The sequence below is a fragment of the Ascaphus truei genome, chromosome 6 (assembly GCF_040206685.1).
Source record: "Ascaphus truei isolate aAscTru1 chromosome 6, aAscTru1.hap1, whole genome shotgun sequence".
Classification (NCBI taxonomy): domain Eukaryota; kingdom Metazoa; phylum Chordata; class Amphibia; order Anura; family Ascaphidae; genus Ascaphus; species Ascaphus truei.
Genome location: NC_134488.1, coordinates 26,651,210 through 26,712,157, shown reverse-complemented (window position 1 = coordinate 26,712,157; position 60,948 = coordinate 26,651,210). Strand labels below are relative to the sequence as shown.

General features: G+C 44.6%; 1 protein-coding gene across 1 annotated transcript; it reads left to right on the top strand.

Moving 5' to 3' along the window:
* Nucleotides 1–403: 403 nt before the first annotated feature.
* NCMAP (non-compact myelin associated protein) lies at nt 404–53,475 on the top strand. The gene is made up of 4 exons (XM_075603720.1): nt 404–730; nt 46,367–46,456; nt 48,964–49,048; nt 51,391–53,475. Exons 2-4 carry the CDS (start codon nt 46,372–46,374, stop codon nt 51,530–51,532), a joined length of 312 nt encoding a protein of 103 aa, XP_075459835.1. The 5' UTR covers nt 404–730; nt 46,367–46,371; the 3' UTR covers nt 51,533–53,475.
* The last annotated feature ends 7,473 nt before the right edge of the window (nt 53,476–60,948 follow it).

Genomic DNA, 60,948 nt, shown 5'->3' with positions numbered 1-60,948 from the left:
ATTAACAAACCTACAGTACAATTCCGCTTTCTTTTTAAAGAAAAAAGGGGATTTCTTTTATAAAGCCTCCCCCTTCTTATCTTCACGGCATGAATGAATCCTCAATGTTTAATAAATGTCGCCCTTTTCTTTTTCAAATCGAACGCCAAATTTTAGTAACAAGCAACGCCATGAATTATACTAGGAATCTAGCAACCTACATTATTACGGTGTAGCTGCTAAACCTGGAATAATCGGTGCGGTTTGTCTCTGACTAGGTTGCGGTCGCTTGTCCACAGTCTAGAAAATAAACTAAATTTAATCTCTGAGGCTCATAAGAGTTTTACAGCGACACTGAGACATGGGCTGGGCCTGTGGTTCATGGAAATTATCCAGGGGGAGGTGGGAGTAGAATCAGCGTACTGTCCAAATAGCTACTCATTTACAGAACATACAGTGCACAGGAGCAGGAGGCGGCGGAGAGAAACTGAATAATATTACAAGAAACACTCAGAGCACCTGAATGAGAAGTGGTTGAGCCTGAAAAACAGGATCACATTGGAGTTACAACATGGCTGTATGAGGAACTCTTGTGAAAAAAGGGACAGATCATTTTGTCTAGAGATCAAGCCAGTGGGACCAGCGTCTGCACACAGGGGAAGCTCATCATGTTAAAAGAGGAAGAGGTGGTGTTGACTGGAAGAGTGGAGGTCTCTCCCTAACTTGTGAGAGGTGTGCCGACTCAGAGCAGGTAAGAATCATCGTCTAACTGGCTGGTGATGAGCTGTGATGTTTATTATTGGGGTAAGGAGGCTTATGTACACGATGTGTCTGGAAATGCCTTACAAAACCATTAGCTTTATATGGGAATGTCCAAATTATTTGGGGTCAGTCCCAATTGATCTCACCTATATATCCCTGATGTTAAGTAATCCACAATTCCGGGTAGTTCAAATAGGGTTTTATTTAGGAAATCTTGTGCCTTCCAGGAAAGATCAACTTGGGTTTTTATATCTTCTATTGAGTGACTTGATTTCCTAGTGACAGTTTTTACCGGTGTTTGGTTTGGCTGGCTGGAGAGATGATGCTGTTGAGGAGGAAGATGTGGGGTTGAGTTGAAGGAAAGAGGTCTCTCCCTATCTTTGGAGAGGTGGGGTGATCAGTCAGGCTTACAACACGTACGAATGAACTAACTGCCTGGTGTTGTGTTGTAATGCTTATCATAGGCTTGGGAGATCCATGTGCACTGTTAGGTCTTATAATTACTTATGAACCCTCATATGTCAACCTCCTGATTTCTTTGGATCTGTTAGTCCCAGTCCTGGTCTTGTTTATCCCATCCCAATAGAATATACCAAGATATAGCCCTGATCCTGAGTAGCCCATACTCTAATGAAGAGCAAAAGAGATTTTACACAAGAAATCTCCCGACTTCCATGGGTAGAATGGATCTGGTTTTATATCCCCTATTGGATGACCTGATTTCTAGGTATAGGGTTAACCAGCCTTTGGTGTTATTAAATCTCTATCGTATCATTTCCACTTAAATTAATAACCTATATAATGCAAAAGGGGCTATATAGGATGACATGATTTCTAAGGGCTAGCATTTTTACGGAGTGGTTTTATCTTGCACACATTTCTAAGTTAGGGGGTAGTTCTGGCTTTACATTTCCTGTGAGAATGGATTTTACCTCTTGGATGTTCTATGATCCTTTTCAAAAAGAGTATTTTATTGGATAAATAGTTCTGTTTTTTCCCCCCCGCTTAAGGAATATCTTCTAATCCTCACCCACCCATAAAGTTCACCTCCTTTAGTTTTAGGGAAAGCTTTGTAGAGTGGCCTCCTGATTTTTAATATTAGGATTAACCAGTCCTGATTTTATATATCCTATAACAATGAATTGCTGCTAGGGGGGAAATTAGCTGTGTAGGGTTTAAGAACATGAAAATGAAAACAGGGCTGGCTGAGTCATCCTCCAGACCCAATAGGTTGAATGATATAATTAAAAAGTTTGTTGGTGTTCTATCTCAATTGATTTCCCCTACTCAATAACCCCTACCCACCCCCGCACCCATCCCCATATCAATGGTGATACAAATAAGCAAACAAAATCGAAAAGATACAACACAAAAATCTATAGGTACTAGTTTTTAAATAAAATAAATAGTTTTCGTCACTGTAACCACTCTGGCAATATGTAAAAAAATAGAAGGGAGAGAACAGCATTCATATATAGGCACTCAGTGGAGTGGCCAACTCCAGTCCTTATGGGCCACCAACAGGCCAGGCTTTCAGGCTATCCATGCTTCAGCGCAGTTAGCTCAGTCTTCGACGATAGTCTAGAGAAGACTATAGTCTTTGACTGAGCCACCGATTCAGTCACTGAAGCAGGCATATCCTGAAATACTGGCCTGTTGGTGGCCCTTGAGGACTGGAGTTGGCCCCCCCTGCTCTACAGCGTCCTTGCAAGGAATAGAGTATCATGGGACATTGGCGGCTGCGTGTATACATTAGACGGACTGGTAATACTAGTATTCAAACCACTTACCTGAAGAAAGGCCGTTTGTGACCAATATCGTCGTATTTTGTGTGTTTGCCTGAAATAAATGGCGTTATGAGACAGATGTTCTGACCGTGATTAACTGTCAGTGTATATATATATAGGCTGTGCTCAAAAGGTGTGCAATGCAGCACACATAAGCGTGTAGGGGACCATGTCATATGGTTTTGAAGCAGAAGGTGGCACTGTGTGCTCATTTGCATGTCATTTCCCAGAATCCCTTGCTGCAGTGGAAGCACTGTGTGCTGGGCGATAATGGTGAAAGGCAGGGTTGCAGACCTGTCTAAGACATGCAAATGAGCGCACAGTAATATTTCCATTTGCTATATGCTTTACTGTGGAGTGTTTTTGCCACTTTTTTTACCCACCATAACTTAACTAAGTGTAATATATATACATATACACTTACATATATATATACACATACACATACATATATATACACATACATATATATACACATACATATACATACACATACATATACATACACATACACATACACATACATATATATATATATATATATACACATACACATACACATACACATACACACACATATATATATATATATATATATATATATATATATATATATACACACACGATTGCTGTTGTCTCGCTGCTATTTGTTTTTTTTTATAAAGCCCTATCCTGTGGATTTCCCCTATGTGCTCTGAAAGGCATTGGGAAACCATGAGATGGTCCCAGTTAATGAGAAACAGGTTGTCATCTCCGTTCTTTCAATTCGTTGTGAGGCTCCTACGGTTAAGGAGAAATAATTTGGGGTATATTGCAAATCATTACCAGCTGATACTTTGCTGGGCTACGAAGGGCATGTGTAACAGTGATTGCAGCGGCTTAACTCCTTCGCTGGGTTAAAAAAAGTAGTGCAACTGTGCCCACTTCAATTTTTGCATAATGACTGAGCCACCTGTGCTGAAGCAGGGATATCCCTAATACCTGGCCTGCTGGTGGCCCTTGAGGACTGGAGTTGCCCACCCCTGCCTTACCCAAACCCGCAGATCCAGGAAAAAGATGAGACAGTACATCTCATATTGGTGTAGGAAATAGTGTACATAGTGCACATAATACAACCAACGTTTCGGTCTCCCAAACGGAAGCTTCATCGGGGCAGTGATAATGAAGGTCTATGTGAGATGTGCTGCCTCGTCTTTTACCCCAATCAGGGGGTTTGGGTAAGGTATTACTATATTTTATGACTATGATTCGTGCACTCACCAGATTATGCCACCCATGTATTGAGGTGTGTACCCAGTGCCCACTATCTTGCCATTTGTTGTATATACTGTACATATATATGTAGTGTTGTTTGTACACGACCCCCTTGTAGATTCACACTTTGACCTCTGTGTCTCCCTAGTGCTTAAGAGATAAGATATAATAAACTTGCTTCTAGTAGATATACGCTGAATTCCTGTCTCCTGAGAGGGAGAGCAAGGGAGGATAGAGAGAGGGAGAATGGTGGAGGAGAATGGGGGGGGGGGGGGGGAGGGAGAGAGAGAATGGGGGGGGGAGAGAAAATGGGGAGTTAGAGTGGAGCGAGAGAGAGAATGGGGAGAGATTGGGGGGGGGGAGAATTGGGAGAGAGAGAGAATGGGGGAGAGAGAGAGAATGGGGAGAAAGAGAGAGAAAATGTGGGTGAGGGATCGAGAGAGAGAGAGAGAGAGAGAGAGAGGGGGAGAGAGAGGGGGAGAGAGAGGGGGAGAGAGAGGGGGAGAGAGAGGGGGAGAGAGAGAATGAATGTGGGGGAGAGAGAGAATGAGAATGTGGGGGAGAGAGAAAATGAGAATGTGGGGGAGAGAGAATGTGCGAGAGAGAAAGAGAATGTGGAGGAGAGAGAGAGAATGTGGGGGGGGGGAGAGAATGGGGAGAAAGAGAGAGAAAAATGTGGAGGGGGGAGAGAAAATGGGGAGAAAGACAGAGAGAGAATGTGGAGGGGGGAGAGAGAATGGGGAGAAAGAGAGAGAGACAGAGAGAATGTGGGGGGAGAGAATAGGGGGGGAGAGACAGAGAATGGGGGGAAAGAGAGAATGGTGGGAGAGAGATAGTGAGTGAGTGTGAAAGTGTGTGAGAGAGTTCAGTAGTGTTTTTGTAGGGGAAAATGTGCTGTCACCCTGGCCTAAGGAAAGTAAAATGTATTTATTTCAATAAAGAACCGTGTGTGTGCCATCCCTTCTAAAAGCTGCGGATCTGCCTCTGCTATTATAATACACACTTGGATTTTTCACTTTGAACACTGTGGTAAGGATTTTGAATACCACAGGCTTGCTTTTATTTACAGCATCTTCTTTTATTGTCTTTATCAGTTGCACACCTTTCTGTATTAGTGTGTATCTCACACGCATTTATCAGTATTTATAATCACTATAGTCACCTTTTATCACTAATTATTTATTGGATATATTTAGTTAGCGCCATTGTGTGTGTGTGTATATATGTATACACAATGCTGAAAGGTGAGAGACACACACAGACCTCTCGCTGCTGTCCACTCCACGCTGTTTCCTCCTCTCCTTGGCCCCAGCCTCAGGCTCCTGCTACCTCCTCATGATTGGCTGCATTACCCGGCAGCAGCCAATCAGGATGGAGGAAGCTGCCCAGCCCCCTAGCAGCAGCCCTGCTCTCTTCCTGCTCGGGGAAATCCCGCGGCCCCCCAAGCCGGTCAGATCACTGTGTCCAGAGAGGTAACACATGTCCAGTATTACCTCTAATGCTTTACTCGACAAAGTGTCCAAATACAGGACAGTCCGGTTCAATACTGGACACCTGACAACCCTATTAAAACGTCACTGATTGAGCCCTTCCCTGTCCATCCAATATTAGTTGCCCAATTACATGCAAAGTTGAAATGAGATTTTTTTTTTGTGAGTCACGTTATTTCCATGTTAGCGAATTACTAATTACAACGTGAGATCCTTAAGGCAGGGATTTTCTGTGTCTGCATTTCAATTCCCTGCCTAATTTCATACGCTTACCAGTAACCCTTTCCCTACCAGAGGCTTTTCAAGGGGAACGATAGTGCCGCATTGGATATTGTGAGCAGCTGCGCCTGGCTCTTATTGAACGCAGCATAAATATTATTTAAATTGATTTTAAACGTATTCGGTTTCCTTTCAGGCATTAAAAAAAATAAAAAAAGAAACACGGTGCAAAAGGACAGTATTGATGTGTTATTAAAGTCTCCTGCCTGCAAATCTAGAACAGAAGAGACATTTATCGAAAGCAGGAGTCCCATTACAAGCCGTGAGACTTTTATCTTTACTAAATCTGGTGCCGTTCCCTATTTACGTCGTCGTTTCGTTAAGGGGTTGGATTAGCCATGCTGGCTGGTTCCCATCAAAGGGGTTTATATAAGTCTCCTGGCTGTCCCCGTAGTCTGATAAATAAATCCCCCCAGTCTGGCGGGAGACTTTTTTTCGCCTCTGTTTAATTTGCGGTAAAACCGGCTTCCCCTTGCTTGGGAAGATTCAGACGCCATTGAAATGAGTAGATCTTAATTCGCAGGCCTTTGACGAGAATGAATCCCAAATGAGTGCCATGGATTAAGCCTATTGTATTGATTTCTACGTATCCTTGTAGACTAGGGGTGACTCAGGGGTCACCAACAGGTCGGCTTTTCAGGCAATCACTGCTTCAGCACAGGTGGCTCAATCAAGGGTTTACTCTACCAATAGCCCACCTTGTCTCTGTTAGAACTAATACTAATGAGTGAAGAGAGAGGGGGGCTTTGCCTGTGAAAACTCCTCTCCAACACATAGTGATCTCACACACATCAGGTTATTAAGTACGCGTCCAAGGTCGAAATCCCCAATGGCTCCACAGCCCTGGTGGAGACCGCCGGCAAGTGTTCTGACTCCCTGCCCCCAAAACCACCCCTACCCCAAAGCCTTTTCTCTGCGTCCGCTTTAGCGACACAGCTCGTGTGTGAGATGCACAGTTGAGGAGGGCCCGGCACACTGCAAAAAAGGGGGCTAACAGGGAAGGGAATTAGTTGGATTTGGAGATAAGGGTCCACTGTGATGGGTAGGGTTGCCACCACTCCGGGTTTGACCGGAGACTACGGGTTTCGCTAACCGATCTCCAGGCTACAGGGTTACAAGGGGCGCAAACTGGGAGATGGCGTCTGCAAAAGAGGACGGAGAACAGCCAGAGCAGGGCAGCAGTCAGAGGAGTTGGACGGCGGGAGCAAAGGAGGACGGCTGTGCAGCAGCATGCCTCAGCTGTCCGACCCGGAAGTCTTCACTGACTTCTTGGGCGGCATCTCCCCCTGCATGGTCAAAATGGCTCCCGTGACGTGACATCACGGCGCCACGCAGGGTCATATTGCCATGACAACAGGACGCCCTGCGGCACCGGATCGACATGTCGTCACGTGACGTCCCGTTGTAATGGCGACACCATTTGACGTCGCAGAGCCATTTTGACAGGACCGTACAGGGGGGACATACCGCCGGAGAAGGGAAGACAGTTAAATCTATAAATAAAAAATACTTTAAAAAAAAAAAAAGGTCTCTTTAAAGCACCTTAATCCCCTCGGAATGACATCATTGCGGTGAGGAAGGACTGTCAGGTAATTACTGTGCATAGAAAACAGGTGTGTATAACATAAGCGCAGTGTTCAGCGTAGTATTGTGAGAAGCAGGATAATGAGCTGTTACACTCACTTGAATAGAAGTTTCTGCATCAGTGAGTGTGGATTACCACGCTTCTCACCGTACAGATAATCGCTGGCACAGCTGGTAACGCTAGTCGTGTAATGTGCTGATATTATTAGAGAGGGCTGATGGTATATTGGGGTTCTCATAATATATATATATATATATATTTTTTTTTATCAATATATACTGATTTGGTCTCTTCCTAATATATTGTATGTATGTGTCTACTTATCTCTCTCTCGTGTGATATACCCCATGATACACAGAGAGCAGACTGATTCTCCCTGCAGCCGCACCCATACAGTGCCATGGGTCTGGGGGTAGCCAACTCCAGTGCTCAAGGCCACCAATTGGCCAGATAGTGGGGCTATCCCTGCTTCAGCACAGGTAGAATTCTGACTGAGCCACTCATTGAGATACCTGTGCTGGAGTTATAGGGTGCGGATATAGGAGCAGTTAGGGGAGGAGTTATAGGGAGCAGTTAGGGGAGGAGATATAGGGAGCAGTTACAGGAGCAGTTAGGGAAGGAATTATAGGGAGTGATTATAGGAGCAGTTAGGGGAGGAGTTATAGGGAGTGATTATAGGAGCAGTTAGGGGAGGAGTTATAGGGAGTGGTTATAGGAGCAGTTAGGGGAGGAGTTATAGGGAGCGGTTATAGGAGCAGTTAGGGGAGGAGTTATAGGGAGTGGTTATAGGAGCAGTTAGGGGAGGAGTTATAGGGAGCGGTTATAGGAGCAGTTAGGGGAGGAGTTATAGGGAGTGGTTATAGGAGCAGTTAGGGGAGGAGTTAGAGGGAGCGGTTATAGGGGCAGTTAGGGGAGGAGATATAGGGAGCAGATATAGGAGCAGTTAGGGGAGGAGTTATAGGGAGCGGTTATAGGAGCAGTTATGGGAGGAGTTATAGGGAGCAGTTATGGGAGGAGTCATAGGGAGCAGTTAGGGGAGGAGTTATAGGGAGCAGATATAGGAGCAGTTCGGGGAGGAACTATAGGGAGCGGTTATATGGAAAGATGCCTGTGACTACACCTGACATACCTGGGAAATGTGCTAAGAGAAATCCTTTTATAACGTACTTTGCATATTTAAATTAGGTTATTTCTCAGGTGCGGTCCCAGGTACCTCTTCACGTAGGATATAGGTGACTCTATTTGGAGAAGAAAAAAAGTTATATCTACGGCGCTTGGCCCACAAATGAATATAATATATAAAGAAAAGTTATACAACCAGATGGAAGGTGGTGTCCACTTGGACTCTCCTCACGAAGACGATAAATAATGTAAAAGATATAAAAACAGACATAGTGTAATCCAGTAACTAACAAACATACAACACTACTCACAGATAACAGACATAGTGTAATACAGTAACTAACAAACATACAACACTACTCACAGATAACAGACATAGTGTAATCCAGTAACTAACAAACATACAACACTACTCACAGATAACAGACATGGTGTAATCCAGTAACTAACAAACATACAATACTACTCACAGATAACAGACATAGTGTAATCCAGTAACTAACAAACATACAACACTACTCACAGATAACAGACATAGTGTAATCCAGTAACTAACAAACATACAACACTACTCACAGATAACAGACATAGTGTAATCCAGTAACTAACAAACATACAACACTACTCACAGATAACAGACATAGTGTAATCCAGTAACTAACAAACATACAACACTACTCACAGATAACAGACATAGTGTAATCCAGTAACTAACAAACATACAACACTACTCACAGATAACAGACATAGTGTAATCCAGTAACTAACAAACATACAACACTACTCACAGATAACAGACATGGTGTAATCCAGTAACTAACAAACATACAACACTACTCACAGATAACAGACATAGTGTAATCCAGTAACTAACAAACATACAACGCTACTCACAGATAACAGACATAGTGTAATCCAGTAACTAACAAACATACAACACTACTCACAGATAACAGACATAGTGTAATCCAGTAACTAACAAACATACAACGCTACTCACAGATAACAGACATAGTGTAATCCAGTAACTAACAAACATACAACACTACTCACAAATAACAGACATAGTGTAATCCAGTAACTAACAAACATACAACACTACTCACAGATAACAGACATAGTGTAATCCAGTAACTAACAAACATACAACACTACTCACAGATAACAGACATAGTGTAATCCAGTAACTAACAAACATACAACACTACTCACAGATAACAGACATAGTGTGATCCAGTAACTAACAAACATACAACACTACTCACAGATAACAGACATAGTGTGATCCAGTAACTAACAAACATACAACACTACTCACAGATAACAGACATAGTGTAATCCAGTAACTAACAAACATACAACACTACTCACAGATAACAGACATAGTGTAATCCAGTAACTAACAAACATACAACACTACTCACAGATAACAGACATAGTGTAATCCAGTAACTAACAAACATACAACACTACTCACAGATAACAGACAAACGATTTTATTTTTTATTTACATCAGTCATTTGTTTTGTCTCAGCAATCGTTTGTCTATTATTTATCGTCTTCACGAGGAGAGCCCAAGTGGACACCACCTTCCATCTGGTTGTATAAAATTTCTTTATACATTTTATTAATTTGTGGGCCAAGCGCCATAGATATAACTTTTTTCTTCTCTCTGTATCTGACCTAGGGTGTCAGAGTTATATCCCAGGCTGCTGGCCATTTTCTAGTAGTTATTCATTAGCGCTGCCTTTTTTGTTGTTTAGTGACTCTATTTGGAGGTACAGTATATAAGTAACTGAATAATGTAGCGCAATATTATAACGAGACATACATTTGTGCCTGTAACTAGTAACCAACAAAAGACAGAAAAGCCCAAAGCTACATCCACTATGACAAAAACACACAGGGAAATAACTATATATTCTCTTGAAAAGGGGTCATTTATTTAAACCCTTTGGCCAAAGCGTTATAAGTCTGCAAGCCACATCAAGGCATGACCAAATTAGCAGGTCCTAACACTAAAAATTACATCATTTTAATCCCTGGTGCGCATTGTGTGCATTTTTCTTCCTAGCACTACCTGATTAAAATTCCCATTTACCTCTATATTAGGAAGGGAGAATGATCACAGTGGATCTGTCCAAATCCAGCAACATGAAAAAGACCTGCTAACTTGGAAAGTGGGGAGGGCGAGTTTAAACCCTGGGGGGGAGGGGAGGGGTCACTAACCTCCAAACAGCTGAGACCTGCTGGAAAAAGTGAATAAACACACAGAATCCCAGCAAGCTCAAAAAAAAAAAAAAAACATATGTGGTATGTTTTGGAGTTTCTTGAGCTTGCTGGGATTCTGTGTGTAACTAGTAACCGTTTGAATTTCTCCTATGTGAAATACAGGCATACCCCGCATTAACGTACGCAATGGGACCGGAGCATGTATGTACAGCGAAAATGTACTTAAAGTGAAGCACTACCTTTTCCCACTTATCGATGCATGTACTGTACTGCAATCGTCATACACGTGCATAACTGGTGTAAATAACGCATGTGTAACAGGCTCTATACTCTCCCCGCTTGCGCACAGCTTCGGTACAGGTAGGGAGCCGGTATTGCTGTTCAGGACGTGCTGACAGGCGCATGCGTGAGCTGCCGTTTGCCTATTGGGCGATATGTCCTTACTCGCGAGTGTACTTAAAGTGAGTGTCCTTAAACCGGGGTATGCCTGTAAATCAGCTGTCTATAGGTAACAGTAACTCCAGCGCTTAAGAGATCTGCGTCAAATGTAAGACACAAGATGAACAAGCGTCATACATCTTCCACCAGCAGAAAATGACTTCATGTAACATTTTTGCTTTGTAATATGGATCAAATAGTCCCATCTTGGTACTAATCGATCAGCAACTTCACGATAATCTCCAGGGCTGCCCTTGTGTGCTAGAAACTCTGTTGATGTATAAACCTGTGAAGTCAGGCCGGATATCAGTCTCTCTTGCAGGGGAGGGGACGTTATCTCAGTGCTCTGCCCGTAATAAAAGCTTATTACACCTCGATAACCCAATTGGATGTTATCCAGAGTCCAAACAGACAAAGGGGCAGGTCACATATGGGACTTTGTATGGTCTCAACCCAGTCACGTGGATTATTGATGTTTGCTGGTAAAATGTTTACTTTTGTAGTTTTCCCAGAATCCCTTGCTGCAGTGGAAGTATTTTTTATCTAAGAGATAATGGGAAAAGACAGGGTTGCAGACCTGTCTAAGACACCTGAATGTGCTCACAAGTGGTATTTATATTTACTGTATGGTAGAGGGTTTTTGTCACTTTTTTATCCACCTTAACTTATTTGATGTATAGTTTTGAAAGGAATTCCACTTGTCTTTTTCATACATCTGTTGTCCCTCTAAACTTCAGTGGGATTGGCATCAAGAAGAATAACATAGAAAGAATATGTCACTCACAGAGAGGGCAAATCAGTAGGTTAAAGCAACAATCCCCCCTTAAATTATGATTGTTTTTACCCTATATGAACCAGGATGTACCCCGAAGCTGAACCACAGAACTCAAAGGTCCGATGACCCCTCGATTGCCGAGATACATATGTGTTTTGTTTACTTTTGACACTAAAAAGATGGCTATGGGGTCACCCAATGCAATGTCATCTCACGATGATGTCACAGCTTTCTATTGGCTGCCAGAGTGCAGCTCACTCCAGTGGCCATATTGTTGCTCCCAGACCAAACTTCTGAGAAATGTAAATATCTCAGGAACTGGAGGAGCTTGAAGTGCTGCATTTTAGCTCCGGATAGGGTGACCACCGGATAGGGGGACCATATTTTCCCCAGGACACATTTAGCGAATGGCGAATGGCGAATGCCAACCGTGCATGCGCAAACAGCTAGTGCCCATCACTAGTTAACATGCGCGGCCGGCAAGTGTGAAAAAAAACGGGACTTTTTTCTTTAAGTCGGGACCTGGGACAAAGTCCAAAAAAACCGGATTAGTGCAGGTATAATACACCCCCGTGTCAGTCTGGACATCACCCTCCATTGAAGAGTAGTTGAATGTATAAGGCTGACAGTGAGAAATATGTGTAAGTTTTATTATATTCACAATGGAATTTGTGCACCCACAGTTTGCCTCTCAGTAAGGTACTGCACCGACACACTTTATTCGAGCAAATACCCGGTATGTACCTGGCAGATACCTGGAATGCGCCACTCCTCACCTCTGACAAGCCCCGTTGCATTTGCCTTCCCAGCCTGGGTTCATGCCTGGCTGATGGGCGGCTGATCTGTTAAATGATAATGATTAGGATTTAATAGGCTGCAATGCTTCGCGTGTCTACCAGATGGCATAAATTCATGAATTGTAATGCAGTATATATATATATATACTGTGCAGTATTGCAGCCAGCGGGAATAAAATGCTTCAATCCCTGCCTGGAAAATAACTCAATGCACTCGGGCAGAAAACAGTCACAAACCTCAATACACCCGGGTATACCCGAATTCGTGGGACTAGCCGAGCTCGAATAAAGTGTGTCGCCAGTGTAACTATGACACTGGGTTCAGCCAGATTTTAATTGCACCACTCACATAAGCTTATGTTTATTTAACCCCTTCAGGGCTTTCACACATTTTTTCACCAGTCCACGGGACAACTATTACATATATTTAGTGTAGGTACCTGCATACGGTTATGCCTTGACGTGGCATGCAGGCTTATAAATGCTTTGGCCAAAGGGTTTAACAAAATTACCCTTTTTCAAGAGATTATTATTTTATTTTAGCCTAATTGGTAGGAGCGCAGGAATCGTTTATTTATATATATATATATATATATATATATATATATATATATATATATCTCACAGATTGCTACTTTAAGGTACCAGCCAATTCCTATTAAGTACAACATGTACTAACGACAGTGGGATATTTTACTCAAACCTGACACCTATGAGTATTTGTGTATCTGTTATTTTAACGTTAACTTGTGAACACGGGGAGACTTGGCAGGGATTTGTCACTGTGTGTTTAAATGAAAGATTAACAATTTTCAAAATAATCTCAAAATCTACTGATTTAACAGTTTTAGTAGTATCAAGGTCTCCCTGAAATCCCTGCTGGTCTTATCCTTCTAGTTTATTGCCCTCACCTCCCTACCCAGCCCTCCCCCAAAATGATTATTAATTTCATGAGACTGGCATTAAAGCTCCATCTAAGGGCTGGGACCCGCTGCGCCCGGTGGCGCGGGCGGCCACACGCGAGTTCCCCACCAGCAGGGGAATCCTGCGGAGCCGGTCCCGGTCCCCCCTGGCTGTACAGCTCACTACACGCTGTGACGCGTCAGCCGCTAGCGGATACAAGAGAATTGTGATCCCTAGCGTCGACGCGTCACGTGGTGTGGCTGTGAGCCAATGAGGAGGGGAGGCTTCGGGATGAGAAGAGCCTTCGGGGAGCGGAGAGGAGTGTGGAGTGAAAGCAGCGTGAGTGCCTGTCTGTGTGTATGTGTGTGTGTGCCTTTCTGTGTTTGTGTATGTGTGTATGAGTGCCTGCGTGTGTGTGTGTGTGTGTGCCTGCGTGCGTGCGTGTGTATGAGTGCCTGTGTGTGTTGCTTTATTTACCTTCAATCAGCAGCTCCAGCCCGAGCCGTGGAGGGAGGGAGGGGGGGGGGAGAGTAGCGGGTCCCTCCGCTCAAGCCACGCCCCCCTCCCGCTCAAGCCTCCCACTCCCGCCCACCTCCGGCTCCCGCTCCCTACAGACCGCATATCGCGGTCTGTGTCTGTCAGCGCCCCGCCTGTCTGCAGTGCGGGAGCGCTGATGGAGGGAGCGGGGCCTTAGCCTAATTCTATCAGCCATGTTTTTCTATCGCACTATTTTCTGAACTGTATGCAGGTATACTTTTATTTATATAGCGCCATCTATGTAAATGGCGCTTCCCAGCAGTAATACACGTGACATAATAATATAACACATAATGGGAATAAGCGCTTCAGACATAAAAGTAACATTAGGAAAAGGACTCCCTGCTCCGACTAATCTAAGCGATAAGTAGAGAGAACGTACAGAGAAAGTAGGAGGGTGTTCTGGTAAGTGCGTCTGTAAGTGGTCAAAATCTGTGCATATTAAATGTATAGTATCCGCCAACAGAGCTACTCGTATGCTTCGTTAAGCAGTGTCTTAAAGTGTGTCTTAAGGTGTGTCTTAAAGGTGGATAGAGAGGGTGCTAGTCGGGCATTGAGGGGAAGGGCATTCCAGAGGTGTGCGGCAGTCAGTGAGAAAGGTTTAAGGCGGGAGAGGGCTTTAGATACAAAAGGGGTAGAGAGAAGACATCCTTGAGCAGAACGCAAGAGTCGGGATGGGGCATAGCGAGAAATTAGGGCTGAGATTTTAGGAGGGGCAGAAGAGTGTATAGCCTTAAAAGAGAGGAGAAATTTGTAAGTAATACAGGATTTAATAGGAAGCCAGGAGAGGGATTTCAGCAGGGTAGACAATGAGAAAGATTTAGGAGAGAGTAAAGTGATTCTAGCAGCAGCGTTTAGCATAGATTGTAGCGGAGACAGGTGAGAGGCAGGAAGGCCGGACAGTAGAAGGTTACAATAGTCGAGAAGGGAGAGAATGAGGGCCTGCGTTAGAGGTGCAGAAGAAAGGGCGAATCTTTGCAATGCTATGAGGGAAAAAACAGCAGGTTTTAGCTACATTCTGAATGTGAGAGGAGAATGTGAAGGAAGATCAAATGTGTGACACCTAGGCAGTGTGCTTGTGATACTGTGTGTGGGATGGTACTGCCAACAGTAATGTAGAAGTGAGAAGTAGAACAGTATGAGGAGCATAGTCTTTGATATGTTAAGTTTAAGTTGGCGGAGGGCCATTCACGGTGATATAGCAGAAAGACATTCAGAGACTTTGGTCTGTACAGCAGGTCAGGGGTTGAAAGGTAAATGTGTGTGTCATCAGCATTTGAACCCAAGAGATGTGATAAGGTCAGCTAGAGAGTGTGAAAAGAGAAGTGGTCCCAGGATAGACCCCTTCGGTACGCCCACAGAGAGATCGGCGTAGGTGGAGGAGGTGTTAGACACTGAAAGTATGATAGGAAATCCAGGATAGCGCTCTGCTGTGGATACCAAGAGTATGGGGAATCTGAAGGAGAAGACGTGGTCTACAGCAGGTCTACAGCAGGGTTACGCAAACATTTTGCCCTGCGCCCACTGCCTGCTCTCCACCAGTGCTCGAGATAAGTAATGCACAGCCAGTGCAAGTCCATCATTTTGTGGGGAACCCAGCGCAGCTCAAAGGTGCTTCCGGGCCGAAGGTTGATGAGGTCACAGATTCATGGACAGGTCCCTCATCCGTCTGCTCTGGGAAGAGCTCCGTTTTAACCTCCCGGACACTGAATATTTCAAACGCTCATATCTCCCGAACACAGCATCAGATATTAAACCCCGTCACAAAAATACACGCCGGAATAAAACACGCTACTGTCTATAGTTCACGTTTGTCCTTGGCAAGGACTGCCCCTCCAATGCAAACTCAGATAACTGAACATATGTCTGCCGGAGACACTGCGAAGCCTTTATGATTTCTGATAAGAGTCGGCAAGGAATAGAAAACGAAAACAGCCTGCAATGTATTGCTAAAGGTGCCCGTATTTGCTCTGAAAACATTGCTATTGGGAATGCTCGTCCGCTGGTCTCTTTTCAATCAGAGGAGTCTTTCATTTTTCAAACGCTGCCCCACAGCTGCATTCAATTTGCCGAGTGTATTTCGCTGCCCACTTGTTAAATAATCTCAGAAATTCGACACAAACATAATACAAAAAAAAAAAAAAAATGTTTTCCTGCCCGGCTCGCCGATTCGCCGGGCGCTTGTTTCAGTAGCAAAGCTTTGGCACCCGCCCTGCGGGTTATTGCCACTTCTGGTGAGAAAATAAACCAGTACGTCGTTAATAAAAAGGGAAGGAATTATAGAATTAAGTAGAAACATGAAAACTATGAATGGCTGGTTACACCCCAACTAAAGAAAACAGCTCCTCCTAAAGTGACAGGGAATAAAGAACAGGGGCGCGTTTTGTAGGTTAAATGGGGCTAATTGACACCTCTTAGAATAAAAAAAAAATGTAAACGAAAAGGGGCATATTAGTATTATTCAATCATTAATTAAATGTTTAATATTGCGTGGTAAACACATGCTATTTTACAATCTTCTCTCTACCCCCTTTGTATCTAAAGCCCTCTCCCGCCTTAAACCCTTCTCACTGGCTGCCCTGCACCTCTGGAATCCCCTCAATATCTGACTAGCACCCTCTCTATCCACCTTTAAGACACACTTGCTTAAGGAAGCATACAGTATGAGTAGCACCGTGGCTGATACTATACACCTGATACATAAAGCTTGGCCCCCTGCAGACACACTTACCAGAACGCCCTCCTACTGTCTCTGTACGTTCTTCCTACCAACCAATTAGATTGTAAGCTCTTCGGAGCAGGGACTCCATTTCCTAAATGTTACTTTAATGGCTGAAGCACTTCTTCCCTTTATGTGTTATTTGTATTATTTATATGATTGTCACGTGTATTACTGCTGTGAAGCGCTATGTACATTAATGGCGCTATATAAATAAAGACATACATACATACATTATATAATGTCTGTTTGTCAACCTTCAAAACCACAGCTGAATTCTTCTTTTTCTGCTCTCTGTTGGCAAAGTAATGGTGAAGTCATCGCTGGTCCAATGGTTAAAATAAGATACGCTCGAATTCTCTGTTCCCGTAGAAAAGCCAAATACATTATTATTATCATTTTTTTTTCACGAGATACAAATAAGTCAAAGTTACTTTAATAGTGATAAGTATTTATAAGGAAGCCGATTACACAGATTGTCTGGGCCTTTAAAAAAGAATCTGGATGTTTTCACGTAAGGTAAAAACTTTGTGTGTTTTAATATATCAAAAGGGACCTAAATATCAATTTACAAAAACCCAGCTACATCATCCCATGTAATGGACGTCACGGTTCCCCTCTGCGTGCCGCCATGTTCAGCGTTCTGCGTGTCTCTGCTGTCTGACTGTCACCACCTGTGATGACAGGTATGGCTCTGCCGGTGACAGGGACCGTTTGGTTAAAGGAAAGATTACGTTTAACCCTTTGGGTTCAACGCGATCTCCCCTAGAAGAATGAGCGGGTAGATTATGATGTAGCTTGTATTTCATGGGGCCTCTGGAGCACACTAGAACTTTCGTTCGTGGCCATTTTGCCGTGACCAAGTCGCCGTCGGCATTTAGCCGCCACTCCACTCGCCGCGGGGACATCTTGCCACGAAGGTAAACCCCTAATCTTTACCCTTACCCTAAAAGCTCCTAATCTTAACCCCTAATCTTAACGTTACACCCTACCCTAAAAATGTAACCCCTTCCTGTAAAAACCCTATCCTTAACCCCCTACGCTAACCACTAAAACCCCTTTAAATTAACGTGCCTTATTGGCTAAACGGTTGACGGCCGATTGTCCTGCGGCGGACCGGCCGCGGCGAAGGGTCCCTCGGCAGCCAACCACCGCTGTGGTGACACGGTCACGGCGAGATGTCCATGACCAACTGTCCGATCCCGCTCTGGAGTACCAGACCCCACGACGCAGTAGCTACGTCAAATGCACACAATGGGTAAAAGGCGGCTACAGCCCAATTAAGGGGGGAAAATGTATCCGACAGTGTGTGTTTAATATATCAAGAAAGTTCTAAATAATAATGCAATCATTCAGTGAAACCCTCCCAGGTGCTGGGCCTCACAGTTGCCCTCTGTGTGCCGCCATGTTCGGCGTCGCTCAGCTGTCCAGCTGTCCCGTAATATCATGTTGAATAGGACCCTCTATCTGCAGCAGAAATGCCTCCTTCTTTCACTCTCTCATGCCTCCGCAGATAAAATCTCCCAGCCCACAAGCTGGAGGGATTCGCAGCCTTTAAGAAAACATAATTAGGTCCGACAATTTACCTATTGATGGATTTTGGACAATGAAGTCACACAGCTGCTTTTCTCTTGCCCTGCCCCCATGGGCGTTCAAACACATCTCCTACCAAAGTAAACGAGGCCGAGGGGGTACGGTAACCATTAAAACCCGCAGGCCCGCTGAGCAGGGTAGATTGAATTTGCAAGGAGATGACAGCACTCTGACCCTCTTAATGGGGCAGTCCTTTCTGGGACCAAAGTGTCCGGATGTTAGCGCCATGTTTAAAGGGTCACTTCTTGGGGGGCTGATGTCATTTTCTTGATCCAAATTTAACACTCTTTTAAAATCACTTTGAAAGCTATATAAACACGCTGAGCGGAGACTTAGGGGGGGGGGGGGGGGTTTGGTGTTCTCTGGCTGTTCCATTTTGTCTGATGTCACTGTATGTTCTACAAGAGATTGCACAGGCAAAGCCCCCTTCACCTTACCTTTATTGGCTCTCTGGTAAGGACAGGGTTGGCTAAGAGTAAAAAAAACCTTGATTGACAAACACTTCTCTATTCAAAGCCCCCCAAGAAATACAATTTGAGATTCATTTCCAGAGTAACAAATATATATATATTTGCTTTTAGCATGGTTAGATTAGTTTAAGGAAGCCAATTTAGATGATTGTTTAAGAAAAACGTCTGGTTTTATGTGAGATTGCCCCTTTAAAGCATTCATTGTTGCATAAAATAATTGTTGATGGATATAGAGACAGGAACTTAAAGTAATAAAAAGGTCACATGAAAAAGTCCAGATTTACAGCGTCAGCAGTTTAACAGTACAGTATACAAATAGGCATGTGTAGGTGCGTGTGCACGTATATCACAGTGTGTGTGTTTTTATATATATATATATATATATATATATATAAAATCATTCAGCCCTTGTCAGTGCCTGGCTGGATGAATGCCTCCCCCAAAGATCTTCCAGGTACCGCGGTTACAAGCCTCTCCTCTCCATGTTGCTCCACCATTGTCTTGTCGAGTACCATCTTTGTCCAACGATGGTCATTCCTTCTTGCCACATGTCCGGCGCACCGCCATTTTAATCTTATCGACCCATGTGATGATGTCACAGACTTTTGTTTGGTTTCCAACCCCTTCATTCTTTTTCCGGTCTCTTCGGGTAATACCCCGCGTGGACAGACCACGGGCAGAATACAGTGGTCGACCACTTTCCTCTTGAGACACCGTGGAAGGTTCCCTTGTAAGATAGTCTTGTTTCTTCCCAATGTGCGTCCATCCCATCTTCATTCTCCTATTGATTTCATTCCAAAGGTTCCCACCCGTTGTTATTTTCCGGCCGACGTAGACAGAGTCGTTGACTATATGTATTTACAATATATATCAGCCTGTTTGTGGTTAGACTATGTATGTCAGGGCGTTGGTGTATGTTTCTGTGTGTATTAGTTTATTGACATGTTAATGTATGTTTGCGTGTATTTGTTTCTGTGTGTTAATGTCATGTACCCTTCAGCAATCCCTGTACTGTGTGCCCCTACTCTGTGTATCCAGGGCCGCCAACAGGGGGGGACAGCCGGTGTTGTTGTCCCGGGCCCGGTGACTCAGGGGACTGCCATTAACCTGTTCACTGCCATATTGCAACCCTGTATTATATCCATGAATTATTATAGTTATCATTCTTTAATTGTAGCCTCCCCCCTTTAGGGAAAATTTGGTTAGTATAAGGGGCATGTATTTTCTGTATATTGTTGGAATATATAGGAGGGGACCCGCCAATCTCCTTTATAGTATCACTTCCTCCCCAATAAAAGGTTGACCTGGAATGAAAGAGAGAGATGGATGTTGCACAGCAGATGTTCTATACAGTACCTGCATATCCCTATATAAGACGGCTGTTTCACATGATGATGTGTAGACAGGATCTTGTCGCAGGATCTGTCATTACTTATAGGATTTTAAAAAGCCTTTCAACGTCCCCAGTGTGGGCTACGGGTTTATCAGTGGATGAGACATTTCTAATAACTGCAGTGCCCACAGAAGCCATCATCCTTGCTTGCAACTTGCTGATTGAAGCCACAATCCCCCCATTCTATCCAGATTTTTGTTTTAGTTTCTTTAACCCTTTGGGTGCATCAGGACGTAGCTGCCACGGTATGGGGTCTGCCACTCGTTACCATGTTACGAGCGTGTTCCCGGGGAGATTGCGTTCTGAAACGCAGGGTAATAATGGAAGAGGAGCGTCCGTTACCGGATTAGCCTTTTGAATTCCCCCATGACGTAGCTATGCTCCTCACGCCCCCCCCCCACCCCCCCAAAACAAAATGCTAATTTTTTTAAGGGAGGCAGGAGTGCAGGCTGCGATCTGAACTGACGGTGGATGGGGGGGGGCTAACTCCTCCTCTTCAGCTACGGATCCATCACGTGACCGATTCGGAGAGGGGCTGTGGCACTCTGACCCCATGAGCCCTCTGGCACTCAGAGGGCTAAGTGACGCCGCGATTATGTGATCACTCAGATGCCGCTGCCCCTCCGGCACCGACAGGGTTAATATTACTTGAACCGCAGGGCCATGTATAGACAACCAACCGCAAAGCCAACTACTGACGACGTGGTGGCTTTCTATTGGTTGCCACAGGGAGAGGCTGACCCCAGCCGCCATTTTGTTTCTGCTGTGCAAATATTGTATCCAGGACAGCTGCTTTGACCCATGACCTCATGGAGGGCCTGTGACAGCTTTGATCCTTTTGGTTTTAGTTTTTAGAATACGTTTACCTTTTTGGGGAATTTTTCTTCTTCTTATAATTGTTTTATTCTATTATTATTATTAATAATAACAGTAGCTTAGTGGTAATGTCACAGCCTTTGAAGTGGGTTAATCCGGTTCAGACCCCAATGTCGTCTCCTTGTGAGCTTTAAACAAGTCACTTTATGTCCCTGTGCCCGGACAGCAACATTTTGATTGTAATGCACCTGATCTATTAGAGAGGGTTGGGGTTCCTTATAATGCATCTGATCTCAGACGCGCTATTAGAGAGGGTTGGGGTTCCTTACAATGCATTTGATCTCAGGCGCGCTATTAGGGAGAGTTGTGGTTCCTTACAATGCATCTGATCTCAGACGCGCTATTAGAGAAGGTTGGGGTTCCTTACAATGCATCTGATCTCAGACGCGCTATTAGAGAGGGTTGGGGTTCCTTACAATGCATCTGATCTCAGACGCGCTATTAGAGAGGGTTGGGGTTCCTTACAATGTATCTGATCTCAGACACGTTAGTAGAGAGGGTTGGGGTTCCTTACAATGCATCTGATCTCAGACGCGCTATTAGAGAGGGTTGGGGTTCCTTACAATGCATCTGATCTCAGACGCGCTATTAGAGAGGGTTGGGGTTCCTTACAATGCATTTGATCTCAGGCGCGCTATTAGAGAGGGTTGGGGTTCCTTACAATCCATCTGATCTCAGACGCGCTATTAGAGAAGGTTGGGGTTCCTTATAATGCATTTGATCTCAGGCGCGCTATTAGAGAGGGTTGGGGTTCCTTACAATGCATCTAATCTCAGACTCTATTAGAGAGGGTTGGGGTTCCTTACAATGCATTTGATCTCAGGCGCGCTATTAGAGAGGGTTGGGGTTCCTTACAATGTATCTGATCTCAGACACGTTAGTAGAGAGGGTTGGGGTTCCTTACAATGCATCTGATCTCAGACGCGCTATTAGAGAGGGTTGGGGTTCCTCAGTATTTCACAATATAATTATTGGGTTCCTCAACCAAAAAAAGGTTTTAAAAAATCTGGCATAGGGTTTTGCTAGTAGTGCTTTGGTTGCAACAGTATCAAGTTTGTTGCAGCCAAACACTCATAGGCACGTTCTATAGTGCCGGGCGGCGTGCGCGCGGATTTTTAGTTGGCTGACGTGAGTCAGCCTTTCTATAGAAGGGGCGCGCGCACGAACGGCAGGGAGAGGGGAGCTGACAGACAGCGGTGAAGATGAGGAAAATCCTCTTTGCGCGCGCGCGCGCGCGCGCGTGTGTGTGTGTGTGTGTGTGTGTGTGTGTGTGTGTGTGTGTGTGTGTGTGTGTGATTGCAGAAGTTAAAAAAAATATTTATTAAAGTTTTTTTTCTTTAAAAAATCTATCTAGGACTTACTTTCACTCACACAACCCATGCACACACATATACTCACACATACATACACACATATACTCACACATGCACACACATATACTCACACACACATACACACATATACTCACACATGCACACACATATACTCACACATACATACACACATATACTCACACACACATACACACATATACTCACACATGCACACACATATACTCACACATACATACACACATATACTCACACACACATACACACATATACTCACACATGCACACACATATACTCACACACACATACACACATATACTCACACATGCACACACATATACTCACACATACATACACACATATACTCACACACACATACACACATATACTCACACATGCACACACATATACTCACACATACATACACACATATACTCACACACACATACACACATATACTCACACATGCACACACATATACTCACACACACATACACACATATACTCACACATGCACACACATATACTGTACTCACATATACTCACACATACATACACACATATGTACATTACCTGCAACTCCCGGCACTATATACAGGAAAAGCATGCGGCACATGCACGCACGTTCGCATAGGAACGCGCGGCCGCATCCTGTATATAACAGCCCATAGAAGTGTAGCAGAAAGTTAAGTAATAAGCCAACCCCACAAATCTACCTGGTCCCGAGAGTTCTGTGCAATTCTAGGGATATCTTTCTCTTTCTATGGTTTGTGTCCCTTTATCCTTTTGAGCAACCCCCAACATATATTTCAATTTGTTCACGATAGCTGAGCAAGGTTCCTTTTTGTTGCCGATTTAATAATAATAGAACCTCGAAAGAATTTCAGGGAGAGCTTACGGGACACATATAGGGGCAGGCATAAGCTTATAGGGCCCCATGTTAAAATGGATTTGAAGCAAATGGTGACACTGTGTGAGAGCTCATTTGCAGGTCATTACCCAGAATCCCTGGCTGCAGTGGAAGCATGGTATGCTAAGAGATAATGGGGAAAGACAGGGTTGCAGACCTGTCTGAGACCAGTGAATATTTTTAATTTACTGTACGGTGGAGGGGTTGTCACCCATTTTTAACTCACCATAACTTATTGAATACATTGATTATCAAAACTAGTGCAAAAAAAAAACCGCCACATTTCAGCAAAACACAAAATTCACATTGAAAGCAGTTTCACCTGATGCTGATTTTCTTTTAAGTCACTTTAGCTCCCAGTTTAAGACTTCTATTTAATATACCAGAAATACGTCTGTATGGGGGTGAAATCTCTAGCAATGTGTTGCTGATCCCTTAGGCAGCGATAGACTAACCCTTAGGGTTCAGCCCTGGACGCCATGTGGAATGGTTCGCGTGGGGCCCTAGAGATCGAGGAATATTATGTTATGACTTGTTTCCTGTAGGTAAATCCCTCCACTTCCGTCGGCGTCACTGGTAGCACGTCACGACCACGAGCACCCAGAGCCACGTGACCGCACAGAAGACGAAAAAGATTTCCAGTAGCAAAAAAGGTTAAAGGCTACGTTCTTATTTAAACAGTTTCATCTTTTCTATATCCCCCCCCGGCTTAGCCATACTAGATTGGGTTCTGGAGCCTGAAAGAGCTCTGGGGAATCCCTGTTTAAAATGGGTCAGAAGACAATAATGTGACACACCCAGTGAGTTCATTTGGATGTCACCACCCAGAATCCTTGTCTGGGTGACTTAACCACTATACAACAGTGTAAACGATGCAGGACTGGAGACCACTGCAAGACACGCAGATACACTCACGAGGCTTGCAAAACTCTGGCATGCAAGGAGTTAAGCCAGCTTGACCACTGGCTATAAACGGGCGCCGTGTGTCACATTACCACGCAGTTCTGGGCACAGCTGCTGCATACTGAACTCTCTGTGGTCCCCTGTGCTGGCAGGTATGCCTGATTACCTTAGAGAGAGAGAGGGAGAGAGAGAGAGAGAGAGAGAGAGAGTGTCTGCACACTTAGTCCAAGGCCTCTTTGTTCTCGCTCTGAGCAGGAGGGAGACATCAGACCGAAAAATACCTGTCCACCAATCTGCATTCCATCAAACGATAGGGAATTTGGTCAGAGACTGCAATTAAAGTAGGGTTCCTAGCACACGCACACACACACACACACACACACACACACACACACACACACACACACACACACACACACACACACATCCCTCGATATACGGAATAGATGCGTTCCTGAAAAGTTGTCCGTAAAGCAAAATTCCGTATATCGAATCTTATTATCCGAGTCAATGGACTTTCCTTATATAACCGGAGATTCAGAAAAAAAGTCAGCCCCGAGACAATAAAATCACAACTTAAGAATGCCGCAAACCTTTTTTTTAAGCGCATCGTTATTGGGAAATTTATAGTTGTATGATAAAATATTAATAATAATCAAAGTGGAGAAACCAGCTCAGTATAAAAAGTGCGCACAAATGCTAGAGCCGTATGAACTGCGCTAGGACAAATGACAGACAGCGCATTGTACGATCCCCACCAAAAGGTGTCAAATTCCGTAAATGTGAATTTAACATTTTGTATATCGAATTTCTCCCTAATTTACAAATAAATATATATATATATTACACACACAAGCTTGCATTCCCCCTCCCCCACCACACACACACACAATTCACTTTCAGATATTTTTTTTCTGTCTCACTGAAAAATAAAAATGTTATACCCCATAGATTTGTTTGTTTCATACACACTCCCCCCCTCTCTCCGTTATTCTCTTTCCCCCTCTCTCCCTGTCATTCTCTTTTGCCCCTCTCTCCCTGTCACTCTCTTTCCCCCTCTCCACTTCACTCTCCCTCCCCCTCTGTCATTCTCTCCCCTCCTCTCTCCCTGTCATTCTCATTCCCCCCTCTCTGTCACTCTCGCTTTCTCTCTGTCATTCTCCCCCTCTCTCTGTCATTCTCCCCCTCTCCCTGTCTTTCTTGTTGTCACTCCCCTTCTCTCTTCCTCCCCCTCTCTCTTCCTCCCGCTCTCTTTTATGTTCTCTTCCCTCTCCCTCCCGCTCTCCCCCTCCCTCATTCTCTCTCCCCATCCCTCAGTCATTCTCTGTCCCCCTTCTCTGTCATTCTCCCCATTTCTCTGTCATTCTCCCACTTCTCTCCCTGTCATTCTTGTTCCCCCTCTCTTCATGTCACTCTCCGCCTCTCTCCCCCTTTCTCTGTCATTCTCCCGCTCTCTCGGTCATTCTTGTTATTACTCTCCCCGTCTCTCTCCCTCCCCCCTCTTCCTCCCTCCCTCCCCATCCCTCATTCTCTCTCCCCCCTCTCTTCCTCCCTCCCTCCCCCTCCCTCATTCTCTCTCCCCGTCCCTCAGTCATTCTCTCCCCTCCTCTTTGTCATTCTCCCCCCCCCTTCTCTCTGTTATTCCCTCTCCCCCTGACACACACAGACAGCCACAGAAAACACACACACACACACACACACACACACACACACACACACACACACACACACACACACACACACACACACACACACACACACACACACACGACAGCCACAGCAAACACACACTAGGACGGAGCAGAACACACAGTGACACACAGTTACACACGCACCCTCACCTCTCTCTGGTCCACACTGTTTCCTCCTCTACTTGGCCCCACCCCCGGGCTCCTTACACCTTTTCCTGATTGGCTGCAGCTGGTGAATGGATGTTCAAAAATGATTATATTGTAGTTCAATACAAAAAAAAACGACGTTTCGTCCCCTCTGGGACATTCCTCAGGCAGGACTACAATGTTACATTGTAACTTTTACATTCCTTTTTAGAACATCCACAAAGAAAGAGGCCAAGTGTGCGCTGTCCCAAAAAGTCCCTTGGTATCCAAGATAAACGGTTATCCCTCTGCAGCTCCTATCCTCCCGTGATCGGCACTGTAAAACCAGAAATATATAACATAAAAGGGCACAAAAAGAGAGAAAAACACAATCGATCATATATCAATGAAAAATGCATCAAATTGACTTGGTGAAGCTTGCATAGTAAAAGTAGGATCACGTAGATCCAATCATCCACACATGAGAAGACGACGCACCAAAAAAGGAGGGGGGGGGGTTTCCACAAAATTTGATTAGCCGGCGGATGGGACAGTAACAAGTGTGGGTGAATGCTCCTAAAACCGCCGTTGTTGCGCCCTCCCTTTCTGCGAATGGCGTCCCATCCGCCGGCGAATGTTTATACCGTCATTTGAGCCGAACGTTTCAACATTCGAGGCGCGAGCAAATGTTGACACATTCACCAAAACAAACAGTCATTTCGTCTTAAAGGAGCAATCCCTGCAATATCCTACGTGTTTGTTTTTTTTTAAATAAATAAGTTCTGTAATATTAGATAATTCTTACTGCATTTATTTATTTTTTATTATTCAACTGTTAACGCCATTGTTAATGGGTTTTATTACACTTAGCATCCTTTGATTTCTATAGCAGGTCTTTGCAGCACTTTCCAATTTGTAGTACATTGTTGCCAATTTTTCCAGCAGTTTGAGCTGCAAACTGTAACAATAGATAATGCTACCGTAGTAATATCAGAATACTTTGTAGCTGCTGAGTTACACTGCCGGAAGCATTGATTTGAAATGGAAAGGCGGACATTTGGTGAACCCTGGGAAACACTGACCTTCCTTAAATTTTACCCCACAAATCAAGCATCCCAATAGCCTGCCCTCATGGCTAATGTCCCACACTCAGTCACTCCTACCACCCATTGTGACCAAGCACTGCCATCTACAGCACTTACTCCCTCACCTGCTGTCTCTGTAAGTTTCCCATTAAACCTCTTAGATTGTAAGCTCTTCGGGGCAGGAATTTCCTTTCCTATTGTCTGATTTTGCTGCACTTATTGTATAATTATAATTCCCTGCACTGTATTCTTTGTGAAGCGCTGAGTACACTTTGGGCGCTATATAAATAAAGACATACAATACAATACAATCACAAGAGAACCAATCGATCGGCAGCATAGGGAATTAGTTTTCAATAAGAAAAGGCGAAGGAGAAGGAGAGGCTCAGTGAGTAAAGACACTGACTGGCACTGAGTTTGAATCAGGGGAGTCTGGCTCAATTCCCGGTATCAGTTCCTTGTGACCTTGGGCGAGTCACTTTATCTCCCTGTGCCTCGGACACCAAAAACATACATTGTAAGCGCCACGGGGCAGGGACCTGTGCCTGCAAAATGTCTCTGTAAAGCGCTACGTAAAACTGGCAGCGCTATACACAAACAAACTGTTATTATTATTATTATTAATAAAGGTAATCAAAGGCTGCATGTATTAAAACAAAAAAATATTATTTTTTTAATGCTGCTTGGATTGTTTCTATTTGAAAGAGAGAAAAAAGAGGCAAATGTGCTGATCGGACATCGAAGAAACGCCATATTCACAGCGAAGTTGAATGTCAGCGAAAAAATGTACCCATCTTTACTCAAGATCTTTATGGAAAGATAATAATTGTTTATTAACACAGGGTTTACTTTTCTCTCTTGGCCCTTTATCAGGATAAGACTGTGCCAAACAACCCTATAACCCAACTTGGGCGCCGCGGGAAAAACCCGTGGGGAAAAGCATCTGTTCAGTTGCTAGGTTACCAACGTCATCAGATCCGCGCCCCTCATGTTAGTGTTAGGTGCACAGTGTACCATCTATTGCAGGGGATTCAAAATGGCGGTTAAATCTCCCGTGTAACATGGGGGATTGAAATAACCTGGAAGTACCAGTACTACCATTCCCTATATGTATTCTCAGGAACCAGCGGGTCCCTGGAGCTGAAATGAGCGTGTTATAACGACTCTGGGCGGTACGAGGAACCTGGGAGTAGGGATGTGTGAACCTGCCCCTGTTCTGATCATAAACGGTGAAAATTGCCCCTGTTCTGATCATAAACGGTGAAAATCGCCCCTGTTCTGATCATAAACGGTGAAAATTGCCCCTGTTCTGATCATAAACGGTGAAAATTGCCCCTGTTCTGATCCTAAACGGTGAAAATTGCCCCTGTTCTGATCATAAACGGTGAAAATTGCCCCTGTTCTGATCATAAACGGTGAAAATTCGATTTCACTTTTGGTGTCTCAAGCTTTATGAAACAGGCCAAAATTGTTCAAAATTGGCTATTTCGCTTTTTTCGAGTGAGGTAATTACAATGCCCATTGACACTTAGCGTTAAGCCAACTTGCTTTGTCTCAAAATGAATTTTGTCGCCGAACCGAAAAGGGTGAAGGTCGCCAACGCGGGGTAAAAAGTTCACACATCCCCTCTCTGCGTGAGAGTTGCTGGAGAGGAGGTGATCCGGTCGCCTCGTACCGCTCCCCGGGAACGGAAGGAAGACACGACGTGGCTAACAATGTAAATAACAAGGTAAACCACGTGTTGGGAGTTACTGCGTTCCCTCGGGGTGACAGTCTTCTAGAGAACCTGGTTATTAAACCAGCCGAGACTGGCCCAGTGCCACCAGTTGTAAGAAACCAACGGACCATAACAGACTACTGTTGGCTTTGCGTTTCCACCCACACACTTAAACAGGGATTACCGTACTGCAAGATGCTCCATGTTCTTCTAATAGTTATTGACGGTCCATAATACAGTATATACAAAAGATCCCTATTGATGCACTGAAATACTGCCTTATGCTCTCGTTAAGATTCCCCGATAGCATCCCTATATTTATCAATCTACCTTGCTGTACAGGTATTTCCCTTCATACTGTAGTTATTAATGGTGCCAATAAACTATTATATTTTTATACTATTGAATATCCCATCTTAACACTTCAGACAGCTCTGCAGCCCTGCTTTTCCCCATCATCTCTTAGCATATAGTGCTTCTACTGCAGCCAGGGATTCTGGGTAATGACATGCAAATGAGCACAGTGTCACCTTTTGCTTTTCATTAGTGATGTACCGAGTACCGGGTAATTACCCGGTACCCTGCTTACCCCGCACACTTTCAGATACACAGAAATTACCCGGACCCGCCAGCAGCTGTGATGTGCTCCGCTGCTCCCGCGCCGGCTCAACAAGGACGTCCTCTGCAGCCACGTCACCATCACCAGGATGTCTGCCGCTGGTCCCCACGATGTCGCCGTGGCCCTCCTCACCCACCGCAGTGGTCTTCCTCACCCTCCGCGCCGGCTGCAATGCTACCCGGTACTCATCCCGGCAAAGTTTCTCATTTTCACGGGTACCCGGCAAATTAGAAGACTCGGTACAACACTACTTTTTATCCATTTTAACATGGACCCCTAGGAGTGTAAGCCTGGCGCATTACACAGCTTTTCAGCACAGCCTGGGTTAAAGAAGTGCAGAGCCAGTAACCCTACTCACAGATAGCTATTCTGATCTTTTGGGTCTCTTCAGTTTGAGGCTGGTTATGTGCTCATTGGCATGTCATTTCACAGAATCCCTTGCTGCAGTGGAAGCACTGCATGCTGGGAGATAATGGGGGAAAGCAGGGTTGCAGACCTGTGGATGTGCTCACAAGTGATATGTCTATTTGCTGCACTGTGGAGGGGTTTATCCCTTTTTTTACCCACCCTAATTTATATAATCTGAGCTCCACTGGAATTTAATATCAAATTTACTGTACCTTTTTGGATTGTCTTGGATACGTTAAAAACGCTTGCGTGCATTTATTTAGACCATGTTTGCGGCGCTTTGCAGAGATGAATAGAAATAATGTAATAAAATAAGTGTGTTTTTTTTTTTTCATTTAATGGTGTCAACGATCTCTCATTTACTCATTAAACATGCCACTCGGAAAACGGTTTAGTTTATTCACACTAGATTGGGTAGAAGCAACGACAGACAGAGAAAAGAAGGTGGAGAAATTCTTTCAAACATGGGAGCATTTTATTGCCACACAGACGAGATCAAGCTAAAAACACAAGAACATTTTAATACACCGCGTGGTTCGCGACACACACGCTGGCCAGAAACCCCCCAATCAGAATGTAAACATTACACAGTCTAAACAGGGCCATATGTGATGAAGAGAGACCAGACAAGACCATTGACAGCCACCACAGCACAGATGACGGTGTTATGAGAGCAGACGCGGTGCCATCTTGGGTGACTTAATTGGAGCAAAGTATTCAAGTTGGTGTTATTTTTGGTTGACCATACACAATGGGTTTGTTTGACATGAAATTGTCGTTGTGTTAATAATACAAATAAAATTCAAAAGGGAACGAACGGGCAGAATGCGCAATGACAGAAATGAAACAAAATGTACTGTTAATATGCATGCTTCATTACGTAAAATTGAAATGTATAACGTACAAGTTTGTAAGTTTCTCTAATAAAAAAAGATTTAAAAAAAAAAATGCCACTCAGTTATTCTGGGGTGGGCTGAAACATTAGGGTGATTATTTATTTATTTATAAAATGTTTTACCAGGATGTGATACATTGAGAGTTACCTCTCGTTTTCAAGTATGTCCTGGGCACAGAGTTATAATGACAAATAGTACATGGTTACAAATACAGTTACATAAGTGAACAGGGTATACATTATATACAAGACATTGCATGTACAGTTAGAGATAATATATGTTATAGGCGTTTGTAACAGTTACAGACCAGATTAAAATGTGAGACAGCCTTAGATTTGAAAGAACTTAGACTGGTGGCGGCTGTGAGAGTCTCCGGTAGGTTGTTCCAGTTTTGGGGTGCAGATTGAATCTGACACGCAGTTATATAAATACATCTCTTTCTTTCTTATTTGCTAAGTGGCACAGCCTAATTATAGCAAATCACAGAGAAAACGCCTTTGTACAGTGAAACCCCAAATGAAATGATTAGGGAGATGATGTTACGACTTGGCATCAGTACCCTGCTATGCAAAGGAATTTAATATCCCTGGGTAACAGAACAGGAGGGGTTGTAATGAAAGATCTTTTATCTGCTTGGCACGTTACACACACAACGCCAGTGTCTTCTCTATGGCTGGCACCAGGGGCTCCTTTAAAGAGGAATCCCAAGAAGGCGATTTTTGCAAACATTTTTTTATTTTTAACATACGATTGAAGCATTGGGTCTCCGAAGCTGACCCCCATTCATTTTAACTCCGGGGGCCCCCTGCTTCCGGAGATACAGACCTCCATAGAGCGTGCTGGCAGCCGCTCGGCCAGCAGGGTTCATGTCATGACAGGGTTTCTAAGCTCCTGCACCCTGCCGGCCAATAGGAAGCTGTGACATCATCAGGTTCAGCTTCCTATTGGCCCGTGTGACGCGGGAGCTTTAAACGTTTGCTGAGATACCAGCAACCCCCTACAGAGGTAAGCATCTCGGGGCGCAGGGGGGTCCCCAGAGTTGAAATTAATGGGGTTCAACTCCAGAGACCCCCTGCTTCAATCCTTAAAAACATTTTTAAAAAGGCTCATGAATTGCTCATTTAAACGCTTAGATCCCTCACACAAACGGAGTTATCAGCAGAAACTTATAGAGGTTTCTGATCACGGACGCGATATAACGCTCGAAATAAGACAATATTATTCGCATGTGTTACCCGCGGCTTCACTTGTTTGAAGGGAGCCACAATAAAGCTTGCAATAAAACGTGCATTACAGCTCGCGCGCGTTATCGCGGACGCACTCACACATGCACTACAGCTCTCCCTGAAGTAGTGGCTTCGGGGGGTGCGTTTCCTGGGGATGAACCCGGTTTGAATTAGTTTCATCTCTCTTTGTGGCCTTGGGCAAGTCTCCCTGTGCCACATGTACCAACATTAGATTGTAAGATGTTCAGGGCATTGCTGTGTATATAGTTATCTATAGCAGGGGTGCTCAACTCCAGTCCTCAAGCCTCCCCAACAGGTCAGGTTTTCAGGATATCCCTGCTTCAGCACAGGTGGCTCAATATGTCCCTGCTTCAGCACAGGTGGCTCAATCTGTCCTTGCTTCAGCACAGGTGGCTCAATCTGCCCTTCAGTCTTTGACTGAGCCTCTGATTGAGCCACCTGTGCTGAAGCTGGGATATCCTGCAAGTCGGACCTGTGGGGGGGTGGGAGGGGTGCATTCCAGCAAAAGCAAATGTTAACCCTTAGCACGCTGGTTCTGTGCAGAGGGGAGCAGCTCTTGGGGAACCCCATCAGGCGTCCGCCCTTGGGGCGATGCAAATGTACACTGAAGGGGTTCAGATTGAATGCAGCTGTGGATTCAAAGTCTTCCTGGCTTATTAACATTCCAGTGGGTCAAGTTGACTTTCCACATAATGGCTATACCAGATCAGATCAGAATACACCGCCTATCATCGGCAGTGGCCCCTCAACTGCTCATATCAATGAAGCAGAATGCCCACCAGCTGTAACAAAACCAATCACCAACAAATGGTCTGGAAGGACACCTGCCACCCTAGCCAAGATCCGATTGCCAAACTTCCCCACCTCAGCCACCAGTTCGAGGACCACCATTATTTGTCTCGTCTCCATTATCCTGTTTTATTAGCTTTTTTTTAACTTTTGAATTGTTATTTTTTCAAGAAAAACTTACAGGCACAATAACTTCACAAATACACGGAAGGTAGGCGGGGATGTCATCAAATCTCCAGAGGTGAGTCACATCCCATCTGCCTAACGCTTAAATAGAGTAATCTCCTCCACTCCCTTCCGTTCCCCATAGCCCTTATAAACTTTAACCCCTTCCTTGACAAAAAACAAGTTAAGGAGCTCATCCTCCACCCCCCAACGTCATGCCTCCCCCCCCACCCCCGGCCACCCGGCTTTAAATCTGGACAATCATGGAGCTATAGGACTGTCACTACCCAGAATGCCATGGGGTCAGAGCCACGACAGGCTCCAGACCAATGCCTCATTCTGATATGGAGTCGGGTTGGTAATTATATTCTTTCCCAGGAGTCATGACCCAGATCATTGAGAATTGTTTTTTTCTCCATTTAAATAGAAGAGGGCTGATTTTTTAATGAGGCTGATGGGAAATCAGGTGTGCACCTAACATAGTCTTATACTGTATCATGTACCGGAAATAAGTACTAGCTCCACGTGCCCGTGGATGTAATTATAACACAGCTTCCTCCTCATTAACTTTAGTCTCCCCGATCTATGACTCCAAGGTGCGCCTCTCAAGTGGATAAAGGATTTCCTGAAACGCCAATAATAAATCTATATATATTTTGTTATGTTATTTTTCAGCGTTGAATGATGCACTAGCCAGGTTCCATATAACGATTGCCCTACTCATTAACAAAATAAATACTGATTCTCAACAACTGCCCAATATAAATGGCGCCCTTCAGAGATGTAATCAGCTGTTAAGAGAAGATATCACTTATTCTTGTCCTGGTTACACGATGGCGCATATTTACTAAGCTGCCTTCTGCCCTAAGTCCCCTTGTGGTGCTGGAAGACGCCTTCCAGCCCATTGAAATCAGTGGGGATATAGGAGGCCTTTCAGCACCAGAAAGTGTCTTATAGCAGAAGACTGTTTAGTAGACATGGGCCGAACTTTCCCCCCTTTCAACAGGAACACTGTAATTTTCTATCAACTGATGATGGAATTATAACTTCTTAAGGTGAAGGGTGGGAATAATTTAAGTGTCATTTATCAGTGACAATGGGGGTACCATGGACAGCGTTATCATGAAAGGGTTTACCGAAATATTTTCTAATAACATGTGTTCTTATATAGCACTGACCGTCTGCAGCGCTGCACGTGGAATGTACCAGTGGCGTTGAGGACTGGCAGACTGTCTTATCACCACATGATATTCGATAGACTGTAAAACCCGCTCGGGCTTTCGTTTTCCCGTGGACCAGTTACGTTTAGAAATTGATTTCAAAATTCTTCACCGTTTGCCACAGCCGGCTTAAAATAAAGCAGGGCTTGGGGCCGGGCGGATGGGGGGGGGGGGCGCGGGGCCTCTTACCTGCTTCGGCATCTCCTCATCTCAGCGATGTTGCGGTGTCATATGGCGTTGCATTGTCATGGCAACGTGACGCTACGCCGTCGCAGAGATGAGGAGCAGGAGGAGACGCCGGAAAGAAGGTAAGAGGCACTTACAGAGGCCCCGTGCTCTCCCACCCGGCAATTAGTTTAACTGTTGTGGGGCAGAGCGCAGGGATGGCGCGGACGGCGCCGCCATCGAGCCGGCCCTGCGGGGAGTTTAAATAAGGTGTCAATCAGCTGCATTTCCCCTATTAAACACGTTACTGTCCTCAGCTCATTATCGTCCTGTGAGTGATTGGCCCATCAGCCACTGACTATGCGCAGATCGAGTTCGCGTCATAGTGAGTTCGTTTTAAAGGAGCAATCCAAGCGGGGGGAATTTATTTTCACTTTTGTCACATAGGAATGAAGCAGGGGGGTCTCTGGAGTCGAACCCCCTTAATTCCAGCTACGGGGAGCCCCTGCTTCCCGAGATACAGACTTCCAAAGGGGGGTTTAAAGCTTCCGCGTCACGCGGGCCATTGGAAGGCGAACCTAATGATGTCACGGCTTCCTATTGGCCCACAGGTCGCAGGAGCTTCGAAACGCCATCATGATGTGATCCCTGCTAGCCGAACGAAGCGGCTACCGGCACCCTACACAGAGATCTCCGGAAGCAGGGGGTCTCCGGTGCTGAAATTAATGGGGATCGGCTCCGGAGATACCCTGCTTCAATTCGATGTTAAAAACGAATAGACTTTAAACTAGCATTGGTTTTATAGTGCTGCTCCTTTAACAGCAGTACGCTGGGGTTTGCGCTCAGTCTTGTAATTTGAAGGGATTAACAAGCGCGTGTTTGGATTTTCGGTTGTAACACACCCATGTCCTTATAAACCCCCTGCGCTTTGATCTTGAAGTTTATCACTGCCTATCAGAGGTAGGCGGTTTTTAAAAGAAAGCTTTTTAAGCGTTAAAGAGGCAGCCTGAGCTGTAAACGTCGCCACCGGAAAACAACCTTTTGTACAGAATTCAGCAGTCTAACTGACTTAAACAAATATAACCATGCTAATAGCAATCAAATACATGGCTGCTTACATTTTTAAGGTCATGGGGTGGTTATTGAATTGTAAAATGTATTTTTTTTTTTATGGGGCTTTATAATGGCGGAGTGTATGTAAGTCAAGTGTTTTGTTAACCCTTAACTCACCCTGACCTTATCAGAGAGCCAACAAAGATAAGGGGAGAGGGAGAGAGGGGGGCTTTGCCTGTGCAAATGCTTGTAGAACACCCAGTGATTATGAGGTAGAAGGGAGCAGCCCGAGGAAATCGGACCCCCTCTCAAGTCTCCGCTCAGCGCGTTTATATAATAATTGTAATAAATAATTAGCAAATACTTATAGATGTCATTCACAAACACATTGTGGAATGCTCAACACATAGGCAAGTAGCTTGAAGCATGGAAGTAATAAGAATCCATAGATGGAGTTCCCTTTCGGTATCAAAATGATGAGGCAATCTCACATATGATCAATTCAACTGGCAGTATCCCACTTGGCACTGTAGTAAGGTTTACACACAATATAGTGTCCAGACACATATAATAATATAGTGTAACGAATGATAAATGAGATATTTCTCAAGGACTCCCACATAGTGCCGCATCCTTGGGTGGTGATTCACGTCCTTAGGTACATGTGGGCCTCCTGTCCGTATATGCTGTTTATTTTCTACGATATTAATAAATTTGTCTTTTTCCACTTTGGGAACGCTCTCCTTTTTTGATCTATCCTTTCGGGAAGTAGTGCCGTGTCTTTTTGTTCCTGTTTTTGTACTTATAGGTGTCAAATTTTAGTAAGAAAGGCATCAATCGCCCAGATGTGACCCCCTCAAATGGTCAATGTAGTGCAATTTGGTCCTAGGAGTGACTGCCCCTGTGAAAATAATGGACAGTTAAACGTATTTCAATCGAATTGAAGCCTCAGACACTCGAGAAACCAAAGTACAGCAAAGATAAAGTTACCCGTGAGAGTATCTACTGTACATGTCTTCTAACATGACCAAACAACCATCTCTGAGCGGGTCTGCTGACTCTGCACTTCCCTTTCCCAGGCTTAACTGGTCCGGCGTCTGTTGAGCAGGGGGTGGGAGGTGGCCCATTCAGTACAGGTGGTGAGAATAGAGTGATGCCAAGTTAGCGTTGTGGACAGCAAAACTGGCTGGTAAATACCCTGGGTGTTGACATACTGTATGTCTGAGTGGGACTTTAGAAGAGCCACTGGCTGAAAAAAGTCATGCTAGAAGGATTAATGCAGTTGAATGTTGAGATAGAAAATCAGAGTTACAGTACGTTCTTGTGACTGTCTGAGTTTCAGATAATCGTGTGAGGTATGTTGCTGGAGTGAATTCCGGGTGGGGACCTGAGGCAGGGAAGTGTCAGCTCAGGTGCAGCTTAATAACCCAATGTTCAGAATTCTGCGTGGAATGTTCACACCTAAAGTTCCCCATTGTTCTGTTTAAACGAAATATACTGACGTTCTTTATCAGAGATAAAGGGACAGAGCATGAATTACCAGTTAAGGTTAAAATAAAGGCCGCAATCCTCAAATAAGCCTACTGTATATGAGATTAATATTTAATACTTAAATAAAGGTGTTGCCCGCCTCTCATATCTGTTTAAAGGTCCCGCATCCTGCTGGCCAATAGGAGGCGAAAAGGGATGATGTCACGGCCTCCTATTGGCCTGCGGGATGCAGGACCTTTTTTTGTTTCAACATTTTTATTGCATTTTCAGAGCAGAATATCACATAATACAAAAATTAATTTTTGTATTAAGTTAATTACAAGCTTGTCACGGTAGCTTGTGACAGGTTGTAATTTACACCAAAACTATATATAAATATATATAATATATATATACCTGGGTTTGAACTGGGACGAGACATATATATGATAAAATATAATTTATTCCTTGATAAAGGTGAACACACAATAATGTACAAATAACAGGCAAAATATAGACACTTACTTAACATGGAAATGATGAAGCAGTCATATCTGGACTGGCAGTTCATGCAGCACTCTTCATAGTCATCAAGACACCAAAGACATGACAGACCTCTGGCAGGAAGACAGTGCATAGCGTTTCTCTCAGCAATCAGGAAATCATTCAGCAAACGAAGACACAGGAATATAGGGAACAGCAGTTTATATATCCTTTGTCCCTCTATTCTTAACCTTAAGCACAGGGGATTGGTTTTCAATTACCTCCAGCCACTCACTAACGTGGGAAAGCATTCTGACCCATGCCCCCCTGCTAGTTGGTACATGCGCAGTAGAACTCTGGGGTCTCTTTTCTGAAGCCCCACATTTGCATCAGGAATGCCAGCCAGTCTATCCATTTGGAGTTCTGGCAGGAAAACCTTTGTTGAAAGGTGTGAAGTGGGACACTTAAAGACTGCTCTGGCTTGAGCCTCCTCCGCCCTTAGGTAAACAGGGAGGGTGACAAGATCCTTTGAACAATACTTAAGTCCTAGACATTTGGGCGTCACCTAGGGCCATCTGCTACCTTATGGCCAAAAGAATTTCCTCTGGAACTTATCCATACCTTAAAACCGAGGACAGGAAGAGAAAAGAATGAAAGGAGATAAGGGAAAAGGTGGAGATGATGTGGGGAGGGAGGGGAGAAGGAGGTGGGGGGAACCTATGTCTTCCCCATCCACCACTTTCCCGAGAAAAATATTAAACAGAAATCCGAATCACGGTTATCTTAATATATTTATTGTTTTTTTTTGTAATTTTTAGTATCCTCCCTTCCTCAGTTCCAACTGTCCTTTTTAATTTTCTTAACTCTGAAGCCATGGTTCCCAAGTTCTATAAAACTTGTCAGTGGACTGTTTCAGATGGGCCGTCAACTTCTCTATAAAATTGACTTAATCTGTCCTTTTCTCTACTGTCTTTCTCGAGGGGGGGGGGGTTCTTCCATGCTGCAGCTATAGAACATCTGGCTGCAGTTAGTATAAAATAAATTAGCCGTTTTAGGGAAGGGGGAGACATCTTCAACTGGTTTGGCCAGAAGAAAAACCAGTGGGTCAACAGGGATTTTTAACTCAGTAATATTAAGGATGATATTTTGGATCATAGACAAAAACTTTTGTATAGCTGGATATGTCCACCAGATATGAACCATATCTCCCCTTTGTCCACAACCCCTCCAACACAAATCAGAAGTTCATGGATAAATCCGACTCAATCTGCTTGGGGTCAGGTACCATTGTAATAACATTTTGTAAATATTTTCTTTGCTCATTGTACAGATAAAGAGGTACAGTATTTGCTGCCGATTCCCAAACATCCTCCCAATCATCCCTGTCGATCTCTCCATTCCTAAATATATTTTTGAGATCATAACCTTTCTGGTAGATATCTCTCCTGCAGTATATCTCAAAATTTGAAAGATTGGGAAAAGCACGATTCTGGGAAACTTTGAAGAGAAAATGTCTGATTTGAAGAAATTTGAACGAATGAGGGTCCGGGGACTTTGTATTTACTTTGGAGTTCTTGATAGGAAAGTATCTTCCCCTTTTCGACCAGATCTGCCATTATCTTATCATCTAAACTAAATTGTCTTGGGGCACAACCTGGGGGGGGGGGAAACTGGGGTTATTGAAAAGGGGGGTTGGTTGAGAAGGGGGAGACGCAAGACTATATTTCATTTGGGTTGTGTTCCAAATGTTCCATGTGCACCTCATCGACCTCCAGGCTGAACCTCTTGCTAATAGGATCCTTAATCGCAGGAGCCCATGAGGACATTGGTAGAGATAAGGGCCCCGAATAATTAGATTCAATGGCCATCCAACAGCAACCAGCCGGATCAGTATTCCAGATCACCACCTCTTTCAGCTGAGCTGCTTGGTCATATTTTAGGACACCAGGAACCCCCAAACCTCCTCTCGCCCTTAAGGCCAACATTAACTGCCCTCGCTAACCTTGGTCTTTTTCCTCACCAAATAAACTGGAAAATCCTACCTTGTACATTTTTTGGGCTCGGAAGCAGGTATACAGACCGGGAGAGTTTGGAAATAACAAAGAAAAGAAAAAAAAGCCAATTTAATATTTCAAAAGTACTTCAATCTCCTAAACGAAGAGTCCAGTTCTAAACATAAAAATAGCGTGGGAAAGCCCAAGAAGAAATCTCTTAATACAGGGGCGCTCGTCTCCAGTCCTAAAGAAATTGTGACGCGCTTTGAGTCCCACGGGGGGAAGAGCGCTATATGAGATAAAGTTATATGTTTATTAGAATTAAACAGGCTCTGAGAAAATCCCAAACGTATCCGTTTTACACAGGAGATAAGTGAGAATGTCTATGGCTGTACCCTACAGAGCAGCAATACAGAAGGCCTAACATAGCCCAGAGATGTTTTCTATAGTCACATGCTGTTGACCGGCTGCTTGCTGAATGCAGCACAAAGCCTCGCTTCATGCAGTTGCTGATACACATATTTATCCTGATGAACGGCCAGACTCTAAGAGGCCTGACATTTTTCGCGTAAACATTTTTACGCTAATTAAAGACTCCACTCTTTTGGCATTAAAAACAAGTGTTAAGTAAGCAGTGTCATTAATATTTTTTTTAAAAGCAGGTTAATATATAATATACATCTGTCTTATTTTAGATAATATCATTGTGTATTCCTCATAATGTCTGGCATTAAACAGCGTCATGATTAAGCAGTGCATTTCATTTGTTTATTATACTGTAAGAAAAACCTATGTTGTATTATTATGTATATGCATAATCATTTTGGAATTTAACATGAACAAACATCTTCATGCATTCAATATTTCAGCATTCAGGGAAGTAAGACGGGGCTAATTTAGGGGTAAGAATTCGTTTTAATTGGGCTCACAGACATTTATAGCTGTGTTGACTCCTAATGCCATCACCTTATGCTTTTTAAAGGGACAGTTTCCCCTGCATGTATATTTTTGTAAATAATAAACAGTAACAATCGACAAAGCTAGCTGCAAACTAGCCACATAGAAATATATATACAGGACTCACAGTGAGGACCCACAGCCGAACTCTGAAGAACCTGCACCCCGAGCAAAAGTTGGGGCTATCTATACCATTTGCGCTTCCTATGGTAATCAATGGCCACTGACGTCATGGCGACCCGAGATCAAATGGCGCCACAACGTCACATCACAACGCATTGCCATGACAACATGGCATCATGTGAAGCCGTGACGTCGTGTTGCCATGATGCCATGACGTAATGATGTCGGACGCTCTGGAGGAGGGCCATCCTCGAGCTTACAGGTGTCAGAAAGGCAGGTCCGCCGCTGCTCGTAACACCGAGTGTCCCGGCCTCTGTCCCAAACACCCCTTTCGTCTCTACTCAGCTGGGCCAGGTGAGGCACAACATGTAGAACCCAGACCAACAGTATCTTTCTAGTGGACTCTGTCCCACAGTACATCTTCGCTATATAAATTCTGTCATCAATAGAGTCCAAGTAATTCTGGTAGGCCTTTTCCTCTTCCAAAGGAGTTGTGTGGTGCCTCTCCCCTGCACCGTGTGCCAGAAGGACGCCGGGGAGCGCCGGCTCACTCACCCGGTGTTCACTTTCTGGCTTGTGACGGATCTCACGTCTCGTGATATTTGGTGCTAGAATGCTTGTGACTGCTCTGCGGACCTCCGAACACCTCTCCCACCTCTCCAAAAATGACAGGCTCTCCAACTCGCGTTTCGCCCGACGGCATCGTCAGGAGTTCCTTTTAAGCTTCACTGTCTGTATCAATATAATCTTTTCAACCTACACTATTGGATCCTTTTTTTATCTTTCCTATGACCCCCGGAGGAAGAAACAAGCTCCCTGCCTCTACGTGAAAGAAGTAAGGTAAAAACTAAGCAGTTTATGGTTTATTCTGTTATTCATCACTTTATTTTTGCACAATTGAATTATATTTTGCACAACTGCTGGTATTTATCAGCACAAAAATCACTTTGCACAATATTTAGCACGTTATTTACACTATTTAAGCATTCCCCCTTTTTTTTTTTCATTCACTTGTTTTCAGAATTTAGAGACAAATTCTTTTTGGGTTTAGACCTGCCATTTTTGATATTTAACACACTCAATTCACATTACAAGCGCCGGGTTATTTTTTCTTTTAGTTGCAATACACGTTGCAAATCATACTTTCAGGGAATCGTCCTCTATAGTTTGATTGAATCGGACCCACTAACAAGTTCATCTAGCATCACTGTCTCCTTACAAGCTTATGCAACGGGTAACTAAGCCTACGTACCTCCTCTAGATCCTCTAAAACAGGGATGCACAAACTCTTCTCCCTGCGCCCCCCGGCCTGATCTCACACCCTGCTCGCGCCATTTCCCCCCGTCTAGGCTCCGGCGTCAAATGACACCACAGGGTCATGTGATGTCACGTTGTCACGGCAACGCAATGTCACTTGACCCCGCCGCATCATTGGTTGCCATGGCACCAAGCCGCTGGAAAGTTAAGGCAAGTAAAGTTACAGAGGCCTCGCGCGATCCCCGGCATTTAATTTAACCGCCGCGCACCCCCCCCCTCCTAGAAAATCTTGTGCCCCCCCCCCCAGTTTGCGCATCCCTGCTCTAAAAGGCGCTTACTGAAGAACGAGATACATTGCACACTGGTGACTAACGCTATATTACGTTAGCTTCCCATGACACGGCTACTGATTAGTACCAGCTCTAACATTAATCTTGCCTCACTTACTAGCTTTAAATATGTGGGTATGTGCCTTGACTCCCCATGTAAGATTTGGTTTGTATATTGACAAATTGACATCCAAAATATGTCCCAAACTGGGTGTACTTTATAGAAATAAATCCTGCCTAAGCGCATTGCACAGCAGAAACTAATGACAATTTTTGACGATGGGGATATAGTGTATGGTACAGCGCCCCAAATTCGCTTCCGCAAACTTGACATTCTTAACAACTCAATATGCCATGTTGTCTCATTATGTCACTTCAATGCCGCCATTGTCATACGTTAATTGGACTAAGTTGGCAATCCCTTGAGACGCAACGTACATCTTTCCAGTCCCACCTTCAAATATTTCATCAACAAAGTACTCAATTATCTGAGCATTCTTCTCACCCCTCACTGGACACGTCACTTCTCTCTTTAGATTCGCCTCCAGAAACCTGCTTATATTCCCATGGTTCAATAAAGATCCCGGGCGCTCTGCCTCGTGCCGATCACCCCACTGCTGGAACAATGTACCCCTCAAATGTAGTCCCTCAAATCTACCTCCTGTCCTCTTTATTTCCATAAATCAGTATTTCTCCCAAACAGCAATAAAGGTTTTTTTTTTTTTAACCAATTGTGTCTATATAAAACAAAGCACAGAGCTTCCCTGATGAAAATATTCTGCGGTAAACAAACAAACATTGATGATATAGCTCCGGGCTGTTAAAAATAAAAAGCCACACAAATATCATTACAGCTGCAGGGGACTCACAAGAGGAAATTGTATATTATTTATCGTGTGTTCAGAAACCACAAAATCGTGTTTGCACAAGACATTCTGACAAGGAGCGGTTTATAAGGAGGGCGTTTCAACACCGGTGCGTGTTTTAATAGAGAGCCTCGTTGTAAGTTGTTAAGAAAACATAAATACCTTTTTTATTGAACTTCCACCGTTTTGCGGTGCTGTTTGTAACGTTACATTTTGTACGCAGAATGAGTGACAAAAGTAATTTTGTTGACAAAAATATTTCAGGCATTTGACCAGATTTGTTTTGGCCCAAAAAGGCCTTAGAGAAGCAATTCCCGCCCCAAATGGACTTGTTTTTCAATCTTAAAACGGCAACCCCAGCTCTTATTAAAACACCTTTTTTTTTTTGCATATTAATAGATCGTTAGTTGGTTGCCTCAGAAACCTGGTGTGGCAGCGGGTCCACGAGGAGAGGCTGGGAAAACACTGAAAGGGGGGGGGGGTGAGATCATCCGGAGTCTGAAATCTGGGTTGGGCTGAGAGAGCAAAACCCGTAAGTCAGACTGGGGGTAGAGTTAGCACCTCTGATCATTCCGCTTCTAAAGCGAGATCAACCCGGGGCCAATAGGCTGTTAAACCAGGCGCTTTGTCACTTTTTGTTAGACGCGGTTCAGATGAAGCAGTTTGCCATAGAGACTACCGTTTTCTCGTGCCAAAACATGCGGTTTGGCAATGACAACTTCGGAGCGACCAGAATAGGTCCCCATGTGTCTTAAGACACTGTGACCTGCCTTTAAGCCGTTGCACCCATTTTACCCGTTGTATTGTTATTTTTTTTTACCGTATTTGAACCCGGGGTCCTCTGAAACTGACTTGTGCTATAAAAATCTTAGCAGAGCCTCTGGTTCTCGATCTACTTACCGGTTTATCATCATTTGTACATACATGTAGCTCTCCAGGGCTGCGGTATGGTATAATATGTGGTGATACTGCCCCTGAATCCAGACTAAGGTATTGTACAGAATGGCTAGATGAGCATGAGCTCAGTGTATCCTCGAGCTCCGGTAGATGTGGATGGAGCAATCTGGCTGGGTCCCTAGTTGGGGACAAATATGGAATATTTATCTGTTATAAATAAAAGCTGTGGCCATGTGTATGGTGTGGCTATTGGGAATGGGAGAGGGGTCCAGCTCGAGGCATGGGTAAGTCAAGGAACATACGGTACTATGTGCAATTGGACAGAGATACAGTAGGAGGAAGTTACACCATGGATGTCTGTGGGAGTTTCCTTTTGTGTTGAAATAAATTGCCTTCATGTAGATTGTAATCATTTTACACGGCTAAGTCTGCTGTTATTACTGCTCGAAAAATCTCTATACATGTTGGTGTATGTATGTAATATATACCATCGTCTTCAACCCTAGTCGATACACTGCTGGATGAAGGCCTCCCTCCCCAATGATCTTCCGGGTACTGCGGTTGAAGCCTCTCTTCTTCTCGTTGCTGCAACACATTTTCTGATTTAATTCTCCCATTTTACTATTGGTCGTCGTCTTGGTCTTTTGATCTCTCTGCTAATCCAGTGGAGTACCATCTTTGTCCAGCGATGGTCGTTTCTTCTTGCAATGTGCCCGGCCCACTGGCATTTTAATTTCTTCACCCATGTGATGATGTCACAGACTTTTGTTTGGTTTCGAACCCATTCATTCTTTTTCCTGTCTCTTCGAGTAATACCCAGCATGCATCAATTTCTTCCCCCTTGTGATGTCACATACATATATAATTTTTTGCGTGTGCATATACATATAATTGTGTTTTTCAACCAAATGTCCTAGGAACCCTTGGGTTCCCCTGGGCATCCCTTAAAGGTTCTGTACAGTTTTCAGGTACTTTCAAAATTGTACCAAATATAGAAGAATTTACATTGCATCTGATCTCAGACGCACTATTAGAGAGGGTTTGGGTTCCTTACAATGCATCTGATCTCACACGCGCTATTAGAGAGGGTTGGGGTTCCATACAATGCATCTGATCTCAGACACGCTATTAGAGAGGGTTGGGGTTCCTTACAATGCATCTGATCTCAGACACGCTATTAGAGAGGGTTGGGGTTCCTTACAATGCTTCTGATCTCAGACGCGCTATTAGAGAGGGTTGGGGTTCCTTACAATGCATCTGATCTCAGACGCGCTATTAGAGAGGGTTGGGGTTCCTTACAATACATCTGATCTCAGACGCGCGATTAGAGAAGGTTGGGGTTCCTTGCAATGCATCTGAATGCAGACGCGCTATTAGAGAAGGTTGGGGTTCCTTGCAATGCATCTGATCTCAGACGCGCTATTAGAGAGGGTTGGGGTTCCTTACAATGCATCTGATCTCATAAGCGCTATAAGAGAGGGTTGGGGTTCCTTACAATGCATCTGATCTCAGACGCGCTATTAGAGAGGGTTGGGGTTCCTTACAATGCATCTGATCTCATAAGCGCTATTAGAGAGGGTTGGGGTTCCTTACAATGCATCAGATCTCAGACGCGCTATTAGAGAGGGTTGGGGATCCTTACAATGCATCTGATCTCAGACACGCTATTAGAGAGGGTTGGGGTTCCTTACAATGCATCTGATCTCAGACGCGCTATTAGAGAGGGTTGGGGTTCCTTACAATGCAATGCTCTTCACATCAGTATTACACATGACATTATAATATAACACATAATTGAAATAAGCGCTTCAGACATAAAAGTAATATTGGAAAAGGAGTTCCTGTCCCAAAGAGCTTACAATCTAAGTGGGAAGAACGTACAGAGACAGTAGGAAGGTGTTCTGGTAAGTGCGTCTGCAAGCCGCCAACGTCGATGTATGGGGTGTATAGTATGGGCCACGGAACTGCCCTTATGCTTCATTAAGGAGGTGGGTTTGGTTTTAAGATGGGTCTCAAAGGTGGATAGAGAGGTTAAGGCTGTGTTCGGCTATGGCAATGGAGCGCCGCGTCAAAACAAGCTGATGTAATTAGTTGCGTGCGCCTATAGTGGGTGCGACCGCGACGGCGCAACAATATTCGCTGAAGTCAATAAAATTAGATTTTGCCAGCGATCGCCGCGTGACGTCAGCGGCGCGTGAGCGGTTCAGCCAACGAGGGCGAACCGCTCGCGGCCACACCCCTCGGTCACCCTCTCTTGTCTCCTGCACTATAAGCAGAAATCGCTATTACAACGGCGACGGATGACGTCACGCGGTCACGTCGCCTAAGCCAGGACTATCAGCGCAGGCGTAGTCGGATATTGAGGGGAAGGGCACATGAAGCGTGGTTTTACATTTGGCAACCCGGTTGTTTCTTGCATAGATATAACGCCAATACTGCATTGAAACCTCTTCACGTGAAGTCGATGAGATCGGTGACGCTATTAGCAAATGAGACGCGCAGAGACACAGCGAGAGCTGGCAGGTGCGGTCATTGTGATAAATGAATTACCACCGCGATCACCTTGTTCTCCTTTTGAAGCAGCTGATTGCGTGCCAGTGTTCATAAAGAATGTAATGTTTGTTGTATCTAAGGTGAAAATTCAGTGTTATCTTCATGTCTTTGTTTTGTACAGTTAGCATGGCGACGACACCTCAATTAATGAACACAACGTTATCTCCGATAAATATAACGACCAGGTCACTGGAACAGGCCCTTTACCAAAGTAAGTACCATTTTTTTTTAATCATGTACTTGTCATACTAGCAGAGGGATCTTCAGTGCATGCAAGGGGTTAACTGCAATAGGAAACCACAATGCGTTAACAAGGATGAGGCAGCAGAAGGCTTTCCCAAGGCCCAGGACTAGAGTCTCAACACACCTCTCTCTCTCACAATCTCTATCACCTCTCACTTCTCTCTCTCTCTCTCCTATCTTTCGCACCCCCTCCTCCTCTATCTGTCACTCTCCCCCTCTCTTTCTCTCACCCATCCCCCTTTGTTTATCTCGCTCTCTCCTCACTCTTCTCTCTCTCTCTCCCTACTATTCTCTCTCTCTCAATCTCCCCCTTCTTCTCTCCCCACTCTTCCATCTCACGCTCTCCCCTTCACTCTCACTCTGCCCCTTCTCCCTCACTCTTAACCCTTCTCTCTCTCTCTTTCCTCCCATCTCTCTCCACCCTCTTTCTTACCCCCCTCCAAGGTCCCGGGAATGCTGGTTGGGCCTCGCACCAAAGTTAGCTGACGGCAGTTATATACTGTAGATTTAGCCGGCGTTTCCCAACAAAAGACTTACAAGGGGGAATTAGAAAGACAGGATCGGCATAGACACTCGACGATACAGAAAGCGACAGAGAAAAGGGAGGATGTTTAGTGAGGTTGCGGGGCAGTAAGGGGGGGACAGAAAGAATGGCGGTTTTCCTGCATCAGTTTCCACTAGAATCCGTATTCTCATAAATGGGAATTTTAGAGGGTCCTAAACCCCCAACCTCCAAATCTTTGACATGTTTCCTTGTGCACTGAATACAGAATGGGAGGACCATAAATGCATTGGAGAGACACCATTGAGTTTGGGTTTTATTCATTAAGGCTCGTTAGTTCATATTTAAGCTTGCTGTAGGAAAGCTGCCATGAATTTGGACAAAAGCTTCCTGGAGATATTGCTGCCAGTTACTATAGTGCATTGGTGGACAACTTCAGTCCTCAAGGGCCACCGACAAGCCAGGTTTTAAGGATATCCCTGCATCAGCACAAGTGGCTCAATCAGTGGCTCAGTCGTTGACAAAATGAGGACTGGAGTTGGCCACTCCTGCTATAGTGGCATAATAAATACAAATCCTCTGGAGAGAGGTCACTAAGCTTTGATAACGAGTATTGGAGCTCGATCAACGTCAACAGCCATCGACTGAAATGGCGGTCAATGGCATTCGAGCTCCGACACGTGTTATTGGAACGTTGGAAATCCCCCTCACTAATACCTCGGTGTCCACAGGTACGTTTTTAATCCCCACTGGCATTGCTTGTTCGGGGTTTGTTACATAATTAAGGTTCCTTCTAAAAATCAGCGAGACTCATGGAAACTCCGCAAGAGTTGACCAAAACAGGGAATCATTTCCTGGTAACAGAAAGGGAAGTAATAATTTAAAAGGCGCACCGATAAACATTAAATTCAGACGTATTGCAGACTGTTTTCACTGTTGTTTTCTTCTTCTTAAAAAACTGGGGATAAAACTCTCCACTAAATAACAAACACTGATAAAAAAGAATCCATTCCTATAAGGAATATATCCTATTCGGGTTGCCAGGTGTCCATTATTGAACCGAAATGCCCTATATTTGGACACTCTGTTGTAGGATAAGGCGTCAGGCTCTTGATAGGTTACTGCCATGTATGATGGGTAAAGCATGTTTTTGGGAATTATGTATGAAGGAATGTGATTTATTCCCTTTTGACCTACTTTCGGAGTCCGCTATTCTCAGAAACGGCTATAACTAGTGTCTTCTTATCTAACCATAAGACTTTTCTACTGGTCAGTGCCTATCAGAGGAAAAGGCCACCTAGCTGTGTGAAACTACAAAACACTGAAATCTTCTGCGTGCACAGAGCTGGTACAGAGGGCAGCTTCTGCTGCTGACCCCCCCCCCCCCCCCTTGCTGTAGCTACGCAATAATAAAGGTCTCTGGTAGTCTGTTATCCTAAAACAAGCTTTGTTTCTTCCACACTGTCCAGTAAAGAATGAGAGGCAATCCTGGACATGTATATGACCGGTATTACCTCTATGGACATAGTAACCTGACTGGCTTGAGGCGAAGGATTTCTCCAAGCAGGGAGAGAGAAAGGCTATTGCTAGGGGGGGCTGGGCAGCTTCCTCCATCCTGATTGGCCGCATTACCCAGCAACAGCCAATCAGGAGGAGGTGTCAGGAGCCTGGAGCCAAGGAGAGGAGGAAACAGCATGGAGCGGAGACAGGTTAGAGGGGTGTGTGTGTATCTTAACCGCGTCACACTTTTCACCGTTGCGTCCAGTATTTTTGGAGCAGCCACCTAGCAACCCTATATCCTAGATGCCTTCTTCTACTTTCCTGGCACACAGACCTGTGTCACTTTGATGAATACATTTCTTCTATTTTGACACAAACACACTTTGTATTTTTAGGATGCGGTCTGGCTGTAATAAATCCTAAAATGTATAATATGGCGTTTGTTTGCTGAACGCTTTCCCTTTGCTTTTCAGGTGCTGGTGCAATAGTGGCCGCCATTGTTGTTGGAGTAATTATCATATTTTCCTTGGTCCTGATTGCTCTGAAGATGTACAACAGGTATTTCAATGAGCTGTTACAATGATTAAACGTGTCTACTCCCTTTGGTAGCCCCAGGACACAGTCACTACACCATGAAGACCGGCACTCCGGGGCTCCTATAGCGTTGTGACTACGTCATTCCCAAAGGACTCGTTTATTCCGGGTTAGGTCACGTCCTGCGTTCGGCCGCGGATATGCCCTCCTCCTCTTCCTTTCCCTCTAAAATGGCTGCCATGGTCACATGACTGCTGTTGAGTGCGGTCATGTGACCGCGCTGTGCTGGAGCAGCCGGGTCCCACAACCCCCTCCGGCACTCGAAGGGTTAAAGCAACATTCGAAGTTGTATGGACTGTATAGCTCTACTTGTGTAAGCGCCATGCGGGTACATAGCTCTTCCCAGCAGTAATACATACGCTCCAAAACAATACAAGACCTGATGGGAAGAAACGCTTTGAACAAAAAAGTCAACATTAGGAAAGGGTGTTGCTGCCCCGAGGAGCTTACAATCTAAGTGGTATTTAGGGAGAACGTACTTGTTACTCAGAATTGTCATTCACCATTAGGGAAATGCCATTGAAAAGCAGTGGCAAGGTGCTGCTTGCAAGAGAGCTTATATCTGCCCTGTGTCTGATGGTAAATAGCTTTCATAATTAAACGCTAGCTGTCACGTGGAGAAACTTTACAACAGATATCAGCTGCACCCCAGAAGTAATATATATAACGATATAATCACCGGTGCTCCTGGCTCAGGGAATCCCTGTCTGTACTCCAAAGTCAGCGAGCCAAATTAGAAGCAGGGCCCTACGGATGCCAGCGACACTTGAGAAAGGCAGCTGTATCTGCCGAAACGTCGGAACATCGGCTAAAGAAACAGTTTTGTTTTTGCAGAAATCCGTAGTGCTTCTAATTTGGCTTTCTCAGGTGGAAAACTTTCCCACTATAATGACATTTAAACGTTTAAACCAGGACTTGGGGTGCCCAATGTTTGCGCCGATTACTTATGCACAAGTTATTGTGCTGTACACGGCTGCTCCCCCAAAAAGAGAGTCACCCCATTTGGTAATGAAGCTGGCAAGGTGTGTGCCAATCACATTTTACATAGAAGCTGCTTATTCTTGTACAGTACCGTCCCCTTACATCTCACTGCGTCCCTTACATCTCACTGCGTCCCTTACATCTCACTGCGTCCCTTACATCTCACTGCGTCCCTTACATCTCACTGCGTCCCTTACATCTCACTGCGTCCCTTACATCTCACTGCGTCCCTTACATCTCACTGCGTCCCTTACATCTCACTGCGTCCCTTACATCTCACTGCGTCCCTTACATCTCACTGCGTCCCTTACATCTCACTGCGTCCCTTACATCTCACTGCGTCCCTTACATCTCACTGCGTCCCTTACATCTCACTGCGTCCCTTACATCTCACTGCGTCCCTTACATCTCACTGCGTCCCTTACATCTCACTGCATCCCAGACTTTGTCGATATTTCTTATCCCAAGTTTCGAATCCCCTCTCGGTGTTAGCTTCCATTACCTGCTGGAAGGCGAATCCATGAATCCCCACCCTTTCTGTGAATAATTACTTCCTCACATTCCTCCCGGAGCCTCTCGCCCTCCAGTTTCCGAGCGTGACCTCTTGTTCTAGCACTTCTCTTTCTCTGAGATTTGCTTCCCTCCTGCACCTTGCTGAAACTCTGCATGTGAAAGCTTCTATCCTACCCATCTCTCGTACTTCAAAGCTATTTTATGTATCCATCAGCCTTCTCTGATATGTTTTTGTGGTCTTTTTGTCACTTTATAGAGTTTCTCGTTGATCGCCAGCAAAAAAAAGTGCTAGAAGTCTGTTGTCACACAAAAATAGACATGTATTGTATGAGGTGGTGAGGACTATGCCTCATTTTAGTATCTCTTGTTTGCACAATCTCTAATTTATGTATGTCCTTCTGGAGATGTGAGCTCCAGAACTGAACACAGGACTCTAGGTGAGATCTTGTAAAGATCATCATATACCGCCATTTCCTAATGTTGTGTGGTTATTTAGTCTTTCATGTGCTTTATGGTGCAAACAATGCAACCATTTGGCCTCACCTAGACTAATATGTTCTGTTCTGGAGAAGTTGTCTATACTGATAAGATCATATCTTGTATAGTGTGTTCTGAATATGGGCCTCCAGCTGGTAAGACTTTATGTAGAGTAGCGTGTTCTGTTCTGGAGCTCCTCGCCTTCAGAACTGAACGCAATGCTCCAGGTGAGGTGATACCAACAGTCTGTCTTATCCCTCCCCTCTGTCGTGCTGAGGTCTTTTAACTCTTCCTTCGAGATTCCCCACTCACTATTTTTTTTTGTCTCACCCCAGACACACGAGGATGGAGAGGGAGCTGGGTATGAAGAGCATGAAAGCCGCGAACATTCACAGCATACACGGGCACAACAGCTCCATCAGCCTACCCACCTCTTTAACATCAGTTCCACCTGACATCCACCTGGAGAACAGATGACAACAGTGAGATGCCTCAGCTCGGAAAAATGAAGTTCAACCTTGCCTTGCCTTGAAGTTAATTTAGGATTGTGACTTGCAAACACCGGATCTCTGAACCCCCCGAGGCTCAGGATTTGAGCAAATGGCCCCTTTCCCTTTTAGACACTGCCAACCCTTGCATTCACAACACCTTTTCAGTACGGAAATGCAACAGACTCTGGCCCAACATGTGCCAACAGGAGAAAGTCGTACGTGTGTAGGAATTCAACTATGCTACAGCGATACTGACCAACCCTTCCTAGTTGTGATGGAGAACTCATGGTTTGCGGGAAATGTCCTGCTTTCTCCCTGATAAAAGTTCTCCTCCCAGTGCAAGTCAGTGGGACATTAACCCATTCACTGCCAGAAGGGCCTGCAAAGCAGAGAACTGCTAATTCAGGATGGGTGTTGGTCTGTGGATAATAGTTTCATTATATAAACAAAGGAGCAGTCTCACGTACTGTAGGTGAATAGTGGTTATTTGCTATATATATATATATATATATATATATATATATATATATATATATATATATACAGATCTTGGTGATTAATAGCTTTAAAAATCAGACATGATCGGTATTTGTAACTATGTTTTGATATTCAATTGTTTTTATTTATAACTCAGATTGAGCTTCAATCATGTTTTCTCAACACTTCAAAAAAGTAATTAGATGTATGTACATACACCCCATGTCAAATGGTCATATAGAAAGACAGGGGACCAGACAGACATAAGGGTAAAAAAATTCAAAAATCGACCTTAAATATCAGGTCACATTATAAGCAGATGAGAACAATGTACATTTCATTAGACTTGGTTTCAAAATACCTGGACTTGTCTAATTGCCATGGAGGTTCGAGATGACCCATTAACCAGAACGCTGTAGTGTAGTTTGGTGCTGAATATGAATTTGAAATGCCCTACAAAAATGTCCACACCGCAACATCTACCAAAGCTGGGGGCGTCCGGGTCAACCTGCAAAGCCACAACGGAGACATCGTTAAGCAGGGGACTGACACCCCCAAAAGGGATTACATTTTCAGAAATGCAGACAGTCCCCGCTTGTAACTAAGAGAAGAAGTGATTCTCCATATCGCAGGACGCCAGCAGGCTGGCCACTGGGCGCGCAATGACTGGCTGGGGATGGACATTGTAGGAGCTTGATGTACTGTCCAGTGGAGAATATGACCATGCATTTCCTGTTTTAATGTTGTTATGTGGTTGTTAGAAGGTCGCATTATGTACGTCAAATCTTTAAAAAGACGACACAAACATGCCATTTTTTTTATTAACATATGATTGAAGCAGGGGGCCTCCGGAGCTGAACCCCATTAATTGCAGTAACGGGGACCCCCTGCTTCCCAAGATACTTATCTCCATAGAGGGTGCCGGTCAATGGGAAGCCGCGACGTCTTCTGGTTCCGCGTCCTATTGGCCCAAGTGACCCGGAAGCTTGAAACTTTGCCGAAGTACCGGCACCCCCTTCGGAGGTCTGTATCCCGGGAAGCAAGCGGGGGGTCCCCGAAACTGAAATTCATTGGGTTCAGCTCCAGAGACCCCCTCCCCCCCCCAAACCTATGTTAAAAAAATAAATTAAAAGTGCATGAATTGCTCCTGTAAGAATGAAGTGTTTGAGGTGTCTCGTTCAGTAACCTTCTCTCTGTACAGGGTACGATACAGGTATGTGCGCTTTTGAAGACAGGCGCTTAAGTGATGGATATAGGATATAGTTTGGGATGGACGATAAATTATATCAAGTGAATATTTAATCCCTTCACTGCCGGAGCATCGGACTTAACCTCAGGGACTTTTCACAAAGCCCAAAACTCTCACATTTTGATGATCACCCGTTCGGTGCATTATTAGGACCTCAATGCTGCTCATGTTTTTAAAGTTTATTGAGTACTACGTTTGGAATAAAAACGTTTGGTCTTTTAAAGTGATTTTAACTTGCATGTGTCCTTTGTGAATAACGCGTGACCCTACGTGATATACCCTTTGTGAATAACGCGTGAATTCATTTCTTAACCCTTTGGCTGCCACACAGGTCAGAAAAACAAAAGCAGTGCGGTACTGGGCCCTCCTGAAAGCTAAGGGTTAAAAGACCATGTACACTTTTGATAGATAGGAAGCCATAGTGCCTGCTGTGTTATGGTTAGAGATTATATATGTATATGCAGGGCCGGTGCAACCAGAGCAGAACGCGTTGGGAGGTGGCGGCAGAGGCTGGGAGTAGGCTGCACTCTCCACTGCAGCAGGAACTGCTATTCAGGTCAGTGGAGGAGGGGGTGTAAAAACAGTGGAGGAGGTGGGTGCAAAAACGGAGGGGGAGGAGGGTGCAAATATAGAGGGGGGGTACAAAAATAGAGGGGGAGTGCAAAAATAGAGGGGTGGTGTAAAAACGGATGGGAGGGGAGTGTAAAAATTGAATAATGGAGGTGAGGTGTGTGGGGAAGAGAGCAGGGTGGGTGAGAGAGGGGTGTGGGGTTAGGGGGGAAGAGATATGGGGTAAAGGAGAGAGAGGGGGGAGAGACGGGGAGGGGAGAGGAGAGAAAGGGGATGAGAGAGGGGAGTGAGAGAGAGGAGAGAGGGGAGAAAGAGGCAGAGAGGAGAGAGAAAGGAGAACATTTTGCTGCAAGTAGTGTACTCCTGTAGAAGATTTGGGATTGGTGACACTCCTCTTCACCTTATTCAACCCCCCTTATTACTTGGATTTCATTTCTGGCAATTCAGTTTACTCGTCAAAACATTTGCACACATTGGCAGGACATATTTCCTGCGCGCAGTTACCCGCCGGCTGTCAGGTGCAGTCCCTCCTGAGATCCAAATGTAGCAGTGACGGTAACATTGTTACGTGTTTAAGGGTGATTGACTCCTTTGTTTACACAAATGTACACCCTTCTAAGTCATTTTTTATGTGTAAACACGGAGAGGTGAGGCTCGGATTTCCTCTGGCTGCTGCTCCCTTTTGTGCAATGCTACTATTGGTCGAACAGGAGTTTGCGCTGGCAAAGCCCCCCCCCCCTCTCCTCCCTCCTTATTTTTTTCAAAACTTTTTTTATTTTTGAAAAGTGGGAATGGGTAGGGGTACAGAAATATAAAAAGGGGCAGAGGGGCAACATATGCGGGGGGGTAAACAGGGAAACACGTTTTACAATTATTCTCGACAAAGCAAGGGTTTATATCGGTCAAGTATGAACTCATAGAGCGCCGGGCAACAACCCTTAGGCCCCTAATTCAAATTGGGAAGCCGTTCTATTTCTCCCCCTTTCTATGTGCTGTTCTGAGGGGTAATTATTAGGGGATGCCAAAATCCAAGGCGACCATATTTTCAGAAATCTGGGCACAGAGTTATCTAAGATTGCTGTCAGATTTTCCATCTCCATTACACGTCTCACTTTGTCTTTAAAAACTTGGAGTGGTGGAGGCGGAATTTGCTTCAAATGAAGGGCAATTGCACAGCGTGCTGCCGTCAGCAAACGATCAATCAGCTTATTGATCCTATGGTGGACATCTGGGATAGGCTTACCAAGTGTTATAATCAGAGGGTCTCTTGGAATATCAATCTTAACCACTTGTTTAATCTGATCTCGTATCTTATCCCAAAATGATTCAATCACTGGGCATGACCAAAATACATGGGATAAGGTTCCTTTATGACCGCATCCTCTCAGCACTGTACGCTTGTTCCCTTGTAGATTTAGGCTAGCCTGTCCGGGGTCAGATACCATCTCATAAGGATTTTGTAGCTGTTTTCTTTCATCGTTGTGCATATCAATGAGCGAGCGGCCACCTCCCAGATATCCTTCCTATCTTCTGCTGAGATTTCGGAACCCGCGTCTCTTTCCCATAGCACCATATAGTTATGTCTCTCCTGTCTCCCTGAGGAGCTTAGGATAGTATATATATATATATATATATATATATATAGCTGAAATTAGCCCCTGCTGATGTCCCTTAACCTTGCATAGCTGTTTAAAATGGGTTCACTGTCTGTCTTTTAGAGTCGTATATTTGGAGATAATAAAAGGTTTAATCTGAGTTGGGTATATCATACTTTTCTTGCAGTTCCTCAAAAGTCCTGAGTCTGTCAAAAAAACATCATATCTTTCATTCTCAGTAGACCCCTAGATATCAAATATTCCCAATGCTCGGTCTTAATCCTGGTGCAAACTCTGTGTTCCTCCATCCTGGAGATAGCCATGAGGGTAGGCCTCCTAGATTTGTGCATTTCTACCAGGCATCCCAAATCCCCAGGGAGAACCTAATTACCGGGTGCATGAGAGCCTCTCTATGTCTCTTTTCCCTGGGGATCCAGAGAAGCGCATCAATTGTCTGCAGCGGCACCTCTGCAGATTCAATTTCCACCCATTTTATCCCTCCCGGGGATCTATGCCACGCCGGCAAATGACTCACTTGTGCAGCTGCATAGTATTTTTAAATATTGGAAGAGCTAGCCCTCCCTCTACTCTAGGTGTCATCATCACACTTTTTTTAATCCTGTGTTTCTTTCCACCGCAAATACAAGACTCTGTGTTAGCACTTTAACAGGTCGGGAGTGATAAAGATAAAGCAGCCTGGGAAGTGCATTCATTTTAACTGAAATTATCCTACCAATCCACGATATACAATATTTGTTCCATTCCTCCAAGTCCTTTTTAAGTGCCACGAATATTCCTGGATAATTTGCCCTGAAAAGGCCCTCGTATCGAGGTGTCAAGTGTACCCCCAAATATTTGATATGGTCTTCTTTCCATTTAAGATTACAATTTACCTTGAGAAGTTTCATTGTTTCACCACTAACTCCTAGTGCAAGAGCCTCTGAGTTTGAGCTATTTATTTTGGAATTTGAAAAATAATAAAAAAACAGATATGTCCTCGAAAAGATTCGGAAGTGATGTTAAAGGCTGAGTCAAAGTAAGCAGGATGTCATCTGCATATAGCGCAATTTTGTAAACTTTGAATCCTAGAGTTAAGCCTGAAATATTGGGATTATTTCTAATCTTGTTAGCCTGTGGCTCCAAGCTCATGGCGAACAGCAGGGGAGAGAGTGGGCAGCCTTGACGTGTGCCATTGCTAATGTGAATTAAGGTGCTTGTGTTTCCTGCTATCTTTAGTGTTGTGCATGGTTGGTTATATAAAGCTGTAATGCCTTTCAAGAAAGAGCCCTGTATTCCGAATCTTTCCAGTGTTGTGAACATGTAATCCCAGTCAACCCTGTCAAAGACCTTTTCTGGATCTAGTGAGATCAATAGTGTTGGGTTTTTTTTAGTGGAGTTTGCTACATGAGTAAGGTCTATTAGGCTAAGGCCCCGCTCCCAGAGTCAGCGCACCTGCGCTGCTGACAGGCGGTGCGCTGAGATACACAGACCGCGATCTGCGGTCTGTAGGGAGCGGGAGCCGGAGCGGGAGGTGGGCGGGAGGTGGGAGGTTTGATCGGGAGGTGGGCGGTTTGACAGGGAGGGGGGGCGTGGCTTGAGCGGAGGGACCCGCTACTCTCCCCCCCCTCCCTCCACGGACTCGGGCTGGAGCTGGAAGGTAAGTTTAAACACACACACGCAGGCACTCATTCATACACACACGCGCACACACACACACAGGCAGGCACTCACGCACTCATACACACACACACACACACAGACAGAGGCAGGCACTCACGCACTCAGACACATACCCACACAGACAGGCACGCACGCACTCAGACACACACATACACACACACAGACAGGCACGCACGCACTCAGACACACACACAGAGAAAGGCACTCACCTGCTTTCACTCCACACTCCTCCCCGCTCCCCGAAGCCTCTCCTCCTCCCGAAGCCTCCCCTCCCCATTGGCTCACAGCCACACACGTCACGCGTCAACGCTAGGAAACACCATTCTCTGGTGTCTCCAGCGGCTGACGCGCTACAGCGTGTAGTCAGCTGTGCCGCCAGTGGGGACCGGGACCGGCTCGCGAGGATTCCCCTGCTGGTGGGGAACTCGCGACCCGCCGCCCGCGCCAACGAGCGCAGCGGGACCGAGGCCTTATCCTTCTTATATGATCTGCTGCCTGGCGACCCAGATTAAATCCCACCTGGTCGGGGTTTATTATTTTAGAAAGCAAATTATTCAGTCTAGTCACTATCATATCTGAATTTATAAGGGAAATAGGGCTGCAGTTGCTACAGCAGGCCGGGTCTCTATCAGGTTTCGGAATCACTGAAATCTGTGCTCTCAGCAATAAGGGGGGGGGGGATCTCTCCTCCTTCCATAAAGAAGTTAAACAGTTTAGACAGGAAAGGGATCAGTTGGAGTTTAAAGGTCTTATAATAAATATTTGAGCGGCCATCAGGGCCCGGTGTTTTGGAGTTTTTGAGTTCTTTAATAACCGCGGCTCTCTCTTCATGTGAGATTGCTTTATTTAATAATTCCCTATCCTCATTATCAAATGTCGGCAAAGAGCATGTGTCATGGAACAAGATTTCATATTTCTCTGTCTCCCTTTGCAGCTCATAGGATTCATGTCTCCCTAGTTTAGCTGCCTGTCATTTCCCTGTCCCAGCAGCTAGCTGCATGTGAAAGGCAACATTTTTGATACACATGCTGTTTACACAGCCATAGTCAGTGAGTTGCTATAGCAACCTCACCCTTTCTCCTAGAATGGGCTAGTCTGCTCCCCCCTGCCCTTGCTGACAGTTAGTACAGTCTCATCTCACTTCTAGTGTGACCCTTGCCCCTCACTTCCTTTTCCACCTAAGATCACAGTGAGAACAGCACCTGTCTGTTAACCACCCCTGGTAAGGCCTTTCTGTCTTACCGTAGTCTAACCTCATAGAAGCATCCCACATAGAGAAGCACTCTCTGCCTACACTACACCCACAAGCAGCCCTTTGTTTTCTCCTTCTGCAATAAAGTTAAGAAAGACAATCAGGACTTGTGATGCTTTGGAAGAGGGAAGACATGAGTTAATCTAACTGGGATTATTCATGCATCATACGTGACCCTGGTTCCAGTATAGCATGTCTCTAAATATCTCTTCAATTTCTCCTGGAATTCTCCCCTATCTTACTTATGATTGCGTTTAAGATTGTTTTGGAGGATCAACAAGTCTCCTCTATACTTCAATACCTTTTCATAATTCTTTTTGGAGGGGTTAGTTTTGTGCCTCGTCTTTGCTTCTTTGAGTTTTTCTAAACATTTCGAGATGTGATACTCTCTCTGCTTTTTTTTTTAAGAGCGGAGATCCCAATGATCTTGCCTCGCATATGAGTCTTGTGTGTTTCCCAAAGTGTTGGTATGGAAATCCCTGGAGCCTCATTGAGAACAAAAAACTGCCCTAGATGTCCATCCAACTCCTCTATAACTGAGTGGTTATTTAATAACGATTCGTTTAACTTCCATAGGGGCCTTATTGGTGTGAGTGTAATATCTTTTAGTGAACAGGTTAAAGATGCATGATCAGACCAAGTAATTGGACTGATTGAAGCAGAGACTACCGCTGGTACCACGGAAGATTCTATAAATATATAGTCAATTCTGGAACATACATTATGTGGAACTCAATAGAATGTGCAGTCTCTTTCTGTTGGATGTTTTAGCCTCCAGCTGCCGTGTAGTGATAGGTCTTGTATACATTTGGCTAATTCTGTGGGGCTTGGGGGGCTTGAGTTCTTTGTGATTTTCGCTGTATTTTGGATCTATCCAATGCTGGGTCACAGATTTCATTGGAATCTCCTGCTAGAATGATCTTTCCTTCTGCAAATTCTGCTAGTAGGGCGATTGCCTAACATTTGGTGCGTTTATGTTCGCTAATGTTACCCGTGTAGTGCCGATGTTGCCTTTCAAGAACAAATGACGTCCTTCTCTATCCATGGCCTTTTTGTCTAGGAGGAATGGAACGGACCTACTGATTAGGATGGCAACCCCTCTCTTTTTCACTGGAGCTGATGCGTAGAAAGCAGTGGAGAAGACCCGATCAGTTAGTCTGGGCTGCTCTCGACTCCTGAAATGTGTTTCCTGCAGCAAAACAACATCTAAATTTTGTTTTTGAAAGTCCTGTAAGGCCAGTCTGCGTTTTTTGGGGTTATTAAGCACCTTTACATTTAACGTCAATAACATCTTATCTTAATCTTTATGCGTAACAAACCCATATAACACCCTGTATTAAACTTGTCAGAACATGGGGTGAGGAGGGGGGGGACATGGGGTAAGGAGGGGGGGGGGACATGGGGTAAGGAGGGGGGGGGGACATGGGGTGAGGAGGGGGGGGAACAGAAAAGAGAAACATGGGATAGTAAACCAGCGTGGGATTCATGTCGGATCTCTCCACAGAGATAATGGACCAGGGGAGCCCAGAGAGGGGAGATAGTACCCTCTGTGGGCGGGGGTTCCTTACTCCCTCTGGAACAAAGGTGGAAAAGGACCCCAAAAAGATAAAGGTTAACACAACACTTAAACCAGAAATGTTGTGTGAGTCTGGTCCTCTCTGGCGTTGGGGAAATGTGGGGATACTGCGAACTTCCCATCCACGAACTCACGACCGGCGAGGTAGGTAAGCCTCTACCCCGTCCTGGGTGGAGAAAAATTAAAGTCCTCGGTCGTCTGTATCTGCATCGGTATAATCTTCTTGTTACGGATCCTTCAACAATCAGTTAATCTCCACAATCTTTCTGATTTTCAGCTTGCTCCTTTTGTTCAGAATTCTTTGAAGTCTTTCTTGGCTGCCATATAGGATTCAAGGGAGAGTGGTCCAAATTTTTGCTCGTTCAGGGGTAATTCGTTCTATTTTTCATCCCCAGTTCTCTTAGGGCTTTCTCACCCTCTTTGAGATTTTTTTTTACCGTGTATGTGGTCCCATTGTGCCATATTATTTGCTTCAATGGAAATCCCCACTTGTACCTGATTTGATTGTCTCTCCGGCTTTTGGTGATCTCCTTGAGCTCTTTTATTTTTTTTTTATTTTTTTTAAACAAGAGCAAAAAATCTGCAAATAAATGCACAAAGCAGCGCACTGCCCAGGGAGACAGGTGTATAAAAATAGAAAAATATTTATTGTCTATCACACATGACAAACAAGGAGGTGTGGACCCTCCTATGCGTTTCACACAACACGGTGCTTCATCAAGCTTTTTTAGTAAAGTTGTTGCCGTCAAGTCGTTGTAGATCTGGATTTGGTAACCTTCATATGCTACCCAAGGTTTGGATCTAGTTACGTTGAGAACAGCCTCTCTTATTGTGAAGTAATGGAGCCTGAGGATGATATCCCTTGCCTTATTGGGGTCTGATTGTTTTGGCCCAAGCACTCTATGCAGTCTGTCCAGCAGTAGTTTGTCCTCTGGTATGTCTTGGACAATGAATTTAAAGAGCCCCCATGTAAACTTCTCCAGTGTCTCCGGGAGGATCGTCT

Coding starts and splice junctions, on each gene's coding strand:
- NCMAP (XM_075603720.1), top strand. CDS start 46,372: ATGGCGACGACACCTCAATTAATGAACACAACGTTATCTCCGATAAAT. Junction 46,457..48,963: donor GGAACAGGCCCTTTACCAAA/GTAAGTACCATT, acceptor TTTGCTTTTCAG/GTGCTGGTGCAATAGTGGCC. Junction 49,049..51,390: donor GCTCTGAAGATGTACAACAG/GTATTTCAATGA, acceptor GTCTCACCCCAG/ACACACGAGGATGGAGAGGG.